Raw genomic sequence first — 64317 nt, 5'->3', positions numbered from 1 at the left:
TGGAGCTATTGAAGGGCTTGAGGGAGGAGGCTACTCCATTGACTATCAAGGTAAGCTCACTACACTTGTAGGATCGAAGGTGCGTCGGCTAGGTGAGAGATAGCCATAGGTGTGTGCCTAAACGCTTGAAGGGATAACCGGTTCATGGCTCTTGGCGCTTGAGCGGTGAGCTCCCTCTACATTTTGGTTTCATTGTCGGGACCAATGGATTCAAGCTTGAGTGCTTGCTCGCCTCAACTCGAGCATTGAAGTAAGGGTTCATCCTCGAACGGGAGATTGAGATAGATAGGAGGTTTTGGGTTTTTAATCCTTGAAACATGTAAGTATTTTTGGTTTTTGATAATTAGGCAAGTAAGAGAAACCATTTCAGTACTTTACTTTTGATTTTTGTTGCATTTAGAGTAGGTAGGATCGAGAAATCGAAGCAGAAAGCTTTAGGGTTGATGCTTTAAAATAAGCCCAAATAGGGCACAAATCAAGAAAAACGTGGAAAAAAAGAGTGCTTGAATGGATTTATGTCGCTAAGAGAGTGATTGGAGAGGTCAAGCAAGGAAGGGTTTATAACGCAAGAGGCCAAGGGAGAGCTCAATTTTGCAATTGTGGCATTGTGAGAGAGAGAAAGAGAGACCCATTGCCCACATTGGATTGATCGCTTCACCCAGGAGTCTTTTGTGCATTGGAGGTATATACAACTCTTCTCCTCTATCGATAGCTTTTATTTGGAGGCGGTGCTATATGTTGTGACCTAAATTGTATGATTTGATGGGCACCCAGAGAAAGAGAGACAAGATGTGGGAACTCCAACAGTCACAATGTGTGATTGACCTTTCCTTATTCAAATGCCACTAAAAGAATAAAGAATGAAGTGACAGTGATGGGCACCTACCACTTGCATTGTACATGTGTGCGAGTACTGTTAATGTAGTAATACAAGGACGGCCTAGGCACGGGTGCCTTTACCCCTAATAACCTCCCACTTAAAGGTGAATGTGTCCCTAGTGAGAAGAGAACAAGAAAAAAGTGAAAGTACAAATGTACATAAAGTACAACAGGATGAGAAAAGATATCTCATCCAATGCCCATCAACTTCTTAAATAAGGCAAAATGCTCTATTGAGAGACTTTCAGTGTTTTGCATGATTTTTGTTAGTTGAGATCTTGATAAGCTCGATGGACTTATCCTCAACGACTTCTGTGGATGAAGTGGTAACACACCTCAATGTGCTTTGTCTTTGCATGGAAGATCAGATTCTTGGCCAATTGAATAACACTCACAGAATCCGAATGCGATATAGGGACCATATTAGTAATACTAAGGTTTGCTATCAAATGGTCTAATTAGAGAGCCTCCTTGCAAGCCTCAGTGGATACAACATACTCTACCTTTGTAGTAAATAGGGCCATGCATTTTTCCACCTTGGATATCTAAGAAACACCTCCAATAAAGGTGAGGGCATAGCGCCAAAGGTGGACTTCCTACTGTCTACATGTCTTGCATAATTAGAGTCGATGTAACCCACAACTCTTGTATCTTAGCCACCATAACATATGACATATCTACAATGTCTTTAAGGTACCTCATGATATCCTTCATAACATCCCAATGCTGCCTATCCAGTGTAGCCATATAACATGCCACAAATCCCACTACAAATGATATATCAGGATGAGTGGTAATCATAGCATACATCAAGTTTCCCATTGTGGATACATAAGGAACTTTAGCCATTGCAGCCTTCTTCTCATTAGACTATGGACAATTGACCGAACTAATGTTCACATGAGAATGTAAAAGATAGCCAATAGGCTTAACATCTTGCATGAAGTCGCTCAATGACCTTGTGGATATACTCCATCTACGATAAGTAAAGGAGACCCTTAGAATGATCGTGCATGATGTGTATCCAAAAAATATGCGAGGCCTGTTCCATATCCTTAATCTCAAAGCTATTCTTGAGCTGACTTTTCGAGGCATCCAGCTCATGATGAGCGTTCCCAACAAAATCAACATATCATCCTCAGAGTATCAAAATCATAAGGCTGCCATCATGGGTCTTCTTCATGTATAAACATGGATCCATATCATTGCGGGTGTATCCATGTGAATGCACAGAAGCATTGAACTTGTGGTGCCATTCTCTAAGTGCTTGCTTAAGGCCATAAAGACTCTTTTTCAACTTGCACACTAGGTGTTTCTTTCCTTTTGTCTCAAAGCCCTTAGGTTGCTGCATACAAATCTTATCATACAAGTCCCCATGTAAGAAAGTCATCTTGACATCCATTTGATAGAGGTCCGCATCTAGATGCACAACCAAGTCCAAAATCAAGTGACAAGAGAGAAGACCTCCTCGAAGTTAACACCATGGTCTTGCTTAATATCCTTAGCAACCAATTTAGCCTTGTAGGTTGGCTTGGGGTATCCAAAGATACTCTTCAACTTGTACATCCACTTACATGGCAAATCGCGCTTTTCACTCGGCAAAGAAACTAAATTCCATGTATGATTTTTCTAGAGTGAGTTATACTTTGATTGTATGGCACTCTCCCTAGAATAACTATCACCTTTGAGCATGGTCTCATCATAGGTAAGAGAGTCACTAACACCTATCACCATAACATAATGCATGGAGGGGAAAAATTGATTAGGCTAACATCTATCTCTAATAGATCGGCTCAAAATAGGCTGTGGGGTCTGACATCATGGTCATAAATCATTGGAGCATCAACTACTGCATGCTATCTAGTTGGTTGTACGATAACATGAGGCTCCTCCTGAAATATCACCCTGGGTATCTTAACTATATGCTTAGGCTGCTTATGCATTTTCTCCTCATGGAAAACATCATTGCTGCGGATGACGTTTCGAGCATGTGGATCCCATAGGTGATAGCCCATCTCACCTACATTTGCATAACTAAGAAAGATGCATTTTATGAACTTAGGATCTAGCTTATTGTACTTATCCTTGGGAACATGGTAGAAAGCCTCACAACCAAATACATGTAAATGAGCATATGATGGAGGTTTTCTATATCATACCTCCTTTGTAACTTGATAGTTAAGAGTAGTACAAGGGGATAATCAAATGTCTAATAGTAGTAATTGCATTAGCCCAAAAGTGTTGTAGTAAGCCTGCGTGGCTAAGCATATTACGGACTCGCTCTTAAATCATCCTATTCATATGCTTAGCCATATCATTCCAGGGTGGGGTATACGGGGCGGTCACTTGACACTTAATGTCCCTCTCATTACAAAACTGCTAAAAGGCTTTAGATACATACTCACCCCCATTATCAAATTGTAGGCATTTTAGTCTATACCTAGTTTGGTTCTTAATAAAAGCAAGCCAATGCTCAAACATAGTCAATACTTCTAACTTCTACTTTATGGGATATGCCTAAATCTTATGTGAGTAATCATCAATGAAAGTAACAAAATACATCATGCCACCTAACGACTTGTAGGGCATAGGCATAGGTCCACAAACAAAAGAATGAACAAGAGCCAAAGGCTCACCCATGCATGTAACACCAAATTTCTTATGCAAACTACATGTCTACTTGCCGCAAAGACAATGATCACAAGAATTAAAACATTTATAGTCAAGGGGTAGAAGATATTGCAAATGAGTTAGTATTTTCATTCCCTTTAATGACACGTGCCCAAGGTGACGATGGCATAATGATACATGTGGTACTGTGCCATTACCAAAACATGGTCGATAGATCTAGATACAAGGGATAAAGAGTGCCAGACTTGGCATCTCGTGCCAGGACAAGATTCCCACTAGTAATCTTCCATGAGGAATCCCCAAGGGATACAACATAACATGCATCATCCAATAGAAAGTAGGCTTTTAGTCAAAGTGAAACATGGCATACATCATTCAAAGTAAACATGTTGCCTAAAGCAAATTGCAGTTGGATATCTCCAATGCCAAGTCATTGCCCAATTTGATAGATCCCATCATGCTATGATAAGAGTGGAACCATTGTCGATGAGGGGTAACATGAAATGAAGCCCGTGAATCAAACAACCAATACTGAGCATAGGTGGATGAGGCATCAATCAACTACAAAACATCAAGAGAAGAAGTTGCAAGTATGTAATCATCATCAACATCAGCCTGCATGACATTAATCTCTTTAATCTTGATATTGGACTTGCTAGGGACAATGCTACGATTATCATTTTTTTCCACACTTTGCTCTTTTCCTTGTTCTTGTACTTGTCATCATGCATTTTATGGCAATGTGTGGCTAAATACGACATTGCTTCCCACAATACTGACAAGTCAATGTGGATGTATGGCCACGGGACATATTGCAAGATTGTCCACATGATTGAGAACAAAATTGTTGAGAAACTCTCCCACTATGGTCATTATCGCTTTTACCATTAGTGCCTTTGATTGTCAAAGCAACAGAACTACAGGAAGTATCAATATTCTTTCTATTAACCTCTTCATTCAATAGTGCACTCTCTATATCCTACAATTTCATCCCATCAGCATGCATATTTGCACGCATAGCGGTACAGAATGTGTCCCGTGACTCCAGCAATGTAACCAACAAGAACTAGGGAGGGAGATTATCCTTAAAGTCAATACCTTATGTGAAGTCACGTGGTTAAAAATAGAATGAAACTCATTTAAGTGGGCGGATATGCAAGTCTCCTCCTTCATACAAAGGTCATAAGTTGCACTTACAAGTCTCAGGGAAGCCTCTACAAGACTTGGAAGAAGGCCACAAAGTCAAGGAGTGAGGGCGACAAACTTTACCTCTTCCAAGTTGAAGCTTTCAAATCCAATCTGACACAAACATCGGGTGAAGCTCCTTGATCTCAGCTTTGATACCAAGCCCAAGTGAGACAAAAAACAAGTAAAGCAATGGAGGTGTGAGCTATGGTGGAGAGAGAGAGAGAGAGAGAGAGAGAGAGAGAGAGAGAGAGAGAGAGAGAGAGAGAGAGAGAGAGAGAGAGAGAGAGAGAGAGAGAGAGAGAGAGAGAGAATGTGTGCGTGTGTGTGGGAATTCCAACATTGACAATGTGTGACTAGCCTTCCCTTATTCAAATGTCATTGAAAGAATAAAGAATGAAGTGGCAATGATGGGTGCTCGTATTACCTATAGTGTATAGGTGTGCATGTATTGTTAGTGTAGTAATACACGGGTGGCATAGGCAGATGCACCTTTACCCCCAACAAACCTCCCTTACTTTCTCATTAAGTAACATCTTTGAAGGAATACACCATGTGTATGTGATATGAAGCAAGGCCATCCTCTAGTACATTGACACAATTTCCTCAAGCAACCCACCATGCATATTGAGAGACATATGCACAATGAAGCAGCATGGTACCTTGCCATGTAGTATCATTATGATGATTATGCCCAGTAAAGCAACATGTGCAGGAAGCAGCCAATCCAATGTGATGCCAATGAGGCCATGTTAAGTAATTAGATTGTTCCATGCCAAGAGCTCATCATGAATCATGCATCCTTTCCCATGGGATTTATCCACTTCTATTTTGATATGTTTTAATTGTTGGAAAGGAAATGGGGAGTTGCAAGAAGAAGCGTATCTTGAGCATCCACCTAGTTATTTGGATGACAATTATCTCGATTATGTATGTAGGCTTCGTACTAAGGCCTTATATAGGTTGAAGCAAGAACCCATGGTATGGAATGAAAAGATTACAAAATATCTTATTGGCATTGGATTCTACAGAGAGCACAAGCTAATCACTCACTTTATGTATGTGAGAGTGATGTGGGTATTACACACACACACACACACACACACACACACACACACACACACACACACACACACATATATATATGACTTGATTATTGTTGGTGATAGTGAGACAAAGATTACTTGTAGTCGAAAATCCAAAGCTAGCTATCTTGCTTCTTCTAGTTGCAAAGGCCATGTATATTCCAAAATAACACTTTGATTTGGGGGGAGATGATGATGCTAGTCCACCACAAGTATCTAGACTCCTAGTGGCAAAAGAAAATTGGAAGCCAACAAAGGCTTCATTGCAAGATTTTGAAGAAACATCTTGGACTTATCTTGCCCTTCAAAACTCTTGTTCTTTTCTATGTCCAAGGGAACATTCTCCTTATTACACCATAGATTCTTCTAAGATGATGGCTCCTCATGCTCACAGTTGGCAAAAGGAACCTCCATCTTTTCCTTGCCCACCTTGATGAAGCCCTCAAAATCCTGCTTAGGTTTGGTTTTGCTTTGTGCCTTAGGGTGTCGGCCTGTTCCTAAGTATTTGCAAGCTTGCTACTCTCATTAGAGGGTTTTTCTTACTTTGAGCTTGCAATAGTGTAGTGACACGTTCATTTTCTCCTTGCACATTCTTATGGGGGCAATCTCTAGCAGAGAGGCATGACTCCTTTCATAAAGTCTAGTATTCAAGGAATGGGGAGAACCAAACCTCTGTATGTAACTCAATCCCATCTACAAATCCCATCTACATTGTTGACCTCTAGAGATTCTAGAGGCCCATTTGATAATCCTCTTGCATTGCAACATTTTTTGGGGAGAGAAACTGGGTGACCATGGCATGTATACACTAGATTATATCAATCCTAACAATGCCCCCAAATATTTGATCTCATTCCTATAGTGAGCTAATAGGGACCATGACACAATCATGCCTCATAAACCTATGCTGCTCCAATAAGGCCATGCCTTAATGGGCTTTGTCAAACTAGTACTTCAGCTCAAACTCATTTTCCAACTCCCCCATGAAATTAAAAAAACTAGCCTAAAAAAATAATAACAAATATACACTTATGAAGCTTAGCTAGAGATAATGGAAGAGGTATTGGAAGGACCTTCTCTCACACCAGTTGAAATGTTGTAGCCCTCTACAACTATGGGGAAAATGTATGTTAAAAGGTTTTACCATCAAAAGATTAGGGCAAAGGGGTTACTAAGAGACACCCCCCAAAAACAAAACACACCCAACCTCAATTTAATGGTAATTTTACAAAAATGTGAAGTTTTTTAGCACTTAAAGCTATGATACAAATTTTTTCATAGTACATACAAGCTCAATATAGTAAAGAATTGAGCCACAAAGATTTTTTGTACTTTGAATTTTGTAAAACCTTAAAACAATGCATTCCTCAATGTCACTCTATTGGCCCCTCATTGTCATTCTTTTGTGAACCCTTCATTAATGAACATGTCTACTTCATAAAAATATCAAAATGCCCCAAAGTTTTTTGTTGGGCTCCACACACCACATTGGCATAACTCATTTGAGAAAAAAAAGTATAATGGGCAATTGCTAGATGTCACTCTATTGGCCCCTTTATTGTAGTGGGTAGGACATATGCATTTGTCTTTTATAAGAAAGTGACTTTTTTATAGCCAAAAACTATGAACTTCATGTGCATCCAAATTGTTTATGGAGATACCATAATTGATAAAAAGTTTAACCCTCGCCTTATGCCATAGTACCTCATGCAAGGTTCATCATTATGGCCTAATAGGTTCTCATAGCCTTCTTAATCTCTTTCTAGTTAATGGTGTGGAATTGGACCACCTCTAAGTCATGACTCAAAAATAAAATCTCCATTTCATCACAACTAATCTTGAACTTGAGAGCTTAATGAAGTATTGAAAAGTACCCATTAAGGTGTTAAGATTCTTGAAAAAAAGGGAAATGAAATGTCCACCCTTAGAAAGGTCCAAGCCTCTCAAGGTGCCATTTTGGATTGGCCAATCAATATTCTTGCAATAGATCCATGACAATAGCAAAGAGTATCAATGCTAATGGGAAAGCATGTGTAATTAATGTTTTAAGAGAACAATTTGGATTGTGTGAAGATTGAGAATAAGATCTCACATCCTTTTCTCATGGACAAAGCCATATTGACAAGGATGCAAAATTTGGGCAAATAGTGACTTGATTCTCAAATCCAATACCTTAACTGTAAGTTTGTAACAAATATTTAGCATAGATAATGGGTGCCATAGGAACATATTCAATCTACTAGTTGAATTAAGGATCAACTTCATCAAACCAATTAGGGAATAGTCCCTCTCCTAAAGCAATAGTTAAGAAACAAAAAAGGATCATTAGCACAAATCTCCCATATGGCTTTGTAAAACTCAATGGAAAGTCCATCATTCATGCTTGGTGTTTTACCGTCCCTCATTTGCATTAAAGGATACAACACTTATCCTTCCAAAATAGTCTTTCCAACAACAAAGCAAGATCTATTGGGAGAGACCTCTCAAAGAAGCTATCAACTTAGATTCACAGAATTTTGCTTTATTAAATTTAGAGCCAACAATAGAAACCACATGTTGTTGAAAAGCCACAAGGCTAGCTTCAATATAACTAAGTTTCACACCATTAGAATAATAGATCCGCTTCTTTGTTTTCTTTTAGGGCATTGAAGTAAAAAGCAAAAGGGGCATCCCCATCAATTTCTCATTGAACTTTCAAGTCTACTTTGGCATCTTGAATTCTAACAGCCTCTTAAGAAGGTTAAATTTCATTCGAGACTTGGCAAATAACCATATCAGAACAAAGATAGATCAAAAAGCAAAGCTACTCTAACTCAAGCGATGAGGTCCTCAATCTTTTTTTTTTTTTTCATTTGCACAAGCTTTGCCATGTTTCTTTTGCCTACTTTGTAGCAACCTTATGACAACCAATCAATGGAGTTACAAGGCTATGCCATTTTCTTTATACTCTTGCACACCCTTAGATCCACCACACAAGTAATTTAGAAGTGAATTGAAGGGGGTAATGATCAAAGACCATAGACCTTGTGATGATTTTGAACCTATAGTCAAGTACCAACCACCAAGCTCCATTATAGGCATAGACTTTGCCCAAGTGTTCAGCCCTCTAGGTATGACTTGATGCTAGTTATGCAATGTGTAGCTCAACAATTGATCACCACTAAGCACCATCCCTAACCCTAAAGCTACTTATTATTTTCAAGTTATACCACTTGTCCTTTTCATGTCTCCATGACCATGCGATCTATCTTGGTGTTCAATTGTTATATTCCACTCCACCACCAATGATAAGTGTTTGTCATCCAATATATATTTTTGGTAAAGACCATTAAGCTACTCTTTTCGTAGATGCATCAAAGATGGAGTGAAAGCACCAAGGTTTACTTGTCCTTGATTGGGGTATTCACTACTAGCATTGAACCGTTAGCATCGACCCATACAAAATAACCATAAGCATCATACCTCCTTTTCCTCATGTACAACCCATAGCAAAAATGTTTTTCCTCCTCCCCTACTTTGGCCTTCTGCCTTTGCACAACATAAAGCATATCCTTCCTCCTATTGGAACAAACCACTTTCCCATTCCAAGAAATCAAGTAATCTTCTTTGAGGCCCCTTCCACATTACTAATAAATCTCCTCAAATAGTTCATCCCCCTCGATGGCCACATAAGATTGTGATCATCCAATGGAAGGCTTGCAACTTCTTTTTAGATATTTTTTGTTTGGATTTCTACAACTTGTTCATGTGCTTATTCAACTTAGTTTTAAATTCTCATTGTCTTCAACCTTCTCTTCCTTGGGTAGTACAACTCCTTAGCAATTGTTCTTGGCTAACTACTCTCTCATTTGACCTATAAACCTTGGACCTTATAACCTTTTAAGATGAACCAAGTGCTTTGCACCTAGGCATAGTTGATGCTTCACATAACTATAATTGATTAATGGGCCATTTCATGCCCTAAGAAATGCTTTATGCAACAAGAAGGTTCACATAGAATCATATTTTGGTTTTATGGCTTGCAAACTAAAATCAATTTTATGGTTCATACACTAAATCTGTTTTTACTACGATATAGAATTCACGTTTATTTATTAATTATAATTATTGTAAGTTTATAATCTTTTGCTTTAATAAGGGAGGTGCATTGACACGCTAATTAAAGTTTTCATTGAAGAGGTGCATTGATAGGTATATGATTATTAGATAAGATTGGTCCAATGTTATTACTAATCTATGCTAGCATAATCTTCTCTTCAATTTTTCTTGGCCTTTTTCAATGATATTGAGATGTGATGATAAATATATGAGTAGATTATAATGTAGTAATTATTCTATTTCTCTCTCTCTCTCTCTCTCTCTCCCCCTTTTTCCCGTCTCTTTTCTTTTCTAAATTGTATTTATAAATGTCATTAAGACTTGGATAGCCAAGGTTAAGTTCTCTATGGTGTGGAGGAGTTTAGGGTCGAGTTCTTTTGGCTCTCTCTCTCTCTCTCTCTCTCTCTCTCTGTATGTGTGCATCTACACACACAATTATCTGAATGGCCGTTTTTAAGGTTTTACATTAAAAGAAATAAACATGGAAATATTTGAAGATGTTATGATTAAATGATTTTGAAGCCTACCATTTGATACACTTGGTCCATTGAACAACTTTGTAGCTTCTAATTTGGGCCACTTGAAGCTCCAGTTAGATGTACAATTGAATTTCTGGTAGGAGCAAATTGAACCCCTCCTCTAGCTATTCCATGCCCTTCACAATATCTTACAATTGCCTTGCATGATCAAGGTTGTAAATTAGTTGACAATAAGTAGAAAAGCTTGACTCAACTTGTCATAGTTTATGAAGTTAATATACTCAATAGGTGAGGAATGCATATTTGCAATCCAACAGCTCTAGATCAGGAGGAATGTCCATTTGGTCTCTAGTGACTCTAGAAGGTGAGTGGTCACAATGATGGCCACTTCAGAAAGGACCCATATCAATACTTGGCATGATGGATGCAACATGAGAGGGCTTAGCTTGCTGTATATTTGAAGTGCATATGGCAGAGAGAATCATTAATTGCCTTGGGGAAAAAAAGCCTCCACCAAAGCTCCCCTCCCCTCCCCTCCCCTCCTTGCTTTTTATATATATATATATATATACAGAGAGAGAGATGGAGAGAGAGAGAGAGAGAGAGAGAGAGAGAGAGAGAGAGAGAGGATCCTTATGCCATGTGATCTTTTGCTAGGTAGTGAAATCCTATGGCTTGCAAGGTGAGAGATAAATTGAGCATTCCATATTGGCTCAAAAACAGGCCTATCAGAGTGGGGACATCACAGCAGACTGGGCATGCTACTAAAGTCTTAATAAATATTCACATGTAAGAGACGAGCGTTAGAATGGAGGCAGAGAAGAAGTAATAGCCATTTGGTGTTTGATTCACACTGTTGTCTTCACCACACTTTGCACCATCGCATCCACACTGGGGCATCATAGTGTAGAAGGTGGACGCGAGCTGAGTATAACACACAAGATACCATTGCCTGCACACAGCGTAGCTTGACTATTCCTAACCCTTGTCTTTGCCCTTGGCTGACCTCTTCTCAACACGCTCTGACCTCTCTCACACGGAGGTGATATATATATGTCACCTTGTACTTCTCCACAAATGGTTGGCTCATCAATGCACCTACTTTTGCACAGCTCCTGCATACGCACAGAGAGAGAGAGAGAGAGAGAGAGAGAGAACAGTCCTGCTCTCTCTCTCTCTCTCTCTCTCTCTCTTTCTCTCTCTCTCCAAACACTCTGCCATGCAAGCGGCAATTGTGAGCATTCTTTTAGGGCTCGGGCTGATTAATGGAGGTTCAGTAGGTTGGCTAGGACCCCCAAACCAAAGCTTTGTATAATATATAGAAAAGACAATGCAAGCTCTCTCATTTGACCTTCAATTTTTGCATTCAATAATGGAAGACTGGCAACATTCCATGTGTGTCTACATGCAAGTTTCTCAAGAGCACAGTGCACTTTAGCATGTGTCTCTGTGAAGGGCCTTAGATTATTGTATATACTGTGCACATGGTGACAGTCTATAGTATACATAGATGTTTGTGTGTGTGTTTCAAATGCATGAATTACTCCGATCTTTTCTCTGGTCTCCCAGGTATAACATTCACGTTTGAAAGGCTCAGCATCTTGAATTATGGACAATTATATATCCCTGTGTCGGTATCAGAGGTCCTGCCCATTCAATCCCTGTTTTCTTCCACCGCCTTTTCAATTGGAATGGAGTAGATAGAACACCTTCATAGCTCCAAATTAACACCCAATGACCAGATGCATTTCAGATACGGCATAAAAGACATGCTACAATTCCAATTAGATACACCCCAAGAAAACCTCCAAAATTAAAAATTGCTTATTGCTCGTTCAGTTACTTACATGTACAAATTTCTGAATCACAATTTTGCTGCTAGGAAAATGTTATAGCAGAAATAATCCCAAAATCAACCTTCAATAAAGACATTCAGAGTGGCAACCATAATGGTTTCCACATGTAGTCTCACCTCTTACAAGGAAGAAAGCGGCCTCCACCAGCAAGCTGTTTCAGGGCTCTCTGTACCCTTAGACCCCATGCCCAAGGTAGCGTGTGTTGCTGAAGCCAGGTTACCATTGGTTGGCCTGTTACTGGTAGAATCTACGACTTTGGAGGACAGATCATCTGCTTCATTCTCTACACAGTAATTCTGCAGCCAACGGTCCATCTCCCAAAGAACATGCATTATGCTTTCTCTAGCACTGAAGCCATGGCTCTCCAATGGAAGGATTACCAGTCGGCAAGGAGCACCATGACCTTTCAAAGCACTGAAGAATCTCTCAGACTGCATAGAAGAAACAAATAAATTTAGCTGATAACCAAGACACAAACATCATATACAGCAGACGAACAGCAATTATTACCTGAATAGTTAGTGTCCCAGAATTGTTATCCTCCTCGCCATGTACCAAAAGCAATGGTTTCTTGATTTTATTCGCTAACATGAATGGACTCATATCAATGTAAGTTTGTGGTGCCTCCCACAGAGTCCTCTCCTCATTCTACAAGTTGCCCAACCATTAGTTGAAGAACTTCAAACAGATTCAAAATGTTAAAACCACATAGTGAACGAGTTCAAAACTGGCATACAGTAAGTTCGAATATACAGAGTCCTGCTAATCTTATCAACAAAAACCACTCCCCCGAAGCTCTCTTCAAGGTAAGATGTGATGTAAACCAACACATTATCCAAAACAAATAACTTTGCAGAGATCCTAAAGACAGCTGAAATATGTAAGGACCTCATTCTGAACAGTCTTATGCAAATTATGAGGCCAGAGCATATCACCCATAAAAGACATGAAACGATTTGGTTTCAAATACAAGCACAACTGCGAACTTTCATTCCTTGTAAATTAAAGTTTCTCATGGCGCACTCAAAACCGAGGACTACGGGCAGCCATGCCATTAACATATAGCAATTGATTGCGACAGAAAATCACCAGAAGCAAATTTGTCCTAAATGCAGTTAATAGGTAACTAATGACAAATCAAACTGCATATCCCTAGGCCCAAGGATTAGGCCAGTATACCATCAGTAAGCAGCATTCAACAGTTTCGTTTCAAAAACAAGTGAAACTGTAACCTTCTTTAGAGGTCAAACTTTTCACCAGGACACACGACCAAGGGCTATGGACCGCCATGCCATTCACATATAGTAACTGATTTGAACAAAGACCGCTAAAGGCAAATTTGTCCTCCATGCAGATACTGAGCTCATTCTTCCTCTGCCTCCGGTTTTTTAGCAAAGTTCTTGCACTGAATGGAAGCCACTTGGACAAATGACATTAAACCTATGTGTTAGTCTACAGAAGCTGGGAGCAGGTCACTCATGGATCAACTGCAAATTTCAGTTCCACTTCGGGATCTGGTATCATTTCATGGAGCAGCAGGAAGCAGCTTATCATTGATCAAGTAAACAAATTTTCTCACCTCTAGTGATGTTGCACACTCACATGCTCTAAGCCAAAGCAAGAAGCGCAATGCTGGAGAGAGGGTATGCTATGATCTATCACATGTTCTAGTAGAGTCAAATGTGATGGTCATTTTTGGACTTCAGGACTACATGGGTAGTAGCTTCTTTCTGTCCCATGTCCCATTCCATGTACTTATAGTCACAAGTAACGGCAATTTCTCCCCATCCATTGTCCCCCATCTCTGTCTCATTTTGTCACACTTGTCACTATGTCCAGCAAAATTTATGGACCTTGGCCACAAAGAGGGCTCATGCCACATGTACAAATGACCTTGATCATCTTAAATAATCACCTTAGTTTGGTGTGACCGCCATAAGTTCATGGGATATGCCATATGATTTGCTCATAAGGTCTCATACAAAAAGATTAGAAGGGCATGGTTTGTTGAGCTAAAAATACATTAGCTTCTTTAAAATAGCCCCAAAATATGATTAACTAATGAATTAAACCTTTTTATTAGAAAGAAATGTGTTCCTAGAGAGTCTTTTGCTCCATGTGCACAAACCTTGTCGGGAAGACCCAATCTTTCTAAAAATAGGCATGTTGTGCTCCATCTAGCCTCAATCTCCTTTTTGCAGTTTGCAAGGGTTATATCTTTGCTGCCCACACCCCATTCGAGGAGGATGTCTAACTTGGAGTTGACCAGCATTGCTATCTACTATCCTGCATCTATCTTTGAAACCAACCTTCCTTCTCAAAGAGAGTGGAAAAACCTAATCAACCACTTAATTTCAGCAATTAATAAATGAGCTTAAATTGAAATGCACACATTACCATTATAATCTTGGACATTGAACACCTTGTTGGCCCCAAAACTAGCGCCCCTTGCAATATTTCTTTAACTTGAATTGGTAATGGATGTAGTATAAACCAACATTTCATAATCTCCTCCACTAATCCAAAAACCCCCTTACTGTATAAACGATTAGCAAGCAGTTCAGGCCAATTGCCACTTGATCTTTGCCCAAGACTTGTACAAATGGAACCACAAACTGGCCAAATAATGCCCTAAATCACATGAAAGGGGTGGCATTAGAAATCCTTGATAATTCCTTGAATTTCAAGTGTTGATTTCAGTGTACGATGCCTTTACTGAAGGCATGGGTTCGAAGGTCACAACTAAACCCTAATTTCCACAGAAATTTAGTGTTTACAGCAAAATTCTCACTGCCGTGCACAAATTTGGCTGAGATCTGCACCAAATGGCTGAGAATTTCTAAAAATGGCTGAGCACAAGCTAGAGAAGGTGAGACAATGTTGAGATGAGAGAAAAATCAGAGATTCTTCATGAGAAAACTCAAGAATTTGCATGTTGCTTGCTCCATCTTGCATTAAATGCAATCGCCTACTATCATGAGGCCCCAAAATGCTGTCGCTTGATCAACAAGGGTGTGTTGCCAGCCTCTAGATGGTCTCCCACAACAAGGTATCAAACCAGCAACCTTTCTTTCACAGCTTAGATGCACTGAATGGCTCTCCACAAGCCCCAAACAACCTTCTCTCGCATTGCATGGGCATTTTTGCCAAGTAGTAACCTTCTAATCTCATTTCCCAGCAATTTATTACACCAATTAATTAATTCTGAAAATTAATTTAAGCCCTTCTAATGCTACTCAAAATTAATTGTGTCCATCCACAATCTGATTGGCTACGCTATTTGCAACCCCAAGTGGTTCTCTTCCTCAATTGACCCTTAGACTCGCATTAATTAATTAATTAATTAATGCCTAGTCCCTAGTGTCATCATTGACACTTAATGGTCAATTAACAATCCTAGGGTGAAAATTGACACCAACTAACAACCAAAATCTAACTCGCATAGCCGATCATAACTTTTGCCTTTGGCATCCACTCTTTCCTTGCGGTCCTTGGCCTATTACCATGAAATAACTACCATGTGCATCACATGTGCCTTGGCCTTGCAACCTTGAACATTTGATTTTTAAATTAATCAAATGTTACTAGCAAGATTAAAGCATCTAAAAAATTCCACATCCCCATGATAAATCCTTCCCTTGAAATCCCTACAATCGTCCTTGATTGCACTGTGCCACAAACTACTACAAATGTGATCCCAAGCTGATCACAAATTGAGTGTAAAGACTAATAAAAAACTGATGCAAAACCAATCCGAAAGTATCCACAATCTGATCTCTAATTGACTAAAAACTGAGCTGAAACTTATCTCAAACTGATTATGAACCGATGCAAAACTCATGTCAAACTGATGCAAATGTATAGTTTCTGTGCCCGGGGGAAACCCATACTCATCTATATATGTCTCACAATGACTAAAACACTGAGTAATGTCCTCATGGCAAACATATTGTTAGCACAATACCTTGGATCCATGCTGAATACATAAGAAATCTACTACATATGAGAGTTGTCCATAACTAGAGGAGTGGAAGTGCTACCTTTCCCTTACGCATCGGGCACTACTCTAGACTCTTACTCTACTGAACCTTACAGAACCCGAAACAAAGTTGACTTTAACTAAAAGACGTCTAGGTAAAGTTGCAACAACTAAGGATGGTTTGCCAAGTCATCCTCTTTTATCCATTTTGCATCCATTGGTGAATAATTCTAATCACCAAATATCTCTTGGAAACTTTACCTCATAGTTGTTAAATACGAAAGGTATGATACAATTCAATACGATAAAATATGATACTAAATGATACCTTAAGACTTTATAAGGTACGGTATGATATTAGTACAAAAAAAATTAACATAATTAAAAAAAACATAAAACATTAAATAATAGGACACAATGCACATGTTTAAAGTGAAAATAGTCATTTTTCATTACAAAATAAGATGAATACATGAGGATGGCCATCGCGATTGCATGGATTGCACACAACCTGCAATACAACTAAAGTCTAGTATATGCATGGTCCATGGATGATGCATTATAGTGGCATGTGGATACAATGATAGTAGATACAAAAAAGAAAGAGAGCTATGAATCTATGATAAGGCATTACTATCATCATCATCATCATTATCATCAAAACCATCTGAGTGTTCATCAAGAGAATATAAAGATGACTCCTTGGTATCGGATGATGAGACACTCACATACTCATCCTCACTAATGAGATTACCATCATCATCAAATGATCGCTTCCTCATAGAAATATGAAATGGGGAATGAGGAACGAGGACGTGGGAATGGAAACGACATTAAAATTTTTAAAATTCATGAAAAAAAATTAATATTTCACTCATAATCCATGTGGAGTGTTAAAATCAAGGTATATAATCCACAAGGACAAATCATTTTAAGTTTTAACTTTAAAGATATCATGCATCATTCTAAAACTACTCATTTGAAATTGAATTACAACTTACAAGGCTCAAGAGTTAAGTTATTTAATTATAAAATGCATAATACATATGCCGTAAATGATAAAACAATGACTAAACTTTAAAGTCTAAGCTGAAAGAATATGCCCATGGTCCCATTGCCAAAAAACTTAAGAATTACAAATATCAAGTTAAAAGAATATGCTCATTGCCCTAAAAAAAACTACAAATATAAAGTCTAATCTCTAGACTAAAGTAAAATGCGGAATGCCAAAATAGCCCAAAGGGCAACTGCAAGATTGCAAGTACAAATATAATGTCAGCATGGCACAATGGCCCATGTGTCACACTGTCATGAATGATCATAGTATCATATACAATGTACATGTGTCATGTAGCATGAGCCTCATGATAAGTAAATTAAATCAAAGATAATCATCATGATGTGAGGCTGCTCTAGCTACTCTTGAAGTGCCAGTCTCATCATCATGTGTATCATGAACTGCTGCATCTCCCTCAACATCAGCATGTGTCTTCTCTTCTTGTTGCATCTCCTACTCTATGGATCGGGCTTTGTTGTCATACTGTTACATAATATCCTCAAATTAGCACTAATGAATACTAGATCGTTTGCCCTCTCCACATCAAGACAATTCCTCTTCTTTAGCAATGTGAGCGACCATCCAAACCGTAGTCCTCCCACCACAAAGCTGCCCCAATCTTACAACGATCCTCCTGTGCATCCCCATAACCAAAAGAACCCCGAAAGGTCTTATAACATGAAAGCCGGTCTCTGATCTTTTGTCTAGTGCCATGATCATGCACTAGACGAGACAATATAAATCTCCATTCATCCATAACCTTGATGTTATTCTCCTAACCCTTGCCCCGGAACTCAGAATCCACAACAAATGTAATTGCATACATGGGTGAGCTATAGGAGTCTCACCTTGTCACAACTAAATGGCATATCTCCTCATATGCCTCATCATTTGGTACCAACTCCTATAGCTTTTCATTCATCCTATCCATAGCCTCATACACTTTGCAAATGCAAGGTTACATAGCATCCATAGTCCTCAATAAATGCACAATAGATGATACCATAGCATCTATCCGCCTTACATCATCCCAAAAAGTGGAGTTATTTACTTTTTTCAAGCATAAGATACTTGCAGGAGTATCTGCCAATGTTGATGAGGTAAACTCATCATTAAGAAATAACTGCCTCAAGGTACCACTGCATTCTCTTAATCTGCCTAGTATCAAGAAGTTAAAGGCAAATTTGATATCAGAGTATTTTAAAAGTGTCTTCTTCGACTGAAAAGAAAATTAATGGCGAAGAAATTGGTGATTCAAAACAAAGCTAACCATTTGAGCTCCTTGCTCTATGCAGGTGCAGTCCATGATAGGTTACCAATATTCTTTAGTAGGTTATTCAAGCAATGAGCCATACAATATGAAACTCTGATATGTGGATAATATTCCTAGATAATAGCACCTGCTATCCTATTTGCAAACTCTCCATCTGCAACTGTTTACCGCAGTACAGAGGAGCGGGAAATGGAAAAAAGGAAATAGCAAAAGGCGCAGGACAAAAGGGAAAAAAAGGCGCCTTAATCGGTAACCAGACCCTAAAAAATTAAAAGCACGGGCACGACCCTCAGGAAGTCTTAGAGTCGCCCAAGGAAAGTAAAAGAGTAAAAAGCGCACCATTAAGTGTGAAAGCGCTCCCGAATCCTTGTAAAAGAGCGCCAGGCTCACTCCTGTGCAAATTGTTGAGAATCAGCAATCACACTCAAAACAGCCTCTTTGTATGGAGTCTCAGGGTCAAGGATATGCAGGCTAACTTATCCCATATGCACAATGGTGCCTACTGCAGTTTCCTACTTTCCTATAAAGCATTGTACTTGCTTCCTTTCTTAATGCAATGATAGTACTCTTTTCATTTCAGTAAAGTGTCAATGTCATTGTCCACATACACAAGATTGTGTTTATGAGTCCAAGTCTCAATCTTGGAACCTAATTCACTTGTGTAACAAACAGTGTCCATTCCATCATGAGTCTACACTTCTCTTTCCATCCTCCATAGCTTCCGGTTATGTCATGCTCTAGATCCCGCATACATGGTATCAGAGCCCAGTTGGGCATGGCATTGCTTCTCCAGCCTCTCTTGATTCTTCTGAACCTCCATCCAGCTCAGTGTCAGTGTATGACTTCTTTTCTCAACTCTACTTTCACTGAAGCTTCCATGGCAGCCATAGCCAGCAGCACCCTGTAAGATTGAACTGCTTATATCTCACTCCACAGGTCAAATCTCTTGGAGCTTCCTTCTGGAAAAGTATTCCCCAACTCATAAAGCTTCCCTGTATCACATCAATCCAGGACATTGGACCATCTGGAGCTCAGCATTGTGAAAATCCCCAATCTCTGCTCTGTGTCTGCCATAGCCAGACAGGACCTACCTTGCTTGGAGCTTCCATAACTCTTCAAGCAGGCCATTTCAGCCCACGATTTCTTTTGGAGAGTTGTTCCTCTGCTCAAGGCGCTTCATCTTGGCACAATAATCGATGACATTGCTGCTCCCTGGCTCCAGCATTGCAGAAATTCACTGTCGCTGTCCAGATCTGCGCCGATTCTGTTCGTGGCTTCTGCGCGCGCCGTACAGCCCGCGATCTGGACGATCTCCATGGGGCTTTGATAGCACATGACATAAGCTTCCTAGACATGTAAAAAGTTTTGAAAATGATCCACTGTAGCTCCTGCAATCAGAAAAAAACCAGGGCCTGTCTCAGAAACCCTAATTCCACCATAGCCAAAAGCTTCAAAATCTTGACATTTTTCACTGTTTCTCTCACTGAAGTTATCAACAGTGATTTTAATCACTGAGCAATACTCTCTGAAGTTCGTTAAAGTACTGTCACTCAGATCTGAAGGCATCAGCATCAAATCAAGAAGGGGAAGATCACTTGGAGTAAAAGACTTTTTCAGATTTGGCACTTGTGTCTCTCAATCAATTTTTCTGTTGCTCAAATCTAATAAAGTCTGAAGTTGATTTGCTATTGTTCCCGTAAATCTAACATGGGCAAAGACTCTCCAAATGCTCGATTCAAAGGAGTCGGATTCCACACTTGGCAAACCCGCATCAAGCTCATCCTGATGAAGAAGGGTCTCTGGGCCATCACAAATGGCAAAGAGAAGAAACCTCGGGACGCGGACCTTGCAACTACTTGGCAAAAGAATGATGACAGAGCCCAGGCCATTATCAAATTGGAGCTAGACAACAGTTATATCCATCACGTGGATAACTGTGAGACCTCACAGGATACATGGAAAAGACTTGACACCCTGTTCGGTGCACAATCTAAATCATCAAAGTATGGTCTCCTAATTGAATTCTTCAGGCTTGAAATGAAGTCCAGCACATCACTTGCCACACATCTTAATTACATGGAAGGACTCCTAACCCAACTTGCAGGAATCAACATTAAAATGGATGAAGATGTTTGCATCGGTGTTCTACTTAAGAGCTTGCCTCCTGAATATAATAATGTATCAACAACTCTAATCAACATGCCAAATCCTGAACTTGTTGATATCCAGGCATCACTGTTAGAAGAAAAAAAGAAGCTAAAAACTAAAGAAGAACCAAGTACCTCTAGAGATGAGCATGCATTATATGTTGGCAACAGGTACAAAGGCAAGAAAGATCAGCTCTTTTGTGACTTCTGCAAAAGGACCGGACACACCGAGAAGTTCTGCCACGCAAGAAAGAGATCCCAAAAGGCCTATCTAGTCGCAGTCAAAGAAGAAGAAGAAAATGAAGCAAAGGAAGAAGAAGATGAAGACCACCAGGATCGGAAGGACAAGACTCATCAGTCCTTGTACTCTCATAATTCTGATAGACTGTTTTAATAGCCTTGTATTTCCTTTCCCTATTGTTTCCTGCCATAAGCTTTGTAAACTCCTTATGTAACTTGGCATTACAGTCCCTGTACACTTTGTGAGGCCCCTGTTACAGCCTCTGGATGTCCACCATGTTTATGGTACCCACACTTAGCTTTTTCTGCAACAGCCTCTGGTGTTTTGCCATGTCTGTGGTATGCCCACACTTTGCAGGTGGTTCTCATTACAGCCTCTACACACTTTGTGCCTTTTCCAGTTGTGATTGAGGAGGGGTGTTGAGAATCAGCAATCACACTCAAAACAGCCTCTTTGTATGGAGTCTCAGGGTCAAGGATATGCAGGCTAACTTATCCCATATGCACAATGGTGCCTATTGCAGTTTCCTACTTTCCTATAAAGCATTGTACTTGCTTCCTTTCTTAATGCAATGATAGTACTCTTTTCATTTCAGTAAAGTGTCAATGTCATTGTCCACATACACAAGATTGTGTTTATGAGTCCAAGTCTCAATCTTGGAACCTAATTCACTTGTGTAACAAACAGTGTCCATTCCATCATGAGTCTACACTTCTCTTTCCATCCTCCATAGCTTCCGGTTATGTCATACTCTAGATCCCGCATTTCTAACACAAATTGTATGCATTAGTTAGGAATAGGATAGATTAGAACGGTGGGAAATGAGAAATGGGCCTAGGCTAATGGCCGGCCATGTAAAAAAGGGAATGACCGCCCATGAAAAGTAGGGCATGTATATAAAGTTGAAAAGTGAATGAGAAGCTCATTCTTGTGTGTGGCCAAAGCTGCTTCTTCTTCTTCTCTTGTTTCTTGCCTTATTGCTTGTGCTTGAGAGAGGGATTGAGAGAGTGTAAGGGAGTGATTGTGTGAGAGTGAGGGATCTTGGAGAAAAAGCTCTCCATCTTCTCTCTTCATCTTCCCCTCTTCTCTTCTCTTCTCTTCTCTTCTCTTCTCTTGCGCGTGGCTATGGAGGATGAAGCTCATGGGAGAAGGATTGAGGTAGCTTGAGCTTGCTTCAAGGATCGTGGAGCTACCGGTGTGCAAGAAAGAGGAGCGTACTCGATCGAGCATCAAGGTAAGCTCACTACACCCGTAAGGTAGGCATTGTGCGTCGGCTATGTGAGAGGTAGCCATGGCCACTCGGTTCGAAACACTTGAGCAATAAGTGGTCCGTAAGTCTCGGGGTAGAGCTTGTAGCTCTCCTTCATTTTGGTTCCATTGCCGGGACAGAAGGAATCGAGCCTTGAGCGCCGCGCGCATCAAATCGAGCATAGAAGTAGGGTTTGCAGCCCGAACCGGTGCTCGAGATAGCTAGGAGATTTAGGAGGTTTTAATCCGTGAAACAAGTAAGTATTTTGGTTTGTTGGAAGCATTAGTGTAGGACTACCATTCTGCATCTCTGTTTTGCATTTTGGCTGCACTAGATTAAGGTTAGATTAGGTTAAGAAAAGAGAAAACAGAGGTTTTGGCTGCTGTTGGAAACAGGGAAACACGGGACCAGATTCAAATTTCTGGGTAAAACAGGGAAAAGGGAACTAGCTTTAAGGTTTTATAATGCTAGGAAAGGACCTTACGAGGCTTGGGAGGCCAGGACAAATCTCATTTCACTGGTTAGCTTTGTGAGAGAGTGAGAAAGAGAGAACTTCTGGTTACCAAGAAGAGGGAGCGCTACCACGATTCTGGGTGCCATGGATTTGTGTTGCTCCAGGTGAGTCTGGTGTTTCTTAGTAGTGCTCTAATCAGATCTGAAAAGTCTCTTGTGATTGTGTACAGCAGGCATCAAGAGGGATCGAAACGCGTCGAAATCGCGCCTGCTGCCGCTAGACGAAGTCGGACCAGGTCTCAATGGTCCGATTCCCAGAATCGGACCACTTGAGTCTTGGAGTCGGACCGTCCAACTGAGGGAGTCGGACCAGTCCTGTCCGATCCCCAGAATCGGACAGTTCGATCGGACGTGCCACGTGGCACTCCGACCGCCCATCATAGTCGGACCATCCAACATTCGGATCAAACCAAACAATTTTAGGACTTGGACCACCCTGTCCGACTACTGGACTCGGACCGTCCGACTACTAGAGTTGAACCAGCCCTGTCCGATTCTGGGAATCGGACCATCCTGCCAAAAGGAAAAAATAAGGATCTTTAGTTGACCCTGCCACAGACCTAACCCCCAGGACGCAACCCTGAACACCCCCAAGACCCAGTTTGACCATTAGAACCTCAGAGATCAATCGAACTTAGAGCAGAATAGAAAACGCAGCACAGACCTTCAGAAAGACCATAGAATAGCCGGGAACTGAGCTTAGAACTCAAATCACGCTAAGAATGTGGAGAGAAACAGAGTGGAGTTCGCATTAAACGCTTTCTGCATCAGCACTTTACTCTTGAGTTCCACTAAGTTTGCACTGCAAGAAAAGAGAAAAGCCTGTTTTCACACCAAGCACCACGAAAGAACTAAGCATAACGTGTGAATAAGGATTGCAGCTGCTTTCAAATAACAAGGAACACATCAGGATATCTAATAACATTAAGGAACCCACTAGTAGGAGAAGACCCCAAGACTTAGACAGGTGCCTGAGTGCCCTACTAGTAGGACCTGGGGAAGACACGAAGACACGGAAAGCAACAATATAGAGGATTGGACGCTGTCGGAGCTGCTTGGATTTATTGACAACCTCGTGGAGCTGGAAGCAGAAACAATGTCGGGATCAAGAGGTGAACGAGGAGAGGACCAATTAGACTTAGGAGAATTTCCAACCTCAGTCGAGGAACTGGTCCACAACTACGATCTACTCACTAGGACTGTGATCCAGGGCAGACCTGTAGAGGAAGTGGTAGCAAACCTGGAAGAAGAGAGAAGAGCAATCAAGAGAGCGCTAGAAGACATGATTGCCTACAACCATGAGCAAAGGGCTAGAAGGCTACAGCAAGACGTAGATATGTACGAGGCTATAGACAAGTGCTAGACCTAGCTGGAGCGGCCAAATCTGGACCGAATGCAGAGAGGGAACGGGCAGCAGAGGCTGACATGACACTGAGCGAATTGGTAGCAAAGTGACTCTTGGACAATACGTCCGTTGAACAGAGCGCTACTGCCCTAGCTACCGCGCTACTATCGGGATTGGGAGTCACGCAAGGGGCTAAAGGGCAAGCTAGAATCCCCATCGTAGCAAAACAACTAGCTAGATACGAACCTAGCAGTGACCCGGTACGGAGCAGTTCGAGCAAGTATGTGAGGCAAACGGTCTTACCGACCCTGCGCAGCGAGCTCAAGCTTTCGGCCTGTGCTTAGGCGATAAGGGGAGGACCTGGTATTCTAGTCTAGATGATGCAGAACGTACGAACTTTGTTCACCTTAAGGGCCTCTTCATCAAGAGGTTTTCGGAGGCAGGGTATTCGGATAACCTCATCGTTAGGTTGATGAATATCAGTCAAAGGGAGAAGGAAGACGTTAGGGATTACGTCACTCAGGTGCGTAGCCTCTACAAGAGAATCCCTGCCAATGAGCGACCTACCGAGAGGGCAGTATCTATAGTGTTCATGAACGGGATTCGGAGTGAGGAGCTCTACAAGGCTTTGGCCAGTAACTCCACCTTGCAACGAGACGTACTAGCTAGAGTTTTCGAGGAGGCAATATGCGTAGATGATCAACTCAAGGAACGCAGCATGAGGACTACCAACCGAGAGAGTGCAAGCCAGAGGGACCTTGAGAGATCAACTACTTCGGGGGAAAAAGCAACAGCTAGTGTGCAAGATAAGGGAAAGAGTGTAGACCATGACCAGGAGATAGCAGCAATGAGAATGGAGATTGCACGGTTGCAAGAGCTGGTAAGGAAGCCTATGAGATCGCATGTACAATGTATATACTGCGGCGGCAATCACCTCCTAGTTGAGTGCCAAGATCCTAAATCTCGGCCGTGCTCAAATTGCAGTAGATTCGGGCATGATGCAGTGTATTGCAGAATGCCGAGGAGATTCCCATACGCGCAGCAGTACAACCCTCCATACTTAGGTAATAGGCCACCCAGTTTCTTTGAGAGGGGAGCCCAGTTAGCTCTCCCAGCACTGACTAACTCAAGACCTGCCGTACCTAGGTTGGAGATGAACCCAACGGGTATACCCAGACCACCAAGGCCTTTTGTAACCCACCCATCTAGCGATGCTCCTCTTCACTTTGTGGAGGAGCCTAATGAGAAAGAAACATATGTCAACCCGTACATATCCTATGACGAGGAGGGCAACCCAATCCTGATGGACTATCGGCCGATGCCGGTGATGGCTTTAGGAAGAGGAAGAGGCAGAGGCTTTGGAGGGCCAAGCCAAGATCCAATCACATACTGGACTTGCGGCCACCCAGGCCACATTTCATCACGTTGCCCAGAACGAGAACAAGCTAACAAGGACAAAGCGGATCTCCGATGCACAGAGTGTGGAATCACACATCTGTTTCCTGACTGTCCTAGGTGGAAGCCATAAACCAGCTCTGCCAACATGTCATCGGTGCCTTTGGGGCTTTTTGGAGTGGAAACCTTTGACAGTGAGGATACACCCATCCCACTACATGTTATGACGCGAGCTCAAACAAAACAGGTAGGCATCTCTTTGCCAGGGCTAAGTAACCTTGACGCAACCTCAATAGGAAAGAAAAGCCGGAGGAGACGGAAAAAGAGAACCGATGCAAAGATAACTCTTAAAACCAAGGAAGCGACTACGTTAGTAACGGAAAAGAGGGTCACAGACGCAGAGGCGGAGACATCAGCTCCTAAGACAGCCGAGCTAGGGAGTGCCAAGGTAGGGGAATATCCCCATCCCAAACGGCAGCTCGAGGCTATAGCTAAGGTCAAGGAGTGGGTCAAGGACGCCCAAAAGCACCTCAAGGATGCTGAACCCATATTAGAAGATCCTATTGACGATTTTTCCAGCGTGAGCACACCAGTCTCACCTTTAAAACCACAAGCTATGAGCATACCTGCACCACTGGGGACAACTCAGCAGCAAGGCCAAGGGAAAACTTGCCAGGGCAGGCAGAACGCATGGCCTAGAAATGCTAGCCTCAGGGAAAGACAAGAGCCCAGTAGCCTCCTCAAAACCTTGTTGTCTACTCCAGTAACTCTAAGCTTGGAAGACTTGCTTAGGCAGAATCATTCCTTATGGCAAGAGTTAAAAGACTTGATGGAGGGACACACGGGACTTGCGGGTGCTGATCCGCAAGATCATGATGCGGTTACACAGATTCCAAGTCTAACTCTACACTCAATTCCTAAGTCTTTGCACATCAATGCTTTTTGGGAAGGCACTGAAATGCATGCAGTTTTACCCGTCCTAGCCTTAGGAGATATGACGCGAAAAGGAATTGTAGACACAGGCGCAGATGTTAGTGTACTAAGCCATGCAGTCTTAGAGGCATGGGAAAACCCTCCTGTAGAGACTGCCAGGTTTAACGTCACATTAGCAAATGGAATGAAGATAAAACCATTCGGGGTCTTAAAGAATTGGCCAGTAAAGATTGCCGATGTGCAGTTTTCCGTAAACTTCATTGTCATGAAGCGAGTGGATTACGACATACTATTAGGCCGACCTTGGATGAGGAATACGCATGTCATTGAGGACTGGGGCAATGGTTTGATTTTCCTAGGGAACAGAACTAGTGCAGTAAGGGTGGAGATGGACACTTGGAAGACAACCCCTGTTGACCTAGATGCCATCTCAGCTATGCTGAGAGGCGATACTCAAACGACCAAACCCTATGGATCACTCATTAAATATATTCCTTGCCCTGAGGATGAAAGGGATTGGATGCACGTTTTGGCAACCATTGACCTACCATTCTCGGATGAGGAAGAACTATATCGGCAGGCTGCTAAAGCCGCAACCATGCCAATTGAGGAGCCAATTGTGCCACTCTGCATGATGGCAGGAAGCTCACTCAACCCAGGCAAACCAGCCTCGTTCCATATCCCCAACAACAAACTAGAGCTTCAGGAAATCGTAGAGTATCTGACCAATAAACTGGAAGGCAACTTGGCTGCTAACTTAAAACCTCTACGTGATCTATTAGCTAAGCCAGAATGGAAATGGACCAAGGTCCATGACCTGAATTTGTTATATAACTGGGCTTTAGTTACTGATGACAAGGAGACTGGAGAGGAAAGCTTAGGTGATGATGAGCAGTCAGAAGGACAGGACTCTGATGACGAGGAGTATGAGGACTGTCACTCTACAGGAGAGGAGAGTGAAGAAGAGATAGATACAATAGAGTACGACACACAAGGAAAAGCGATAGAACAAATCAGGGTAGACTCGAGGCCTAGGAGAGGAAGGACCAGTCAGAACGAAAAAGGAGTCATACGAATGGAGTGTGACAGATCCTGGCTAGAACACATAGGAGCCGTGGATTACGAGCAAGCCGGAGTGGCACGACCATGGGTAATCCCAGTGCTCAAGACGAATGCACCTACTTAACTACGACCCCCCTGGGGAAACACCTTCCTCAAGTGAGGGATGAGTTTAACTCAGAGTCGGAAGTCAACACTGAGAGTGATCCCGAGATACCACAACCTTCTAAAGTCAAACGCACCAAGGGAGACTTGCCAGTCCACCTAAGGCGCAGGAGGCTAAAGGAGGAGGCCAGGAAGCAAGCAAAGGACTCAGAAGCAGAAAGGCAAAAGAAACCGCAAGATCTACCCAAACGATTTACAAAATTTAAAAAGGGTGACAGAGTGGTGATTCTGCTAGGTGCGAAAAGACAAGGCCAAACTAGTGAACCGATGGAAGGACCCGCCAAAGTCAAGGAAGTTAACTTGGCTGGGGAAGGTGAAAAGCCAAGGCCTGTATTCATTGCAGATGACTTGACGGAGGATGAGGAGACCAAACTTGTTGCACTCTTGCAAGAGTACATTGACGTATTTGCCTGGACATTGGATGAACTTAAGGGAGTCGACCCTAGGGTTGTGACTCATAATATCCCAATGGTCCTTGATGCAGTGCCAACGAAACAACGACCTTACCCCATGAATCCCAAACACACCCACGCAGTAAAAGAGGAGATTGATAAACTCATGAGGGCAGGATTCATATATGAGATCGAGCACATGGACTGGGTATCACCTATCGTGATTGTCATGAAGAAAAATGGAAAAATCCGAGTGTCCGTGAACTACAAGAAAGTGAATGCCGCTACAAAGAGGGATAACTATCCTTTACCTTACACCGAGCACATGCGTGAGAGGGTAGCAGGTAAAGAAGCCTACAGTTTTCTGGATGGTTTCTCGGGCTATAATCAAGTGCAAGTGCACCCCCGCGACAGGCACAAGACTACCTTTGCCACGGAATGGGGTGTATTCGCCTACATTGTCATGCCTTTTGGACTGATGAACGCACCTGCGACTTTTCAACGCCTAATGTGCACTATCTTTAAGGACATGCTTAGGCGCGAACTGGAAGTGTTTGTAGACGACTTATGCGTACACTCTAGTTGGGCCGAACACTTAGAGAAATTGAGAGCTGTCTTTGAAAGGTGTAGGTTGTACCACCTCTCGTTGAACCCCTTAAAGTGCCAGTTCTGGGTGAAACACGGATGCATCTTAGGGCACGTAGTGTCAAGGAACGGCATTGCCACTGACTTTTCTAAAGTCAGAGTCATTGTTGACTTACCGCCACCCGATAACTACAAGGGAGTTCAGTGCTTCTTAGGACATATTGGATATTATCGACGCTTTGTACTAAATTACGCACTAATTGCTAGACCATTGTACAAGCTGTTGATAGTGTTCGAGTGGACTGAGAAATACCAGCGCGCATATGAGGAGTTGAAAAAGGCTCTCACTACTGCACCAATCTTACGAGCCCCATACTGGAACATAACGTTTCATGTACACATAGACGCCTCTAAGTTCGCTATTGGAGCCGTGCTATGCCAGCCTGGTGAACATAACTTAGATTATCCGGTGAGTTTTGCCAGCAGGCAACTCACAGAGACCGAGATGAACTATTCCACGACAGAAAGGGAGAGGTTGGCCATGGTGTTTGCGGTAAAGAAATTTAGGCATTACCTGTTGGCCACTCCCTTTGTCTTCTTTGTTGACTATCAAGCCTTGCTATATCTTGTGAACAAACCTTGCGCTACGAGACGCATAGCTAGATGGTTACTCCTTCTACTAGAGTTTGACTTCTCTGTGGTTGTACACAAAGGAAAGCAGCATTACATGGCTGACCACATGTCCCGCATATCCACAGGAGAAGCCGCTGGACAAGGCATACCTGACGATTTACCGGATGCTCATCTCTTTAACCTGTCTAGTGAGAGAGAATTGTTTAAAGCTGATCTGACGCCGTACTGGGCCGATGACATAGTGCAAGTGCTAGAGAGCGGACTACCTGAGAGACCCATTGAGAAGGCCAGGCTGAGAAGACTTATCCTGAAAATTCAGCCATACCAACTGATAGCCAGCCAACTCTACAGGTTGGGACAAGACGGTTTATTGCGCAGATGCGTATGTGAGCACGAGATGCACGATGCATTGAAAGAAGCACATGGCAGAATCGCTGGAGGACACTTTAGCGGGGACACAACAGCCCGAAAGATGCTACAATCCCAACTACGGTGGCCACCCTTTTCCACGATGTAGCTAAATTCGTAAAGCATTGCGATGAGTGCCAAAAGAACCAAAGTGCCTGTGCGGAAAGACAAGATGGAGTTGACCCCTGTCATAGCCCGACAACCCTTTGAAAAATGGAGCATCGATTTTATTGGACCTATCAGTCCTGCGGCACAATATTTCCAAGCTCGCTACATCATAGTGGCAACCGATTATCTAACGAAGTGGGCAGAGGCACGAGCCACGAGGAAGAATGATGCTAGAACCACTGCAAAGTTCTTGTGGGAGCAGGTCATTTCACGGTTTAGCTGTCCAATCGAACTTGTAAGCGACCAAGGCACGCACTTCATTAATAAAGTGATTTCCCACCTGCTCTCTACCTTCCTAATAATTTATCAGAAGTCCTTTCCCTATTACCCTCAGGCTAATGGCCAAGCCGAATCCATGAATAAAATCTTAGTCAACGTGCTTACAAAGGTAGTATCTACTTCAAGAAGTGACTGGGACAACAAGCTAATGGCGGCCTTGTGGGCCTATCGCACAGCTTATAAAACGGCTGTAGGACAGACGCCTTTTAGGCTGACGTACGGAACTGAAGCCATTTTACCCTTAGAATTCTTCATTCCTAGCTTAAGGATAGCAGTCTAGGAGCGTTGGGAGGGAAGAGAGGCTTGGACCAATCGCTTAGTGGCGTTAGAGCGCCTAACGGAGACCCGACTCCTCGCCACTCACTCTCTGATTTGTGAGAAGGCTCGACGAAAGATGTGGTTTGACAAGCATGTCAAACAGCGAGACTTTGAACAAGGGGACCTTGTTCTGCTATACTCTGTAAAAGGACATAAACAGAAGATGAAGTTTCGGGGGCTAGGACCTTTCAGAGTACGCATGATTGGTAGAACAGGGAATGTTGAGTTAGAGACACTTAAAGGCGAAGGAATAGGCTTTTTTAATAGCAGTTGCATAAAGAAGTACTATCCTCCTTCCCATCCATTACACGAGCCACCCATGCTAGAACCCCCAATGAACGTCTGCATGGCTACTATAACCGACCTTACAGATCAGGACGAAGAAGCAGTGGCACCGGCGTATCTACGAATCACAGTCACAGTAGGAGCGGCATATTCTTTTGATGCCTTGATTGATGAAGGTGCCGACTACAACATCTTGACGCATGACCATTGGACATGCATTGGTCAACCGAAATTACAGCCCACTAATGCCAAACTCACCTCGTTTGGGGGTAATGCTTATTCACTCCTAGGGAAGTGCAAGGTAGTCGTTTCTATCGAGTCTAAAAGTTTACCAGCTTTCTTCCACGTGTTGCCTGACACTAAAGGAGCCGGTAATATGTCACTATCAGATCGTACTTTCAATAAGCAAACGAACTGTAATGTGGATTACAACCTAAACCGCATTCATCTTACTATAGGCAATGTGCGTATAGTGACGACTTTCAACAAGGGCCGTCCTAACTCCACCATTACGAAACCACCGGTAGAAACCCCTACGACCACGCTTCAGCCCAAGTCTAAACAGAAGAAAACCAAGGCCTCATGCCAGGCTCTCGACCCTAGGCCCAAACCCACTTAGAGTGCTCACAAGGCCAAGGAGTCCAAGCTTATATGGGTGCCAAAACGGCAACGACCACATCTGGGTAGACCACCCAAACATGATTCTAAACGCCAAAATAATCAGTCATCACGGCCTAAGAGGCAATCTAGACGCTATCGACGTAGACACACAACCACGCCGCGATGGATCCCCAAAGATCTATTGCGAGCACAAGGATACTACGAGGTCAACCCCTGGATTTGGGTGCCTAAAAATGGCAAGTTTAAAAGCTCATCTACAAGCAATCTCACCCCAGTGAGGGAGGCTTGCACACAGGGTACCCAGGGCATAGCCAGCAAACCATTGCCCGCTGTGGCTAGTAAGCCCCAGCTCATCTATCGACCAAAGCAAACGCCACAAGCCTTAGACTTACCTAATCCAAAGAACTTAAATACCCCCATGACTGCTAACTTAGAACCCAGCACAACTCCCATGTCCCCAGAGCTTCCTACAGCACCTCAAAGTGCTTTGGAGTGCAAAGCCACACCTGTGACACCAATGATGGAGTCACCGCTATCCAGTCCATTTGCACCATTCCCACCAGCAGGTCTTAAACCTTCCTACACGATACGACCTTTCCTTTCCTTGGCTAAAGACCTCGCCGCGACTTCTGGGGATGACTTAGTAACCTGCATCAAGATGTTGGACAAAACTTTCACTACATTCGCTAGAAGTTATGAGAGGCTAGACCTAGGTCTTCTTGACAAAACACTTGCTTCGGATGTTCGTGCATTACCATGTACTTGGGAAGAATACGAACTTATAACCACTAAATTCCCCAAAATTGCTGCTGAATTGATAGCAAACGACGAAATCTCAAAAGAGCAAGCTGCCCTCAGAAGACTAATCACTTCATATCGTAAGCCTTCTCGTTCTGTTCTTGAGCACGAGTTGCAAGAGCTCACGCAGAGAGCAAGCTCACCTTCCACGTTCTTGCAGCAATGGTTTGCTTTGAGAATCCAATGGGAGAAAAAAGGTTGCCGGATAATGACCAATGCTGAGCAACGCAGGGCAATTAAAACCATCGAATATGACCATACTTATGTGGCACCTATCTCGTTTAGGATTTTGGCCATCACCCGCAACCAGAATTTAGACGACCATGTACTCGCTCACCCTTACATTGACCAATTCCTTACGGAAGAGGAATTACATGTTGCAAGCCGCCTTAATACTGGAGATCTCTTTCATGATGTCTTGACCTACATCTCCCAAGTCTCCATCCAACCATCTGCTCTTGATTGTCATGCCCAACTCGAATACAATCCAAGCTTCTATAATTGGTTACTGGCTAAGTAAGTCAATCCACGAAAAACAGCATTTGCCTCGTACTTCCTGTGCTAATCCTAAGAAGGATTCCTTGAAAGATCCAAGACGAGGGGGGAGCAATGGGAGCAAGAGCAGAGCAAAATGAGAGTCATGCTATCTAGCAGAATGTTATGATTAATTGAGTCTCAATGGAAGATAATGCAAAGGGAAAACAATAGCAATTGCTGCTGTGAGCCTGTCTCTAAAATTCAAGCTCTAAGCAAGTATACCAATTTTTGACACATACATTTTTCTCTCAAAATTGAGTTTTGTTAGAAATAAGCCGATTTTTAAGCATTAATGTTGGCATGGTGTGTTGACAGGTAACCACCATGGCAAGACAAGACAAAGGGGGCAAACTCCCATTTTCTGAATAAGAGATGACCAAGTTCGGCATCAGTGTCGAGACACGAGGATTCAGTCAATTCACCTTCAAGCACACGCTGAACCTGGATGAGGCCATCTTGGAGGAACCTGCAGTCAAAGAATTGGTGGACAGATGCCACCTCCACAAGTATGTGGAAAAGGTGGGGCAGGCCGTGGATTATGGTATGTGTGCTGAATTTCTGAGGAACTTTGACAAGGGCAGGAACTATGACACTGTCACAGTGAGGACAGGGGAGCAGGAAAGAAGAATTGAAGTGCCCCTCAATACGGCAATCGTAAAGGCCTTGGGGCTCGTACCCAAGAAAGAGAGGCGGCCGAGAAGGGATGTTTACGCCATGCTGGGGGTAAAGAAAGAGAAGGTGCACACAGTGGATGGAATCAGCTTGGTTGACATCCCGGATCCAGCAGTGAAATTGCAAGCGAAGATGATCCACACACTCTTCTCGGGCCAAAGATACAATGCATTGATGAACACGATCGGGGTCCCATTGTTAGAAAGCATCGCAGCAGGAGTCCCTGAGGAGGTAGACTGGAATGGATTCGTGCAAAAAACCATTCAAAGCTCAGCTGCCCTTCTCACTCCAGCGGAAGCACCAGCAGGAGGAGAATCCCCTGCCTCAACCGCACGCTCCACAAGGAAGAAACCTGCCTCAAAGACACCCACACTTAGATATGGTGGTGTTTTGACAGCCATCATAGATGAAGCAGTGAGGGCTGCTGGAGTCATGGAAGAGCGAGCTGCACATCAAAGCCCACCTCACCACGAAGGAGAAGAATCAAGTGAAAGAACGATAAGTGACAAGGGAGAACAGGAGGTGCCGCCTACACAACCAAGCAAACCAGAAGGGCAAAAGAAAGGGGACAAGAGACAGAAGGAAAGGAAAGAGAAATTAAGCAAAGAAGAACGAGTTGAAATCAAGAGGGCTCAAAGAGAGTCTAGGAGGGCTGAGAAAGAAAGAAGGAGGAAAGAGAAGGAAGAGCTTGCAAAGATAAGAGAAGAGTCAAAGAAGGCAGAAGAGGACAGGAAAAGAAGAGCGGAAGAAGAAGCTGAAGAGCAGAGACTAAAGGAGCTGACCGAATTGACAGAGGCTACACGAAGATCTGTGGAAGAGACCCACGGGGGTGGAGAGCTCGAACCCGTGAGCCCCCGTCATAAAGCTGAAGCTAGTGCAAGTGTGGAAGCAGCTCCAGTGATTGTAGGCAAGGGCAAGTCCCTACTACATCCACTTCCTTCCTCTTTTGTGCCTGCAACGACTGAAACCACAACTGCAACCACCACACAGCCCACACCTCCCCTCGACACGGCACAGCTAATGAACATGGTGCAAATGCTAGTGAGCAAAGTGGCCGAGATCGTGCCAGAAACCAGATTGAAAAGGCCCGCTGCCGCAGATGCAGAGTCACGGCAAGACCCTAAAAAACAAAGGCTGGAGGCATCAACCACCACACCCTATACTCCCATGCCTACCGACATTGACTATGACGCATATGTGGCTGAGCTACTGGCACAACTGGACAAGGCGAAAGAAGAGAAGAAAGTGGCCTTGATGGAGCTAGAAAAAGAAAAAGAAACGTCAGCTGCCCTTAGGCTAGAAGTCTCAAGGCAAGGAGCCGACCGACGAAGAGAAATAAAGGCCCTGCAGTACCAGCTAGTAGCAAAAACAAAGGAAGCCCAGGACAACGAAAGCCGCCTTAGACAAAGGCTGGAAGATGAAGAGCAGAACCTGATGGCAGAGCAAAGGAGTCTAAAGCTACTAGTACAGCAATACAATGATCTACAGCAAAAGGTCGCTCAAGTGGAAATGCTAAAACAGGAGGTTCAGGAAGGCGAAGCCAGTATACCACAAGAACATATACCACGGAGCTCCGGTTGTGGCAGGAGCTAGAAGAACAAAACAGATTAATAAGTGAAATCGAGTTTCTGAAGAGTGAAGGGCCAAGAGTCTCAGCAACAGAAGCAAAACGGCTACAAGATGAAGTGCAAAGATTACAAGATGCGCTGGAGACCTCCCAGGAAGATGTAGAGGCCCTCATGGCCATGGCTTTCAATCAAAAAAGGCTATTCATTGCTGAGATCTAAAGCCAAGAGCAGCTGGTGCAGGAAAAATCAGAAGTACTGGCCGAGGTGCACCAAAGGCTCAGCATTGTAGATCAAGCCAAAGGGATTGCTGAAGAGCAGCTGGCTCAGAAGTTAAGAGAAAGGAACCAGTTGTGGTTTTTAACAAATGAGCAGCAACAGGTAGTAACCACCCTGGCGGGCCAACTGAAGGAAGAGAGAAAAAGGCTGGAGGAAAGAGCTATGGAGTGGGAAATGAATAATTTTGACAGGGTGAGGGACTTGACCAAACGCCTGGCAGTGGCAGAATGCGAAAGAATGCTTGCAGAAGCCAGGGTTGAAGCTGCCGAAATAACTACTAAAACACAGTGGCAAGCCTTCCTCAACACGGTACTCCATGTCACACAAGTTGAGGGCGATGATCCGGTGGAAAAGGTAAAAAGAAAGTTAGAGCTAACCACCCGAGCTCTAAGATATGGTCTTCAAGAGCGGGAGCTCCCAACGAGTACAGGGATCACTAAGGAGTAACAATTCCGCTACTTACGCTGTACGAGCCTTTCCACTGCTGCTGAGCTCAAGGAGCTAGGTTTTGAGGAGCATGAACAGCCACCACCACCACCGCCAGTCATCCCATCTGTAGTTGAGCGACATGTCGAAGAGGGTCCGGATTTCGAGCAAGGTAATGAAGAAGAGCAACATAGAATGCCGAGTCCGCCTCAACCCGATCTCCCACAGGAAAAACCTGCAGATGCCCATCTGCCTGAGCACATAGTTGCAGCAAGGAGAAGAAGACAAGAATTAGCTGAGGAGGCCCAACGCCGAGCACGCACAATTCCAAGACAACTTCCTGAAGAGCCCATGCCACTGAGAAATGATACACATCCTGTAGACTGGCCCCAGGAGTTGGTCATCTGGCGTCAGCGAGAGTTCCATAAAAGGCCGTTTGAGCTTTCATTTGCTTTCCCACGCTCTATGGACCGGGCTCTGTCTCTAGGAGTCTTAGCCAAGATCAAGGATCTGGCCAATGAAATTACAAACAGGTGGATAGAAGAGAGGAGCATGATAATGACTAGGTGGCGACAAGAGCCACAGGATTACTGGGAAGATAAGGTCAATCTGGTTCCCAAAACCGTCCAAGGCTACGAGGCACAGCCGAAATGACGGAGGAGGATTTGGGACACCAATTTTGATGCATGGACCGCCTTTTGTAGTTCACTCCCTGAAGAGCACAATGATCCTATCTACATGCCCTACCCTCGTAGGCATGGAGTGGACTATGATAGAGACTTGCATGGAGATTACGACTTCCCAAAAATATATAATGTAAATGCTAGGAGCCCTGAGGAATGCTTAGTGTTTAGGTTAGAAGATATACTTCCTTCTATAAATCGTTTTCTTGTAGACTTCTCTTCCTGCCCAGATCCAGCATTTTTGACCACTTGTAATTACCTCCAACTTATCAAATTCCTGCTACTCCAAAAACCCACAACAGAGGAAGCCCATCTCCCCCCACTCTTCTTTGATATCAACCTAGGAATAGATAGTAGAGCTATTACTAGGTTAATGATGCAGGCTACTCTCCTTCCTTCCTTCCTTCTGTCTAGAGCTCTTAGAAAATATGAGTGACACCCGCTTCACAAGGTGTAATCACCCTTTCTTGTCAACCACTCCTCTGAGAGCTAAGGCCGATATTAAAGAATACCTACAAAGTCGCACAATCTTATCTCAATGCCTGCGACCCGTGATTAAATGGGTGTAATATGCATTGCCAATTGTACTCCCTCTCTCATTCTTTATTTATTTATTTATTTATTTTTTAAGAGAAAAAGCCACAAGGAAACAAAGACAAGGTGACTGGAGAGAAAGACGAGTAAAAAATAGCAAAGCTGAAAGATGAATCTACTACTGAGCAGGTTAACAAGGAGAACACTTCACATGTGCTTGCAGTCTCCCTTCATTGTTATTGTGCACCACACACTGCATCTAGGGTTCTCCCTAGCCCCTTCCCCACTTCACACTTAAGGCACATCAAGGGCAAGACTTTCAGACCTGTCACCCTAAATTTTGCACCGCACCTCCAACGACGCACGAATTGGGTCCTCAAGTGTGGGACATTACCAAGGGCTTGCCCAAGGTTAGACCCATCTCCCAGTTCCACTGGCACGGGCACCATGCACTACACAGTGAGACAAACACACCCCCTAGGAAGGGCACAACTTTTCTTGCAGGTTATGTTCGTGGTTCAAGAACTGGCTGCTTGGCTGAAGAAGATCATTCACTACATCCTCCAATGACAAGAAATTTTTCCATGAGTCGGACATGACTCTATTACAGCAACTTCAGGAGCTTTGCTGCGAAGGTTTAAATGGCTCAACAGATTTCATGTTGCTAGCCATCTGCCTGCTGATGGCTACCATGATTGAACCAAGTCAAGGTAGAACTGCCATTGGCATAGATCTTGGAACCTCATCGTCCAATGATCCATGCCCAGCGCCTCAAGATCTACGAATCGCTTATTGATCCCACAAGCCTGAAGACCTTCAACTCAAAACTGAAGACTTTCAACTCAAAGACAAGGATCTTCAATCAAAGCAACGGATTTTCTAGGCAAACAGCGTTCGGGGGGTTTCTCCAAAATAAATCCCTCCAATACCACCCTTCTAAGGGATTGCTTATTGCTTCAAGCGTTTTTGACCCTCAAAAGACGACCGGCTACATAAGGGGCGCCACAACAGTGTGAACGATGTCGAGTATCTTCATGAAGCCGGAAGCACGCCGGAATCTTTCCTGGTCATCGTCATCAAACTCCATCACCTCTCATTCACAAGCCTCAGTGTCATCTACCCACCAGTTCCACCTAGCAACAGCATCATCTAGCCCACTACTTCCCACCACAGTGCCATGGGACTGGCACTTGGCTAGGAGGGGGGTAATGTTTACCGCAGTACAAAGGAGCGGGAAATGGAAAAAAGGAAATAGCAAAAGGCGCAGGACAAAAGGAAGAAAAAGGCGCCTTAACCGGTAACCAGACCCTGAAAAAATTAAAAGCACGGGCACGACCCTCAGGAAGTCTTAGAGTCGCCCAAGGAAAGTAAAAGAGTAAAAAGCGCACCATTAAGTGTGAAAGCGCTCCCGAATCCTTGTAAAAGAGCACCAGGCTCACTCTTGTGCAAATTGTATGCATTAATTGGAAATAGGATAGATTAGAACGGTGGGAAATGAGAAATGGGCCTAGGCTAATGGCCGGCCATGTAAAAAAGGGGATGACCGCCCATGAAAAGTAGGGCATGTATATAAAGTTGAAAAGTGAATGAGAAGCTCATTCTTGTGTGTGGCCAAAGCTTCTTCTTCTTCTTCTCTTGTTTCTTGCCTTCTTGCTTGTGCTTGAGAGAGGGATTGAGAGTGTGAGGGAGTGAGGGAGTGATTGTGTGAGAGTGAGGGATCTTGGAGAAGAAGCTCTCCATCTTCTCTCTTCATCTTCCCCTCTTCTCTTCTCTTTTCTTCTCTTGTCTCGCGCGTGGCTATGGAGGATGAAGCTCATAGGAGAGGGATTGATGTTGCTTGAGCTTGCTTCAAGGATCGTGGAGCTACTGGTGTGCAAGAAAGAGGAGGGTACTCGATTGGGCATGAAGGTAAGCTCACTACACCCGTAAGGTAGGCATTGCACGTCGGCTATGTGAGAGGTAGCCATGGCCGCTCGGTTCGAAACACTTGAGCAATAAGTGGTCCGTAGCTCTCAGGGTAGAGCTTGTAGCTCCCCTTCAGCAACAAATCCCACAGCATGCTCTGGGCTAATAAGCTCAATAACTATAACCCACTCTGCTGCAAGTACATCTGCTGACTTTCCTGTCCCTGATGCGTCGTGTGAAGATATAAAATACATTTCCCCACGAGAATAAGCAACCATACCATGAACGGATCGCTTGCGTGTATCGCTCCAACCATCAACAATCAAGAAAACTCCATTTTTAGTCCACATGCTTCTTCTAGTCACAGCTACTTGCTCAACAAGGCTCTTTTCCTTGTCGGGCAAATTGGTGCGTAAAGTCTTTGATGATGGTGGTACATATGAAGAGCCATACTCACCAATCTTCTTACACATCAATTTAAAATACTCTGACCTGGCTGCATGAAATTGAATGTGGTCATGATTTTTAAAAAAAACGTACTTTGATGTATCCACCTTTTCCTTCTTCTTGGGATACCAACTAGTATCAAGTGTGCTCTGTCTACATGCAACATGTGGCGTTGTTGATGCCATGGCCAATACAATGCCTGCAATAGGTATAGAGATAGTACTTCTTGATATTGACCCTGCTCTAGACACATCTCATGGGAATGGTGTCACAAAAGTTGTAGGGTTAACTACAACAAGTCGTGGTCTAGATGCAAGATAAGCTTGTTGACCTGCCATACGGTCACGAAGTTCCCTTTGCTTCTCCGAGGTCACATTAGGACAAAACTGTACCTCTGAATTTGGCTCATATAGAAGATAAGTTCGGACCTTATTATGCATAAAATGGAACAAGTGGCAATTGGTATTCCATATTTTAATATTTAAGTAACTTTGAAAAATTAAAATCAATAAAAATTCGAAATAGAAATGCTTGGTTCAACGAATTACCTTGTTTACTCCACTAGTTTGCTTGTATGGGCAAAGCTAGCAAGCCCATGGTCAAGATCCTCCACCACTCAATGGACAGTCAGCATTTACTTCTTCCCACCAAGACCAATCATCGAACCTTCTTCCTCAACCTCCGGCCCGACGAGCGGGGCAAGAAGATAAAGCTATTTCAGGCTGAAAATTGAAATAAAAATGGCTCGAGAGAAATGAGAACTCGAGTCTCGAGAGAAGGGAGAAGACTCAAGAGTCAAGAGTAAGGGTTCAGGCCTCAAGGAGAAGTTGAGAGCTTGGAACTTAGAAGAGAGAAAGAAAAAGGAGAGAAGGGAGAAGGAAGAAGAGAAGAGGAGAAGAATGAAGAACTTGGAACTTGGAGAAGAAGGAAGAGAAGAGGAGGAGAAGGAAGAGAAGGGAGAAGGAAGAAGAGAAGAGAGGTTGGAGCAGATCGGGGCTGGCTGTTGGAGCAACGGGGGAGCAACGGGGGCCTAGGGTAGGCTGCAGTAGACAGGAGGTGGGCAAGAGTGTGCAGTAGTAGGCAAACAAGAGCGCGCAAGAGCGACGAGTGGGCAGAAGCAGCAGACGGCGCAAAACGAGTGGGCGGAGCAACAAGAGGTAAGTGGGATGCCACATGGAGTTTCCTATCCGAAACGTTCCCTGCTGCGTTCCCTGTTCTAAATGGAACAAGGAACGTTCCATAGTTTTGAAATGCATGCCATAACGGTTTCGTGCCATCGACAGTGATTCGGCGTGCCGGGGGGACCATTCCCCGACCATTTCCTGTTTCTATGGGCTCCCTAGGTGCCGATTGTGTAGACAAGGAGAAAATGTCATTATGAGGCACAAGATGTGAGCTACTAGAACCCCACCTTATATATGTCAACAAGCCACTTGAGGCACCCATTCTCAATGTCAAAGGGCGCCAAATAGCCATGCCCCTACTACCACCTACTCGAACTTCTCGCCCACGAGAATACTAATTGCGAGTGTCACGAGTATCTGTTGCTATAAGCTCTTTATAGAGCTCCACAAAAATCTTTTCGTCATCATCCACCTCCTAATGTACACTCGAAAGAGTATCACCCGTCAACTTGAATGTATCAACATTCACCTACGCAATGCACATCAGATTGTAAATACTAAAGTCTAAATTGCAAAGTATAAACTTTTAAGTTTAAAACAACAAATTTTAAATTTTATGGTTAAGCGTTTACCTGCTTTGGACTATCCATGCTTGTCATAGTCCTTATCATGTATTAGTGTGGCAATAGACTAGCTGCTCTAATTATTGTGTCCTAAGCCGATTGCGAATCTTCGTGTGAATGAGAGAATAGTCACTCCAGTTTTTCTCACATGCACCTAAAGAGCAATCCTAAGCAAGGACTCTCATGGCTAAGGACTGAAGGGTCTCCAATGCGTATCCAAAGTTTTGCCACCAAAATAAAGGCTTCACAAGTAACTCTCTCCTCCAACAAGTGGAAGAAGCAAAAGCTACATACCCTCTTTGATCTGCATAGCATCCTAGCTTCTCCAACATTACATTGTGGTTATCCACAAGAACTACACAAGTCAAATAAGCAAGCTAGTCCAAACAGAGCTCTCTATCATCCATAACCACCAACAACTTAAAGGTAAAATGTACCAATGCGGCAAAACCATGGATAGGCTTATGCATCCATATCCATCTCCTCTCTACTATCTCTAGAGTATGTGCACACTGTGTCTCTGTGAGCACCATGCAAGCACGTGTCTCCACCAATCACTAATACATAACACCCTATAAATAGAAGTCGCGCAATAACAACGGCATGGACTTTTTGCCAAAATTGCTCATTAAGGCAGAAGCATTGCATGGCTTTAGCCTCTTTTGTCTCATGCACATTCCACTAATTCCATCAAGTGGATACCACTGTCTTGAACCACACCTCATAAAGGCACTCAAGCAACAATCACATGTAAGCAAACCGAGTCGAAGAAGGCTTCTTTAACTCAAGTGTACTATGCTCACGATACATAGCAAGCACCTTTCCCCATAGTGGGTGCTTCCCCATAGTAACATGGAACGGGGAACGAGAACGAAGACGGGGATAGGGTCAAAGACGGGGGACAGCTAAAAACAAGAAACGGGGACGAGGGGTGGGACGCGAGAGGGAACGGCATACATAAATAGCATTTGGAAATGTATGCATGTGATGTGGATGGATGTGTGGGGATAGTAATAGGGGATGCCCATTTTGTAGCTTCTCATCCCAATCCAATCCCCATGTTAGAGCCCCCTCTCATGGTAATAGGGGATGGGAATTTATTATTCTTGTCCCCGTGGGCCCCTATTCTCGGCACCCACTCCCAAAAAAAAGAAAAAAGAAAAACTGTTAAAAATATACCTTGACAAGGGATGTGACAAGGGGCCGCACAGGGGACGTCCCCGTCCCATTCTGGCGTCCCTATTCGGCCTATCCGTTTGGGGCGGCGTTCTCGCGTTCCGGGGCCTCGGGACGGCCGTTCCCTGTTAATATGCCTTTTCCTTTATCCTGAAGAATGTGACAACCAATGTAGCTTTGCGGACCACCCTTTTCACCCACTTGAGCTTCCTAATGTCCTCCATGAGCAAGTCCAAACAATGACTTGTACATGGAGTCCACACAATCGTAGAAAACTCTACCCCAAGCAAACCACCCATGCACCGACAATTCAATGCATTCTCAGTGTCATGAGCACATGTATTTTTGAAACCTCACTTAACATGTGGATTAACTTTTAATCACATGAATAAGTAAATGTTACACATGTGAGGTGCAACTGGGGTTAGAGTAAATTTACGAGCTCGAAATCCGAAAAAATCATAGAATGTCAAAGGCAAAAGTTGCTATAAGTTATGTCGCACACGTACTTGGTAGTATCTAGTGCCAATTGTTGACCTAGGTCATTCATTTGGCCATAAGAGTCTGTTGGTGACACTAGCGATGTGACGCTTAATGGTACCTAACGCCGATCTAATGGTCAAAGCTGACACAGAGACACTCGAGAATGGAAGTTGCCTAGCCAGTTTAATTATTGGCTAGTCAAATTATTTTTCAAGGCATTGAAATGATTATCAAATTAATATTAAATATTTAAAGACTGAAAAGTAATATTTAATTATGGATAATGCTAGATAAATCATTTGGAAAGACTGCCACTTATCAAAAATGCCCATGCAAGATTGAAAAACGTCTTAAGAGGCTAGAGAGAGGCATTTATAGTGTATTCAGCCTGCAAGAGAGAGAGAGGAGATGTTGCTGGTCTGATTTGCAGCCATTGGAGGATCTTCTGAGATGGCCAGGGGCTAGAGGAGACCAATCAACAGCAAGTGACAGCATTTACAGTTGTTGAGACAAGGCAGCAACAGCAAATGATAGATTTTCTTCAAATCTTTGCATCTACAAGTTGTTGAGACAAGACAGCAGCAATAAATGACAGATTTTTTTCAATTCTTCGCGAAGAAACTCTGACAAGTGGCAAAAATTAGGGTTTAGGAGCAACCTCGAAAAGCATGCCAGAAATTGGAAGCTCCAATACTTGGATTGTTTTAGGATGAAGATGAATTTTAGCTAAATTCAGATGGAGAACTAGCCAGCCATTGAATTTGGAGCATTTCCATTATCTATGAAGTGGGTGAAGGCCAATTAAGTGCCCAAATCAAGGGGCAAAATAGATTGAAGACTTGCTCATCACTTTGGACAGCAAGGGGAGTTTGAATTGCAAAGGGGATTGAGAGAATCCCATTGTAAATCAACTTCTTCTTCAATAAAGCTAAAGAAATACCGAAAGGGGCGCCAATTTTGGGGCCAATCGGGTGTGCATTGTCCAAGATCAGTAGGTAATTTTGTATTTTCAGATTTGTATTAATTGTTTGCTACTGTAATTAAGTTATAATCAGGGATTTCCTACCCATCCACGTAAGGAAGGCTGGTTACATGGTTTTGTTGCCGAGACACTAACAAATTCTTTGAATTGGTGGGCCCGTGGTACTTGATTGCAACTTGGGACTATTACATTATTGCTGAAATTGTTCTCAGCAGTGAATTACAACAAGCATGTCTTCGCATGGTGATACGGGATCAAGTGGAGAGGATACATCACTCCTTGGTCAATCACATGGTGAAGGGGGAAATGCAATGACTGATGTTGGGCATGGTTCTCGGCATGGACAGTATGCTAAAAATGTGGGAAATGTCCCAAATGATGGCACTTCAATGCATAAAGAGACTAATGACCAGCAAGGGATGAAGAATTTGATGATAGCTTCAAGGATCGAATGCGTACAGCAGCAAATCTTTTTGCTGAATTGGCAAAGGATCCCCAGTTTACTCGATTCTTCAACGCCCCAAAGAAGGACAGCAAAGGCAAAGAGAAGAAGACACCTTCTACAGCTTCGGGACAGCCACAAGAACCGAAGGAAATGCCTAAGCCTTCTTTAGAAGAGCCCAAAATGCCAGATGAGCACAAACAGTTAGTATCCGTGGGGCAGCAAGTGCAAATGCATGGCCAACTTGGTAGTGCCAATCCATGGGAACATGGGCAGCAAGGCAATTATGCACATGAAAGCATGGGACAGCAAGGATACGTTGGTGGCGATACCATTTTTCATGCTATGGTTGGACAGGCACCGCATACGAGAATGTATGGCACAAATCCCTATGGTATGAAACAGCCAACTAATGGCTCACAACACCCAATGTATCCAGATAGTGTAAGTGGAATGCCTAATCCCATGTATGGCAGCATAGGCATGATGCCTAGGGCATAAAACGGGCCATATGGATATGTTTCGGCACCCCCAAGGACTGTTGGAGCACAAGGATTTGGTGTTGGTCATGTAGGTGCTTCAGATAGTGCTGGTTTTAATACAAATACAACCAATGCACCCTTTTTGCAGCAGCCCATTTATGATAACTTGACTCCCATAGGTCCGTTGAAGGACAATAATGAAGGTGGCAAAAGCATGAAGTGTGAGCCTTTCAGTGGTGCACAAGATAGGCTGAAAGCACTTGTTTAGCAGCTTGATGCAGCCTATTTTGGAGGCAACTTCAAAGAGGCATCTAAGATACACAAGGTAGCCACATTTTTGAAGGGAAATGCATTGCAGTGGTGGTCTACACTTCTTATTCAAGGAAAGTCACCTACCACTTGGGTCCAGTTCAAGAAAATGTTTGCTTCAAATTGGTTGACAAGTACCTTTGAAGTAGACATTATGTCAGCTTGGAATTAGTTGAATTCTAAAGATTGCAAGAACTTGGACCAGTACAATAAGAAGTTTTGGAATGCATTGTTGCCAGTTACTTCTTATTGCATAGTACCCCTCCATGAGCAGGTGGAGAAGTATATTTGTGGCTTGCAAAAGAGTATTCGGGATTTTTGCATTAAGTCCACTATTTCCAACATGCTGAAAATCAAGGCAGATCTAAAAATAGGGCTGGTAAGAGGAACAAATCACAAAGAAAGAGTGGAAAAAGTGATGCATGACGTAGGGAGCTGATGGCTGCAAATAAATGCTATATTTGTGAACAAGAAGGGCATGTGACACGCAACTATCCTAATAAACAACAAGCTAAAAAGGATGATAATAACGCAAAGAAAGGCAAAACCACTGTTGGTTTAGTGCTTGATGATGTAGTGGCAGATCAGCCTAATCAAGATAGTACTGAACTTTGCATGACATGGGGCAAAATCAAAGATCGGCATGCATTGATTTTTCTTGATCTAGGGGCACGGTCAAATTTCATCTCTCTTGATATGGCAGCCCGTTTAGGCATCAGAAGGATGAGATGGGGCCCATGTGTGAGATTGGTATGGCATGCAAGGGACATGTAGAGCTGGTCACTCCTCTCATTGGAAAGCTTCGTTTGCACATTCGAAGTTATATGGATAGCAAAGAGTTCTTTATTGCTCTATTGGAAGGATGTGATGTCTTGCTTGGTATGCCTTGGTGTCATCGTGTGCATGCAGTGATTGATACTCATGATATGATTATGACCCTCTTCCATAGAGGCAAAGTTCATACTTTGGATGTAAAATTGAAAGGGGAATTTACCCCTGTGTGCATGCAGTGATTGATACTCATGATATGATTATGACCCTCTTCCATAGAGGCAAAGTTCATACTTTGGATGTAAAATTGAAAGGGGAATTTACCCCTGTTGTATTTGCTTCTGCTATTTCCAAAGTAATGAAAAATCATATTTCAGCTTACTTAGTTTTCATAGGATAAGCAAAAGAGAGCAACTGATCGTCATAGGCATGCTTTGCACTTTGCAGAGGGCGATTATGTTTTGCTGCGATTTGAAAAGGCACGGCTGAAAAAGACGAAGGGCAAAGAGTGATTGTATCCAAAGTTGTCTATAACATACTATGGGCCATTTCAAGTGTTGGACAGGATCAATGATGCATGCTATACGCTGAAATTGCCTCCACACTAGCGGATACACAATGCCTTTCATGTGAGCTTGCTTAGACCTTTTCATGGAGATGTGCCAAAGGATATATCTGCTGAATTTCAGTCGGAGGTTGAAGAGCTCGATGAAATACTCGTACCAGAGCAGATTTTGACACACAAAGAGAGGAAGATCAGGGGTAAGGGTTCCAGAAGGTACTTGGTGAAGTTTAAGAATTATTCACCAATGGATGGAGGAGGATGACTTGACAAACCATCCTCAGTTGTTGCAGCTTGACCTTGATGCTTTCCAATTAGAGCCGACTTTAGTTCGGGCTCAATCAGGTTCAGCAGAGCAAAGGTCTAGAGTATTACCTGATACTTGTGAGGGAGCTAGCACCTCCACTCCTCAGTAATGGACAGCTCTCGTATGTAGTGGATCTCAGATGTATTCAGCATGCATCCAAGGTACTGTGCTGACAGTATATTTTCCATGAGGTCACTACTTAGCGTACCAGTCACTGTGAGATATATGTAGATGAGTACGAGTTTCACCTGGGCACTGAAACTATACTTTTGCATCAGCTTATGATCAATTTGACATGAATTTTGCCTCAATTTTGAGAGCCATTTATGGTCACTTTTTGGATCATTTTTGCATTGATTGCTGGTCAGTTTTTGCAATGAATTTGTGATCTGTTTGGAATCACATTTGCAACAGTTTGTGATCAGTTCTCAGATCAGCAAGTGATCAATTTATTATCAAATTAATCTTAGTTTTCAATGGTTTACATCTAGTTCCATGGACAACACCATATGTTATGATGCCATTGATGTTTTAGCCATGGTTTATGCTTGGTTATGCTATGCTATGGTTTGGTTTTGCCAGATAAGTTGAGCTCATGAAAAATAGACATGTCGCATGATAATTTGGCAATGTTTTTGAGATTCTTTGTCAATCTTATGTTATATTATGTTGGCTAGTAATTTTCAGGATATATTGGGCATATGGAATGGTCTAACAGCAATGTGCAATGATGCCCTATGGAAATTCCACTGTAGTACTTTGCTTTTGATACATTTGGCAGTGCAATCTAGGATGATTGCAAGGATTTCAAGGGGGAGGGCTGTCATAAGGACATGTATTTTTGAAACCTCACTTAACATGTGGATTAACTTTTAATCACATGATTAGGTAAATGTTGCACATATGAGGTGCAATTGGGATTAGAGTAATTTTACAAGCCCGTGATCCGAGGAAATCACAAGATGTCAAAGGCAAAAGTTGCTATAAGTTATGTTGCATAGGTACTTGGTAGTATTTGGTGCCAGTTGTTGACCTAGGTCATTCAGTTGGCCATAAGTGTCAGTTGGTGACACTAGAAATGTGGCGTTTAATGGTACCTAACACCGATCTAATGGTCAAAGATGGTGTAGAGACACTCGGGAATGGAAATAGCCAATTTCATTATTCGCCGATCTGATTATTTTTCAGGGTACTAAAATAATTATTAGATTAATTTTTAATATTTAAAGACTGAAAATTAATATTTAATTATAGATCATGCTGAAAAAACCACTTGGAAAGACTGCAACTTGTCAAAAATGCCCATGCAAGATTGAAAAACATCTTTAGAGGTTGGAGAGGCATTTTTAGTGTATTCAGCCTGCAAGAGAGAGGAAGGAGATGCTGCTAGTCTGATTTGCAGCCATTCTGAGGTAGCCAAGGGTTGGAGAAGACCAATCAACAGCAGGTGACAGCATCTACACGCCATTGAGATAGGGTAGCAGCAGTAAATGACAGATTTTCTTCAGTTCTTTGCATCTACAAGTTGTTGAGACAGAGCAACAGCAGTAAATGATAGATTTTCTTCAATTCCTCACAAAGAAACTCTAAATTTTCTCTCTCTACAGCTTTCTCTCTCATCTCCCAGCCATTTCACAGTCCTTTCTCTGAAGATCTCAGCATTTGGACCCTTGGAGACTGAGAAATTGCAAATTTCTCTACTGGAAACCCTAATTTACAGCAGAAATTAGGATTTAGCGGCAACCTTGAGAAGCCTGCCAAATTGGAAGCTCCAAGACTTGGATATTTCAAGGCTAAAGGTAAATTTCAACTAAATTTAGGTGTAGGACTAGCCAACCATTGAATTTGGAGCATTTCCATGGCCTATGAAGTGGGTGAAGGCCAATTAAGTATCCGAATCAAGAAGCAAAATAGATTGAAGACTTACTCGTCACTTTGGACAGCAAGGGGAGTTTGGATTGCAAAGGGGATCGGGAGAATCCCATTGTAAATCAACTTCTTCTTCAATAAAGCTAAAGAAATACCGAAAGGGGCCCCAATTTTGGGGCCAATCGGGTGTGCATTGTCCAAGATCAATAGGTAAATTTGTATTTTCAGATTTGCATTAATTGTTTGTTGCTGTAATTGAGTTGTAATCACGGATTTACCACCCATCCACAGAAGGAAGGCTGGTTACAGTCGGTAACAACTTGCACCACATTCGAGGACCCACCTACAACCATAAATTACAAGTAACAATACTTAGGGGTTAGAGAGAGAAAGAAAGAGTTAAGCTTTCAAGTTTTAACTTTCAAGATTCAAGAATGAAAAGAGATAGAGATTTGGAGGAAAGAGAGAATCGAGATAGATATTAGAGAGAATAGAGAGATAGATAGTTATGCATAAACTATAATGAAAGAAAGTGAAACAAATTTAAAAGGTAATGTATACCTCAACGATAGCTTGCTAAATGTGGCGGTAGATGAACACGCTTGTTTTCCTCCTCTTGCTAGTCCGCAAAAAATAAGTACCGAGTATGTTGATGATGCCATGTTTCTTACGATCACTCCATCCATCGATGAGAATGGAGCAGACTATATTTTATCCCTGTGATGTATGTGATACGCGTCCATCCTTCACATAGACCTACATTGGCAATGGCTTTTACCATCTTTTTCCATTGCTCTTGCCTTTAAGACATTGAATGCAAGATTGCACTCAATCACCGTACGTGCAATTTCAATGTTCGCAAATTGTTGCCTTTCTCTAGGAAAACCAACCAATCCACACATATGAGTAGAGCTTGAGAGAGAGGATTGTCTCTTCGGTATTGCATGAGCCTCCACTCTTTGTCTTTTGCCAGCAGAGCCAGATACGGATATGGAGCCCCCACCATCAATGGTAGAGACCTCTGCCACATAGGTCTTATCTAGGATTTAGGGTCTTATTAGTGATAAGTAAGATATAAGATAACATTTGCACAACTAGGATTTAGGGTCCTATCGGTGATAAGTAAAGAGTCTTTTGACTCGCGAAGATGTAAACAATCAAGATCTCTTTGTTCAAGATACGTTCACATTCGATTGCTTCCTCATTAGTAGGCATAGAAGTTGGTACCAATGCGCCACTTCCTCCTCTTGTGAATCCCCCTCTCATTTTAGCGAGAATCTCATCCGCAATGTTTTAAGGAATTTCCTTGCATGGAGCAACTTACCCCCCATCTTGAAAAGATATTGGAGAAGCCAGGTTACACCACTTGTATAGCGCTTCCACGATACTTGCATGTCCAATGGTGGGAGTTGGATTTCTTTGTGTCCCTCTCACATGGATCACGTGCAAATTGAAGGCCGCATTGCTTCTCACAAGTCATGGTGCCCATGATGAATGGAAAGGCCTGAGAGAGAGAGAGAGAGAGAGAGAGAGTCTTGACTATTGAAACTTGGAAGTTGAAACTTGAAAGAGAGTGAGAGGGTTCTGGTAAAGTTCAAAGAGCAAGAGCAAGTGAGAGTGGATGGGAGAAGCTTGAATTAAAGGCTAGAGCTTCACAAATCACAAATCAATTCAAGATCCAAGAGAGACAAATGAGAATGGCAAATGCTTGCTAAATTGGTGTGGAAGCATGGAGGAGAGGAGCACCCTTTGTAGATGAGAGAAGGGTCGCAATCAAAGAGGGATCAACAGTCAAACACGGCTGCCAACTAGATGGAATCCAAGAGGGGTTGGGAAAGGAGTGCATAGCTAGAAAAGGGGGTAGGCTAAAGTATCCAAGGCTTCCCACAGCCCCAAAAGTGCCACGCAGAAAGACATGCGTACACAGAACGCACAGGCAAAACGCGGAAAGACATGACAGACAATGCCCAAGAAAGACTCTTTTTTTTGTACAGATATGTACCGTACCATATGGTACGGATAGTATCGTACAACATACGATTGCAACTATGATTTACCCCTAACATTTCTTTCCTTATGTGCCAAAATCAGCTCGAGTACCAAGACCTCATCCAGCTCCTCAACCTCAAGCTAAATTTCACTAAATACATCCTTTAGCACATCACCGCAAAAAGACCTTAACAAACTGACATAAAAGGTATTGTGAATCCACCAATATGGAAGTAATTTCGACCGATATGCAACATCGCTAATCTTTTCCAATATTTGGAAGAGCCCATAGCATCTCATACTCAGCTTCACATACAACCTCTCTCTTTCTCTCATCTTTTTCAACCTTACCTTTTCAAAACGCAACAATACATAATCGCCCTTTGCAAACTACAAAGCATATCTATAGCAACCAATTGCCTTCTTTTGTTTTTCTTGTGATCTCTGAAGTGTATACTTTATCATTGCATAGGGTGCATCCAAGCTTTTCACATAGTGATCAACCTCAAAGATCTTATCCTTAGTGTATAAAATTGATAGTACCTTCTTGCCACCCTCAACCACCTAAAATGGAGCTTTGCCAATGGAACTATGCACCGTATTATTGTAAGCAAACTCAACCAATGGCAATTATTGCTTCCACTCAGTCTTATGGTTTGAATCATAGCATCTCAAAAGATCCAACATTATGAAATTTACCACTTCAAGCTAAACATTTGTTTGCGGATAGAAGGATGATGAGAATTTCACTGTTGAACTCGTATTCTCAAACAAATCCTTCCAAAATAAATTGGTGATCCAAGGATCTCGATCACTAATGATCGATTTTGGCATTCCATGATACTTAAAAATATGTTCCAAGAATAATCGTGCCATATGATCAGTCTTTATCTTCTTCCTCATTGGAATGAAATAGGCATGTTAGATAAACTTGCAAATAATAGTTTATATCCCATCATTCCCTGTAGGTGTCCTAGAAAGCTCAAAAATGAAATCCATAGCAATGCTCTGCCAAGGCCTATCTTGATCACTCTAGGCCTCGACTACTTTGTGATACATAGTCATCCATGCATTGTCAAAAATCCATCTCTAAGCACAAAGTGCCCATGCCTCTGGCCATTACGAAGTTGATCATAGACATTGGCAAAATCTGAATCAACAACATATTGATCCTTCATGGCATCCAACTCGATATAATAAACCATGTTGATGGCTGAAATTCATGGCTTACACAACAATGCATTAGCCACAACATTCTTTTTGCGATCAATGTGTACAATTTGAAAATGAAACATTGAGAGAAAATTTTCCCATCTCATATGCTTCTCTAATAACTTTATTTGCGTCAAAAAGTATCTCAATGTCTGATGATTTGTCTACACTGTAAAATCAACCCCTAACAAGTAATGTTTCCACATAGACAGTGCGTGAATTACACCAAAGAGCTCTATCTCATAGACCTGCAAATTTCTCTTTGCACCGTGGAGAACACAACTCTCATTCAACCTCATTTGGCCTTGAAAGCCTTGCATCTTGTTCAATAGCAACATTTTCAGAACTTGTCCGTCATGTGAGCCTTGTCGAAGATCAAGCATTGCATTTTCTACTTAAAACCATGTGAATGTCCATATTGATAGGCATCAACACTACTTGATTCCATCTCACCGTATGAAGACATCTTGCTGTAATTTCTTAGCTAAGCACAAAAATCAGCACTAGCACAAAGCTTTAGCTTGCAATCAAGTGCCTCGGGTCCACCAAATCAAAGAATTGAGTAGTATTTCAACAATGGAACTATAAAACCAGCCTTCCTTCTCAAAGAGGGTGGTAAAACCTGCCCATGCACTTAACTACAGCAATTAATAAATGAGCATAGACTAAAATGCACACATTACCATCATAATCTTAGACATTGGACACCCTGTTGGCCCCAAAACTAGCAACCCTTGTAATGTTTCTTTAACTTGAATTGCTAATGGATGGAGTACAAACCAAGATTTCACAATCTTCTCCGCTAATCCAAGAGCCCCTTACTATAGCAATTGCTTCTTGATTTTTGCCCAAAATTTGTACAATTGGAACCACAAATTGGCCAAATGATGCCTCAATTTACATGAGATGGGGTGGCATTTGAAATCCCTAATAACTTCTTGAATGGCAGGTGCTGACTTCAATATATGATGCCTTTACTGATGGCATGAGTCCCAAGGTGACTACTAAACCCTAATTTTTGCAAAATTTAGGTTTTACAGCAAAATTCTCAATGTTGTCCACCAAATTTAGCTGAGATCTGCTCCAAATGGCTGAGAATTTCTAAGAATGGTTGAGCACAAGTTGGAGAAGGTGAGAGAGTGCTACGATGAGAGAGTAATCTTAGATTCTCCATGAGAAAACATGAAAATCTGCCTTTTGCCTGCTCCAATCTGCATTAAATGCAGTTGCCTATTGTCGTGAGGCCCCAAAATGTTGTCACCAACTCTTGTAGACACAAGATATGTTGTCGCCTGCTCCAAGTGGGGTGATTGCTACTATCGCTGGCCTCTAGATGGTCTCCCACAGTAAGAAATCAAACCATAAACTTTTCTTTCCTCTCTTTCATAGCCTAAATGCACTGAATGGCTCTCGACCAGCCCCAAACATCCTTCTTTCCCATTGCAAGGGCATTTTCGCCAAGTAGCAACCTTTTAATCCCATTCTCCATCAATTTACAACCAAATAATTAATTTTTAAAATTAATTAATTTCGAAAATTACTTTCAACCCTTTTGGCCCTGCCCAAAATTAATTGTGTCTATCCACAATTTGATTGGCTAGGCCATTTGCAACCCCAAGTGGTCCCCTACCTCAATTGACCCTTAGACTAGCAATAATTAATTAATTAATGCCTAGTCCCTATTGTCACCACTCATACTTAATGGTTAATTGATTGTCCTAGGGTCAAAGTTGACAACCAAAACCCAACAGGTACAACTATTCACGACTTTTCCCTTTGGCATCCACTGTTTCCTCGAGGTCCTTGGCCTATTACCTAAAATAACTACCAAGTGGATCACATGTGCCTTACAACCTTGCACATTTAATTATTAAATTAATCAAATGTTACTAGCAAGATTAAAGCATCTCAAAAATTTCACGTCCCCGTGATAATCTTCGAGCAGCCCATAGTCACCAAAAATGTTATTTATGATAGTTAAAACTAATATATATTGATAGTATTACAAGAAAAAAAATAGATCCATACATAGTAATACATTCCATCTAGGTTAAAGCCTAAAATCAAAACTTCCATTTCACCTACTCATTTAGAAATTAGCATTCACAACTCATAAGTCATGTATAGGCTACAAAATACATATAATATATCATGTAAAGAAAAAGTAAAAACTAACATTCATTAGTGAAAACCTTGTAGCAAGGCATTTTCACTTGAGGTTGTAGAGGAGAAGATGGAGGAGGAGAGTATAGAAGAGATGGAGAAGGAAATGAGGGTGGAGTGAACCAAAAAGAGTTGGATTAGGAGGAGGAGGACGGCAAGGTGATTGGGCATGCAAGGAGGATGTAGAAAAACATGGGTTGTAAAATAAAAATAGCTCGTATATTTTTAAAATAAAAGAAATCTTTATTGTTTCACAACACCGTTTGTCAAACAAAACAATGTAGGAAGAGATTGGAGAATGAGGTGATTAGGTACACAAGGAGGGTGGGAGAAACCAAAGTTGTAAATGAAAATTGGTCCACTTGTTTTTTTAAATGAAAGAAACTCTTTTTTTAAACTCGTTTCATTAAAAAAAATTCATTTTGTGACCTCGTTTTGCAAAACGAAATGAAACTAGGCCGAAGATGTGAAAAGATACAAAATAGAATTGATTCAAGTGTGGAAGAAGTAAGTTTGAAAATGGGACAATCAAGAAGTTAAGTTGGGATATCGTGGAAAAAGAAAGAAGTTATCCAATAAGTAATAGAGAGGAAAAAGATCGTGACATCATCCTAGAGGAGTTCTAAACATTCGAAGCAACAAACAAAGTAGCACCCAACAATTTCTATTGGCAATCTATCCTATTCTCTCTTCTCTTTCTTTTGAATTGAAGCCATTTATGGAGTGTAGGAAAAGAAAATTTTAGTAAGATTAATAGTGGATTAGCGGATATTAGAGTCGATTTAGGGAGATTAAAAGAAGGATGAAATTTAGGCACCAAGGAGGAGAAGCAAGGATTTGCATCATCAACTTCAACATTCAATTCATCTTTTATAATTTAAAAGGAAAGGGATTGAACGATTACATACCAAGTGTTCAAATAAAGAGGAAATTATAAGAAATAGATAAAAATTTGCATTTTTAGGTCTTAATTAGTGAGAATTAAGAAATATATGAATCATTAATGGAAACAGTACTAAAACAAAGCTAGATTACATAAAGAAAATCTAGAAATCAAGTTTCATGCATTCATGATGTATGAATTCAGAAATATAGAGGTTTTAGTATTGAAAATGATCATTTTTATTAGTAATTAAAAGTAATAAATAATATTAATAAGAGATTAATGATTAGATATTAAAACAGAGTTAAAATGTGTTTAGAGATACTTACTAAAGAATTTTTTGCCATATTGAAGTTGTGTATAGGAAGATATGTATTATTAAAGGATCAAAATGATAGTTTTTGAATATTTTCAAAGCATAACTAGCAAATATTAAAGGATAAGAGTAATTTAAGGATAAAACTTTGTACAGATTTTATAATGATTATGGGGATACTCTATCTACAAGAATTTTAATTTATATGTTTCAAAGTAATTATTAAAAATACTTTGGATTTTCTACCAAAAAAATAAACAATTAATAAGTAAAAATGGAAAAAGAATTACTAAAAAGTTTAAAAAAGAATACATTTTATTTACTTAGTAAAATGTACTAATAAAAGTTCATGAAGTTTGAAACTTATTTGGAAGTAGTCTGTTTGTTAAATAGGGGTTCAGGTCAAAAGAATAATTAGTGAATATTAAGAGTTAAGGTGCTATTGAAAATTAAGGTTGGGATAATGTTGTTATATCGAAGTTCACCTCTAGTATCAATGTTGAAAGCACTAGAGTTAGAATATTAATAGCTTTAGTTCAAATTGAAGAGTTAATCAATGAGATTTGGGGATTTTTTGTCTACAATATAGAGAATGTAAAGCTTGGACAATAAAGCATAAGTAAGAATATCAATTGCATAGTTAATTAAAGGCTAATAAGGCTTAAGTAAATCATTCTTCATCCTTAGTTAATGCAATAACTTTACAAATAGTTATCTTGCTCACGTATCTAGGAGGCTTCTAGAGAGCCATTATTTTTTGGTGCATTTGTCGAGCAAGCAACCATGAGGAGAGAGGTGGTCTAGGATAACATTATATAAGCAACACATAAAACATTAAATTATTAACGATGAAGAAGTCACACCAATGAGGAATTGAAATGGAGGAGATATCTATAAGATCTCCAAGTTGCTTAAACAAAATCTTTTCGTGAGTAAAACTCAGAAACTCGCATGGTATCAAAGAGCAAGACAAAGATTGGAATGAAAGCTCGACAAATAGTGGAGGAGTTGGATAAATTAAACCTTGAATTGTAAAATAATTTGCAAGGTGGTGAACATGTTGTTGGAGACAAGAAAAGTCACTAGAGAGACATCTGCTATAGATATTGAATCATCGAATTACAATTGGAAAAAACAAGGAGACTCCAAGGGAACAAGTGGGACCAATACAAGTACCTCAAATAAGGGGACAAATGTGAGTGAAAATGAGAACAAAATAACTTTGTTGTTTCTAATAACATCTCCATAAAAACAGGAGGATATAAGATGGATAAAAACTCCACTAATGATAGCATAGAAAATAATAACATAGAGATTCTTACACAATATTGGAGCCTTAGTAGACTGTTTGCTACCCCAAAAGAGCAGGCACCAATCTTTGAAGACTTAGAAGTATTAAGGGGGTTATATATGGCTATGAGAGCACCAATGTGACTTACAGGCGTTATGCAGTATTTAGACCACTGGGATGACAATTCTCATATGCCTATTTAACTATTTGAGGTGATGTGCATAGCAGATGAGATCATCGACGATGACCAAAAGCTCCATATACTTCCAACAACATTGAAAGATAAAGCATCTTGATGTACGGAAACCTTCCCTTTGCTACAAGGGTGACTTATGCCATTCTAAGAGAAGCATTTCTAAATAAGTTTAGGTGACAGCTTAACATGATTTAGGCTTTATATTTGGAGAGCCCAGCCCAGCCTGGATATTCATTGTCTTCATTGCCAAATGTCTTGAATTTGGAGCTTGCACGTGTGTTACTTTGTCTCATGTACCTTGATTGGCCTTACACATCTTGTCAACACATGACCATTGACAATGTCATCTAATTTGACAGATACGTACTCTAGGCAACGTATGGACTAGAGGCTTTTGGAGACTCAAATATTCATGTGGGTTTCAAAAGACTTTGAATGGAAGCTTTACATAGCAACTGAAGCTGAAAACGAAGTAGCCTCGAAGAGGATGAGGGATGCAATGACAAAATATAGTGGAGTGAAGATTTTTGATTGCAAATTGATGATGGGGGTCGATTTCCCTCATTCTAGATAGACATGATTCTTTTGCTAAAAGTCTTTACGTTCATGATTTAGGTTTTAAGCTTCTTTCTATTCATGGTTTGACACAACTAGGGATCTATGTGGTCTTCACCTTGGGGATCGATACCGTTGAGGATACAAGCTCATAACCTTTGTAGCTTAGTCTTCTTTGGCTAGTAGTCTACAAGCTCATAGCCTAGCCTTTGCAACTCAATCTTCTTCAGCTAGTGGTCTACTTTGGCATACATGCTATGGGCACCTGAACTTTGAGCTCACTTCATTAGACAAGCATCATGGAAGGGGCCTTATTGAGGGTCTTCCAAGCTTCTCTTCCATTAATACTTTGTATCCTAGCTATTTAAAGGACAAACAACATCATCGGCCTTTCCAAAAGCGGCTACTAGACAGGCTTCTACATTGTTAGAGTTTGTGTATATTGACTTGTGTGCACCTATGAAAATGGCCTCCTTAGGGAAGGCCAATCCCCTTGCATGTGGTACGTTAGTTGCCATTTATGAGGCCATGCTTGAGGGAACTAATCCAAGGTTAGAATATAAACCCTTTCTTCTTAATTGTCAAATTGAACTTCTTCCTATCCTCAAGCTTTTGTGTTTGCTTCAACCAAATTGGGCGGTCACTTCAAACTTACATGCTCTCTAATGGTCTCTTGTAACCCTTTAATAAATTTTCGTGTTTGCTTCAACCAAATTGGGCGGTCGCTTCAAACTTACATTCTCTCTGATGGTCTCTTGTAACCCTTTAATAAATTTTCGTTTTTACATTTCTTTGAGGGTGTTTTTTCCTAATTAGTGTTTCCATCTTTTCGATGTAGTGCTCCATTGTTTCTCCTAGGTTTTGTGTTAGATAGTTGAACTTCAGACTGATTAGTGTTTCCATCTTTTCGATGTAGTGCTCCATTGTTTCTCCTAGGTTTTGCGTTAGATAGTGCAATCTAGACCAAAGTGGTGAAGTGCCTGACTTTCTAGTTATCCTTAATTTTATGCTTTAATTGCTTGTTGTGATCAATATAATTCAAGGTTCCACCAATCTTTCTTAAAAAGGACAGCTTGTTTCACTAGTACAGTTGGGTCAAAAGGGAACAATTGAGCGCTCTCCTTGCTCAACCTCTCGATCCTTAACTTTTGCAATTTATCCAAATATCCTAGTAGACAAGGGATCTGTCTCTGATTAACCTTCTCTTTTAAGAGATGATAATGACTGCCGTGACCCCCAAGGAAGTTTTGGCACCTTAGAGTTTTGAAGGGCTTCTTGAATATGGCATTTGCTCCATCCTTGGGAATCACCCTTAGGACTTCATACATGAAGTGCTTTCTATTATGATATGCACAGTGTAGTAAATTATTTTAAGCTTAAACTCATTTTATGTCATCCAATGTCTTGCAGTGACCTTGCCTCATACGCTCAAAAAAATAGTCATATCTCCTCAGTATGCCAACATGATAATAGTGAAATAGTTGCGTTCTCAGTATGCCAGCGTGATAGTAGTGGTTCTAGTTCTTCAATGCTGTGAAAAATGCGAAAGTTTTACCGTTAATGGTTTTATTAAACATGATGATAGTGGTTTTTACCAAAAATAGTGGTAGTCATAGGGAAGAGCAATAAGTATTTGCCAGATCACTAGCCAGTATTCACCAGCTGAAGTAACAATTAACAGTGGAAGGACTGAAACCAAGTGCTCTGGGATAGTCTAGAAGAGCAGCAATTGCTCAAAGTGGCCCAATTGAAGAATAAGTGCTTTCACTCTCATTGAAAGACAACTTTTTCATACTGAAAAGACTGGGAAAAACCGAAGCTGACAATGACAACCTTTAGGAGATAAAAGCAAAGTTTAGGCACACCTAACATGTGCAGTTTAATCATCACATCAATGATGGTTGGGCAACATCAAGCACATACATATGCATTATTAAACTGAGGAATATTCTACCACAAAATGCAAGTGCAAGCTTCAATCCAGCAACATCCACTAACCTGAAACCCAAAAGGAGTCAAAGTTCGGTTATATGCACCAGCACGTGAAATTCCACAACAAAACAAGTCTGGAGCATGTGCAAGCAGATTGGCTGTCATAAATGCCCCATAAGAATGGCCACCAATTGCTATTTGACTTGCATGAGCTACCTGTGATTACAGTGATCAAAGGTAACAAATTCAACAAATGGTGTTTCTAAATTGTACCTTAGACTAGATTTAGTTTTTAAAAACATGAAATAAACCATGGTTGTAGTATCAAGATGAGCCAAAACTCACTTACCCCTCGTCGAGTAACTTCATTTACTGCAGCCTCAGCACTTGCAACTAATTGTTCAACATACCTGTCTTCATCAAACTTGATGCTCAATCACCTTGCTTCAAACACTAAAACTTAGGAAAGTGTAAAATGATTCTAAAGGTGGCAAATCCAAATTGTAAAGAGGTAGACACAACCTGTCATTAGCTTCTTCATCTCCTTCACCAATAATAGGAATTGTTGGTCCATCCAGAATTGCAAACCTGCAAAACATATGATGAAACCTTGAGCCCAGAACCATACGTGAGTTCCATAAGCTCATACTTTTTCCTTATTATCAGCAAAAACCTATGATCTCACAAAAACCAAGAGGCTAATGACAGAGCTTTAACATACAACTTACCCTCGGGCCAGCCACAATAGAGGTGAAGTTGACCCAATGCCAGCAAACTCATTTGGTGAACCACGTATTTGGCCAGCTGTATCTTTGTTTTTAAACTCTCCTGGGTATGACCACACTAAAAGTGGGAGAGGCCCATCTTTTGCAGGTTCATAATTTGGAGGTGTATATAGCAAAGCACTAAGTTGCACTCCATCCTTCCGTGTGTATTTAATAAGCTCTTTTTTTAAACCAGCTAGCTGGGGATAAGGGTGTGGAAACTTTGTGATTTGCTGGACCTTCAAATCGGGCCAACACCATGTGAAATATTGGGGTCGTTCAGTCTTCGACTCCTTTGATACCAGAATTTTCAACTTGTCAAGCTCTAAATCTGAATCACGGCAATCAGAGAGAAGAGCAACCACTGACTCATAGTAGAGCTCCTTAGAGCTCTGCCAGATTCTTTCCTTTGCCCCTGTATCTCTGAATAAAGGGAGATGTATAAGAAGAATGATGCTTGAAAGATAACCAAAGTGCACCCTAAAGATCACAGTCCTTGGATAAAAACTATTGGAAAAAGTCTGATTCAATGTACATGCTACTTACACATCCAGAAGATCAAGGAAGGGAATATCACCCTCTGACGTTGCCCCATTACCATTGAGAAGTAACCATTTTGATCCATCATTTTTTCTGATCCATGCAAGTACATATGTTCCCAACGATGTTCTACGGAGCATAGGGGACCCAGGATCTGAATAGGCATCTTCCGATGATCTGTCAAACAATATCCGTGCTTTTTCCTTGTCTTCTGGAGAAATAATCCAAGTACGAGTCTTCCGTGTCTTATACCATGACTCATACGCCAATGCAAATGAATTATCCCCCCAAACAATCCCCCTGCACAGCAGAATCAGGGATAATGTGAACATACGGGACAACCCTGTGCACTCGACTTGTTTAAGAGAGGAAACTGAACTTCTCACCCAAAACGCAAGTCAAGTTGATGCAGAACCTTTGGTGATTCATCATCTTTTGGCTCTGCAGACTGGGTATAAACAATATCACGGGGTGAAACTTCTACCCTGGCATCCCCACCATCTTGCGTCTCCACCCTGATGAAACAGTAATTACAAGTAAGGAACGTGTTACAGACAGCAGGGAAGATTCAAAGAAAACTACATAGGTGGCAAAGAGACTAATTCTAGTTAAAACCTAGGTGGCAAAGAGACTAATTCTAGTAAAAAGTTCTTCGATATAATTGACCCCATGATAGACTAAGGCAAGAGGAACCGTGATTAATTCTCTAAGGTGCTCAGCAGACATCAAAACAAAAGCAACTGCTGATTTACATAAATCATCCATAACAAAATGATCTACGTCACCATATAAAGCTTCTGGATAGCTGACCAGTAGAGAGATGACGGCTCATCGGACCTCCAACCAACAGATCTTCTACCTTTTCTGACACTGTTAAATGCAATCGGGATATCCTCTGCGAGAGGTAAGTAGCAGATCTCCCGGACAAACTCCCCATTTCTTGTCCACAACTGTACTCTTTTGGGAAAACGTCCACATGGAACATTAAATGAATAAGGACGCTCAATGCGGGAGACCAGAAGATACTGTCCATCAGGAGATGGCTCCACAGATGTATAAACTGCAGGCAATTGAATGGGTTTAATTGTCCCATCCAAAGAGATAAATAGGAGCTGTGAAGTGGCATAGTAATCAAACAGATCCTCATCATGCTTATCCTTCAAGAGGTCTTGATATGTGCGAGCTTGAACAACTTTCCCGCCTTCATTAGACTGTATTTTAGGGTTACTTGGGGTTTTTGGCTTCTTTGGAGCTTCTCCTCGAGCGGCCGGAATTGAGCATGCAACCAGTGTACGCTCATCCAGCCAAGTGTAGCTGCAGGACCCGAATATTTTAGCATCCAGCAATCCTTGTGAAGGGAAAATATATTTCCAAACAGGGGAAAGCCAATTTACAGGAACTTGGAACTGTAAGCTTACGAGTCAAAAACTGTATTCAAGCTGGTTTCAGGTGGACCAAACAATCTTCTGGCTTGGCCAGTTTGAACGTCTGCAACCCATAATGCCAACAAACTACAACTGTCCTTTTCCTGTTGATGCATGTCAACTCTGAGTAAAAAGTTCTAACAGTTACAGAGATCCAAAGCTTATCTCAACAAGATATTCATATTCTGCACCTCAATGACAATGACCTGTGGTAGACACAAACCTGCTGTGCTTCTTTTACAGTGAAAGCCAAATGATGCCCATCTTTTGACCTGCAAAGACACAAGCAACAGTTGGAAGCATGCGTACTTCTTTTGGTATGTAGCTCAAAGCTATCAAAGAGAGATGCCAAATTACCATGATACAAAATTCAGTTTTGCTGATTCTGGAAGCCCAGCAATTTCATGTTGCTGGCCCAAAGTTCCATCATCAAGTAGTTGATGAACACTTATTCCAGTATAGAAAGACCTGAAAAAAGCTTTACAAACAACCAGAAATTTAATAAAGGCAACCTAAAATAGACCACTCCACTTGCAATTCTGATTTACCATAGAACGAAACAAATAGGAAGGAGCAATAATGAGGGGATAACTTCAAGTATATAGCATCAAACATTACAAAACGTGCCTTATGGCATATAGGTCATCAGTAAATGCTTAGTGCATCAAGGGAAACAAGGAGTGTGCATAAGCTCAACTTGCAAGCTCTTTTCTTATTTTCTCCCCAGCTACATTTCACACGAAGAAAAAAGCAATTGTCAAGGCTAGAAATCCCCAGAATTAATACATGCTAGGTTGGTGAGAAATGCTATCATGCCCAATTGGAATATAAGTGCTGTGTCAAGTCAGGGATTGTGCTTCTTACAAGACTATGCAATGGGTGTAAGTTGACAAATAATATCAGATACTATGTAACAGAGAGTAAACAAATCTAAAATGCAGATGTTGCACTCTTAAATCATGAAACAACAAGGCCTTACATGCGGCTTCTTGTATTGCTGTCAGAATCTATCCGGAGCCCAGCAAGCTTTACTTCCGAAATTGCTAAGTCAGACAGAGTGGGCAGAGCTCGTCTCTTTAAGAACAATATCTTGTCTCTTTTTGGTGAGAATGACAGTGCAGGTGTTGGAGGTGCATCCACAATCTCCTGTATCTCCTTGGGTGGAAGTCGATACCCATCACCATCTGGTCAAAACAGTGTTCACATTAACCAGATAATTAATGTAATGGAATGCTTATGAAATAACACTCAATAACTAGACATGGCTTCATCCTCCGTGCAGCGGGCATGATCTGAAAATAATTCAGGAGTATGCAAGCATCAAAACAATTTAGGAGCACACAAGCTTCAGCGTTATCAATTGGCTTGAGATTCTGCACAGTCGAAAAACAACTAGATCTTTCGAGACCCACCCCCTTGAGCATGTCAAAATGGCTCAATTCAGATTCCCCCCCCCCCCCAAAACAAAGGTGTGGCTAATTATATTAGTCAGAAGAATTTTACAAAAAAATGCATGTGCTCAACAGGACTCAAATCAGAGTGCAATAAGCACTACTGCTCAAATTAGAGTGCGGTAAGACCTAAGTGCTTGAATGGTCGCAAAAAGTGTGCTTTACCTGCTCCATCTACACTGATGCTGAATGTTGGCTGCAGCGCGGTAGCATGTGGTGCCAGTCGATGGAGGCCTTGCGTTTGCGACATAGTCTTGAAAGAGGAGAAAAGCCCTGGACAGTGGAGCTTGGCAGGGTCGAAAGCGGAGAAAGCACGGTGAGATAATGGAGAGGACAACGAAAGTTGCAGCGGCCGGAAGGAAGCACGGTGGCGATGGCGAGCGAGACGGCAGGAGATTACTGCGACGGGCGAGGGTGATGCTGCTGCCACCGATAATGAAGAAGAGGAAACAAGGGAACCTGCGATGCACGAGGACGAAGGAGAAGAAGAAGAAGAGAGACGATGCAGTAGCAGCATGTTGCTGTCGCTAAGGCTCATGCTCTCTCTCTCTCTCTCCACTTTTCCTTGCCAGGCCTTAAATTTGAAAATTGCGATGAAGAAAGGATCGCAATCATATCACAATCTTCTAACTAGCATTTTGCGAAGTTACACGGCAACTTCACTCAATAATTTATTTTTTATGTTTTTTCTTTTTTTTTAACTTTTTTTTAAATTTTTTATGTTTAATTTTCTCTCTTCTTTTGCTTTTTTTTCTCTCTTTCTCCCTTTTTATTCTTCCCACTCTCTTTTTTTTTTCTCTCTCTCTCTTTTTTTAAAAAAACTTTTTTTATATTTTTTTTTCTTTTTAAATTTTATCTTTCCTCTCTCTATATTCCTTCTCTCTTTCTTTCACTTTCTTGCTCCACTCTGTTTCTCTCCCTCTCTTCCAACATGGTATCAAAGCTTGAATGCATGAAGCGTGAAGGCTTGGCAATAGCCATTTGACATCAAAACATCAGATCTAAAGAAAACGTCATCAAAGGAGACTGTGCCTGCAACCGTTTTTTGCAGAAGCTATATCTTGCTATATTCCTAACCGTTTCGACATGGTCTACAACTTTGCAGAAGAAAGTTCTTTCAAATTCCTCATAGATTTTGAGATATTCATCACAAACCTATGCAGAGTGGTTGTTTATTGTAGTAAACAGCAGGTGATTTGAGGGCACTGGTGGCTTTCATCCTAACAATGTATATGCCATTATTATCATGCATTTAAGCATGATATTGGAGTGTTAAATGCTCAGTTCTGGAGCTTATTTGAAGGCTGAAAACAGCGAACTGGTTGTTGTCCTGAATTTGGAAACAATATATCTACAAGGTTGAAGTA

The 64317-nt window shown here is 41.8% G+C and overlaps 1 protein-coding gene across 1 annotated transcript; it reads right to left on the bottom strand.

Moving 5' to 3' along the window:
• Positions 1 to 12128: 12128 nt before the first annotated feature.
• On the bottom strand, positions 12129 to 63534 carry LOC148013383 (Prolyl oligopeptidase family protein). The gene is made up of 14 exons (XM_087667802.1): positions 63116 to 63534; positions 62479 to 62683; positions 61857 to 61967; positions 61723 to 61771; positions 61494 to 61603; positions 60886 to 61389; positions 60462 to 60590; positions 60082 to 60375; positions 59500 to 59958; positions 59294 to 59359; positions 59121 to 59181; positions 58838 to 58987; positions 12724 to 12861; positions 12129 to 12644 (listed from the first exon to the last, which is right to left on the bottom strand). The coding sequence occupies exons 1-14, from the start codon at positions 63486 to 63488 to the stop codon at positions 12333 to 12335; spliced, it is 2961 nt and encodes a 986-aa protein (XP_087523928.1). The 5' UTR covers positions 63489 to 63534; the 3' UTR covers positions 12129 to 12332.
• Between the last annotated feature and the right edge of the window lie 783 nt (positions 63535 to 64317).

The sequence above is a fragment of the Lygodium microphyllum genome, chromosome 26 (assembly GCF_053477565.2).
Source record: "Lygodium microphyllum isolate KBCC chromosome 26, Lygodium_microphyllum_v1.1.10, whole genome shotgun sequence".
In the NCBI taxonomy this organism is placed as follows: Eukaryota; Viridiplantae; Streptophyta; class Polypodiopsida; order Schizaeales; family Lygodiaceae; genus Lygodium; species Lygodium microphyllum.
This window is presented reverse-complemented; position numbering and strand designations above follow the sequence as displayed.

Excerpts from the sequence above, each read along its gene's own strand:
- LOC148013383 (XM_087667802.1), bottom strand. The coding sequence starts at position 63,488 with ATGAGCCTTAGCGACAGCAACATGCTGCTACTGCATCGTCTCTCTTCT. Across the intron at positions 12,862-58,837 it reads TGACTCCTTTTGGGTTTCAG|AATGAGGAGAGGACTCTGTG; the intron begins GTTAGTGGATGT and ends GGCAACTTGTAG. Across the intron at positions 12,645-12,723 it reads CTGGGACACTAACTATTCAG|TCTGAGAGATTCTTCAGTGC; the intron begins GTAATAATTGCT and ends TCTTCTATGCAG.